Source organism: Triturus cristatus, chromosome 12 (assembly GCF_964204655.1).
Source record: "Triturus cristatus chromosome 12, aTriCri1.1, whole genome shotgun sequence".
Classification (NCBI taxonomy): Eukaryota; Metazoa; Chordata; class Amphibia; order Caudata; family Salamandridae; genus Triturus; species Triturus cristatus.
The window spans coordinates 485,295,623-485,367,711 of NC_140595.1; positions in this window are offsets into that span (position 1 = coordinate 485,295,623).

A 72,089-nucleotide genomic window follows, 5' to 3' on the forward strand; every position below is an offset into this window, starting at 1 on the left:
GTAGAAAATCCAGTAAATCATCCCAAGCGTACTCAGCACAGCTTAGGGTAACGAACCATGTTGGTGTTCCTAAATTCCGTAACATGCATTTTAATTCACCATGGCGTCGGTACCAATATTCATTTGTCCCACGCTGACAAGCCATCAGATTGATTAGTTGTGTTTCCAAATGATCATCTCGGTGCTGTACTTTCTCCATAAAATCCTTAGCAGACACATTTTGTAAATGTACTCCACTTTTTAAAATGTGATTTACTGCATAAGACAGTGCAGACAAGTCGCTTTCAAATAAAAGATGGAACAAATAAGGAATACTTTGTCGAAATCTGGGATCTTCAGCATATAGTCTTGTAGTCCGATACTCAGAAGCTGGAATCTGTTCTGGACGTTCATCGTATCGTCCTCCTTTTCCTTTAGGAAACAGCTGGGGAAAACATCGAGCTTCCAAGCTCTCCTCCCATACACTCACGGGAGTTCCTTTTGCTTTCTTCATCTGAAACAGATCAATATTGTCTCCCATAACTTCTTTTGAATGAAGAGGATGTATGCTAAAATGTTCATAAATTTCTTCTTCCTTTGACTTGTCCACTTTTTCAATTTGTCCAGTTGGTGTTTCTGTGTCTTCTTGTAAATCTTCTTCTTCTTCTATATAAATTGATTCATACCATTTGTTATTCATTTTCAAATACAAATTTGCTCTTTGTACTTTCCGTACATCTACCATCTCCTGCCAAATCTTCTTATTCTTTGTAGGTACACCATTAACCAGAATAATTAATGGTTCAGTTTCCAAAGTATCCGCATCAATTGTTTCCATATTTTTTTTCAAATCCAAGGGCAAATACACCACTCTACCTTTTAAACCTCTCAGTAAATCTGAAGGAGGTAATTTACCAGTTTTGGGCTCCATACGTACTATGGTCTGGAACGGATGAACACATTGAATGAGTATAGACTCATATGTATTTAATTCAGAAAGTTCAGCAGGAATAGCATCCAATTCTAAATTATTATGTACAGCTCTGGTCGGCATTCTATTTTCCTCTAACTTGTTGTAACAGTATTTACAAATACGCTGATCTTCACCCAATTCAAAACAATTTTCAAGAAATATATATGTGGCAAAATCCTTCCACTTATAATTATATTCATTTTCACTCTTTCTGTAGAGATCAACATTCCTAGTTTGTTTTCTATAATGAGTTCTGCGGCAACAAATACAAGTAATATTTGGTCTTTCATTAGAGATTATTGCAAATTTTGTTATGTGATCATTAAATGTCTTACTTACAGAGGGTTCTACATTCTCTTCCACTTCTTCCTCATTTACTGTGTCCTTTTCTGCACTGTTTTGTTCAGGACCAAAGTAACAAAACTGAATTTCATCAACAACCTTCTCTACATCTGATACCAATCCACGGAACAGAGCCCTATTCAATTCATCTAACTTTATTGCTGGACTTTTAGCAAAATACAACCGTCTCACAAACTTTCTCATTTCAGTATGATGAACAGCCAGCATCCTAAAATGATGGAAAACACTATTACACACTTTTCTAGATAGACAAGCCAGAGAATGACCCTGCAAACCAGTATTCTCTCTCACTCTGCATGGATCTAGACTTTGAAGCACCTTAATCTTTTGTTTTACACTTTTTTTACTATATTCTCTTAGAAACTCACGAAATTTATCAATAGATTCCTGACGCACAGTGCAAATACTACTACAATTCCAAGTGTACACTGGGGCTTTAGGACGTCTCCCCATAGCCGCATCCGCCATCACTTGTACCTCATCTCTTGGAACCATTATCTCCTTCTCCATTATGCAACCATTTTTCACTTCGTAAGCACGACCTCTGGTGTCAACTGCATGCAGCAAACTATTACTTTGAAAATAGCTCTCTTCATTAAAAAAAGGTTCACTACTTGAACTATGCATCCATTTTCCTAAAACCACTTTACAAAAGTTTGTTCTGTTCACTACTCTTTTCCTTTTGCTTTGTGATTTCAGTACATTAACCATTTTATCTAATGTACGCATCCTATTCAAAATTAAAATGAATAGTTTCCTTTTTAATTCTAATGCCTTTGCTGCAATGGCTTCAATTTCTTTTTTTCTCTTGTAAAATTTAGCCATTTGCTTATATTTCTTCACATCCTTTATCAAATTGGACATAACTCTTCTCTGAAACATTTTTCTACGTATCTCTTTAAACGCTGTTTTTCTGTTTAAGTTAATCTTTATAGTTGCAGAAGGTATATTTGCATTAACTAATTCTCAATTTTTTCCTGTCCTTTTCTATTGAAAACATTCTTTCCAGTACAGACATTTTGTACATGTTTCCTTTTTTTGAATATGTTCTTTAAAAAATCTTTTGTCTGCTTACCAGAAGATTTTTTCTTTTTCCCAACATGAGCATCTCCAACTAACTTAGGTCCTCCAGTTGTCTTCAAATATAGGTTTTTTTTGTGGTCTTTCTTTACTCTGGATTTTGTAGGCATCTTAAATTTTGTTCACTGCTCTTCAGCAATACCTGAAAAAAACTAAAAAAAAATTCCTTTATTTTATTTAAATATATTACTACATTTTTTATGTTCTTTAGAAATCTTAAAATACTATAAACCCCTTTCCTATAAATGAAAATCACAATAACACCTTCACAAATTAAATTTCTAAAAATAACTCCTGTGTGCACACAAAGTCATGCTTTGAAATTAGACAGAAAACGAAATTTCTTTGCCAATTGCAAAGCATACTTTCTACTACTTTTTAGGCAAGTGAAAAGTACTTTTACAGACTGACACATTATGAATCCACTTTTCAGATTCTGATAAAAGCACATGTCCAAACAGCTTTTTCAGACCAGCACCATGTGTAACCTGGGTGACTGACTACACTCCAGCAAGGGCAACCAGCCTTAGTGATGCTGAATGTATTTGCATTACTGACTGAAACCTCAAACCCCACTCGCTTGTGAATACTGTGCATGATTCCACAGGGTAAGCAGCTGGGTGTGTGCTAAGAGTGTGCTTCTGCACAAAAAAATGGCTCCCCCTTTCCATCTAATGCAACTGTGAAATCACCAGAGCAATACGCAATAAATCTCTGCCTGTAATTCCTCTTTGCACACAGAGTCATGTTTTCATATTAGTCACAAAACGAAATTTCTTTGCCAATTTGAAAGCACACTTACTACTCTTTTTTTTGGCAAGTGATAAACACTTTTACAGACTGACACATTTTAAACCAACTTTTCAGATTCTTAAAAAAGCACATGTCCAAACTGCTTTTTCAGACCAGCACCATGTGTAACCTGGGTGACTGACTACACTCCAGCAAGGGCAACCAGCCTTAGTGATGCTGAATGTCTTTGCATTACTGACTGAAACCTCAAACCCCACTCGCTTGTGAATACTGTGCATGATTCCACAGGGTAAGCAGCTGGGTGTGTGCTAAGAGTGTGCTTCTGCACAAAAAAATGGCTCCCCCTTTCCATCTAATGCAACTGTGAAATCACCAGAGCAATACGCAATAAATCTCTGCCTGTAATTCCTCTTTGCACACAGAGTCATGTTTTCATATTAGTCACAAAACGAAATTTCTTTGCCAATTTGAAAGCACACTTACTACTCTTTTTTTTGGCAAGTGATAAACACTTTTACAGACTGACACATTTTAAACCAACTTTTCAGATTCTTAAAAAAGCACATGTCCAAACTGCTTTTTCAGACCAGCACCATGTGTAACCTGGGTGACTGACTACACTCCAGCAAGGGCAACCAGCCTTAGTGATGCTGAATGTCTTTGCATTACTGACTGAAACCTCAAACCCCACTCGCTTGTGAATACTGTGCATGATTCCACAGGGTAAGCAGCTGGGTGTGTGCTAAGAGTGTGCTTCTGCACAAAAAAATGGCTCCCCCTTTCCATCTAATGCAACTGTGAAATCACCAGAGCAATACGCAATAAATCTCTGCCTGTAATTCCTCTTTGCACACAGAGTCATGTTTTCATATTAGTCACAAAACGAAATTTCTTTGCCAATTTGAAAGCACACTTACTACTCTTTTTTTTGGCAAGTGATAAACACTTTTACAGACTGACACATTTTAAACCAACTTTTCAGATTCTTAAAAAAGCACATGTCCAAACTGCTTTTTCAGACCAGCACCATGTGTAACCTGGGTGACTGACTACACTCCAGCAAGGGCAACCAGCCTTAGTGATGCTGAATGTATTTGCATTACTGACTGAAACCTCAAACCCCACTCGCTTGTGAATACTGTGCATGATTCCACAGGGTAAGCAGCTGAGTGTGTGCTAAGAGTCTGCTTCTGCACCAAAAAATGGCTCCCCCTTTCCATCTAATGCAACTGTGAAATCACCAGAGCAATACGCAATAAATCTCTGCCTGTAATTCCTCTTTGCACACAGAGTCATGTTTTCATATTAGTCACAAAACGAAATTTCTTTGCCAATTTGAAAGCACACTTACTACTCTTTTTTTTGGCAAGTGATAAACACTTTTACAGACTGACACATTATGAATCCACTTTTCAGATTCTTAAAAAAGCACATGTCCAAACTGCTTTTTCAGACCAGCACCATGTGTAACCTGGGTGACTGACTACACTCCAGCAAGGGCAACCAGCCTTACTGATGCTGTATGTATTTGCATTACTGAGTCCAACCTCAAACCCTTAAAGTATTCCTTATTTTTACCAGTACACCTTAATTTATCGTGAAAACATAGTCCATATTATTTTACATGTTCCTCACATTTAAATTTCTCCCAAAACAGAAAATAATAAACACAACTTCAACAAAAGGAATTCCATTTCTATTATTCATTTCTTAATTTACCATATACATCCCCTCTCAAACTCTAAACTCACCTTTAAAATTAGTTAGCTGTGAAATAAATGTGGCACTCAAACAGCAGATTATCAGAGCCAGGATCTCTGTTCTTTACACCTCTCTCCTCTCAGCAGAACCAGATAATGGCAAACTTTCCCTCTCTTTTTCCACACATATACATGTTAATTTCAAATCTCAGTGCTTCCCCCTTTTTTTCAAATGTAATCACACATTTCTATTGGTTGAAAACCAACCCTTTTCCAAAAGTACCCTTCCCCCAACTTGACTTCTGCCTAGTACCCTTCCCCCATCTTGACTTCTGCCTGCTACCATAGCAACAGCTCATGGAACACTGCTGTGTGGAGTTAGGTCAGAAGTTCACCAAACAATGTTTCCATTCCACAGAGCAAGAGTGCTTGACTTTTCAAACCTAACAGCAAATCCATAGTACTGTTCTTTGGTAACACATTTTTCTGTACCAATACAAAACATGCTTCTATTAATTTACACATACAGCCTAGTTTTTATTCTAGAATGGTATGAAACAGCCAATCAGTTCTTTTTTTTATAAAAAAAATATGTATGCCTCCATTTCCAAACTGTCTTTCATTTCTTTTTACCATTCTACTGAATTACACCTCCTGAGTGCATCCAGTTCTCCTTTGAAGATGTTCACAGTGTGGATTGTAGGGCACAGCTATGTCTTCTGGAGTGAAAAGTATGCAGAGAAAACAGATATGGTGAGAGACCTTGCTTTGCCAAATGTAGACATTAAATGGATTGGTCAGAGAGGGTTAAAGTGGCACCAATTGATGCCATTGGTGAAATCCTTCATGCAAATCCAACACCCTGACCTCATAATAGTGCACTGTGGTGGCAATGACCTAGGCACTTTGACTGGGGTAGGTCTGGAAATGCTTATGAAGGACACCTTTGCACAACTGTTTTCACTTTTCCCTAAAACTGCCTTTGTGTTTTCTAACATATGCCAAAGGCAAAAATGGAACTGGTCCAATCATTTCTGTCCGCAGATTGACAAAGCAAGAAAGCACGTCAACAAATCTGTTTCTGCTTTCCTCCGTGACTATGGTATGGGTTCCATTTACCACAACAACTTGCGTTACGACATGCAAGACATTTATAGAGGAGATGGTGTGCACTTCAATGATGAAGGGAACAGAGTCTTCCTCTTGAACCTTAGACTCTGCATCGGTACTTACTTGTAGGTACCACTAAAAAATCAAATCATAAACACAACGGCTCTTTTTAGAGCCCCCTAATATCTAAACTCTTAAATCTGCATTTCATTTCTTTTTTTTTCTTTTTTTTCTACCGTACACGTACGTTGAGCTTACCGTACGCGTACCCCGCGATTTTTTTTAAAATCAATAAATATTTTCTTTGTACTTTTCTGTCCTTCTTTGACCCCCTTACAAATGTTAGGGGGTCTGTAACTCTCTCCCTTGCCCCCTTTTCAAGATATCACTCTTTTTTTTCTGAGTGAAACACACGAAATGGCGGCCGCCGCTTCCTGGTTTCGACCGATTCGAATGTTTACTAAGATCTAACAGCCAATCAGAATCGCGCTCGCGCACGCCACCGTATGCGTACGGTAAGCGCACCGTAAGCGCACCGTAAGCTGGCTCAGATATATATATTGATTTAAAGGCTATTTTCTCAGAATCTACTGAACAGATTTACACCAAACCTACAAAAGGCACTTCCTTGACCTGAGGACTACCTCTCTGCCAAATTTCAAGTAATTCTGTTCAGCGGTTCGGGCTGTAGCTGTGTCTAAAGGTCCTATGGAAAAATGCATGGGAAAAACGCGTTTTGGGACCCCCCTTTTATCTCAGCCCCCGCTTGACGAATCCCCCCGAGACTTTCAGAGTAGGAGCGGAGCGTAGCGCCCCACCTATTTTGAAAAATTCACGAGGATTCGTCAACCGGCGCCAAAGTTATTCAAAATAGAATGTTGCGGATTTCCTATGGAAACGTGGTCCTAACTATAACTACCTACTGGCGACCGCCAGTAGGTAATATATATATATATATATATATATGTACACCCTGACAATATACGATATTGCAGAAACACAATGTGTTAGGAAATGATCTGCAATAATAGTGAGGCTGCATGCTTCTAGGGTGCTATAAATCTATCACTTGTACAATACAATATTATAAAACATATTTTCAGTGTTATCATTGTGTCCAAGAACAAAACTTGAAATTCATGTTCAAAAAATGTGTTGCCTGTGTGTAATCATGATATGAAGTACAGCAGACATACAATGTTCATTGTACTTTTTCACTACTGATTCAAAACAGGATAGCGATGGACAGGAATAGTGGAAGTACTTCAAGTTTCTTTCCAATGTATTATTTATCATGTACAATACAATATTATAAAACATATTTTCAGTGTTATCGTTGTGTCCAAGAACAAAACTTGAAATTCATGTTAAAAAAATGTGTTGCCTGTGTGTAATCATGATATGAAGTACAGCAGACATACAATGTTCATTGTACTATTTCACTACTGATTCAAAACAGGATAGCGATGGACAGGAATAGTGGAAGTACTTCAAGTTTCTTTCCAATGTATTATTTATCATGTATATGTGTAAAAGTCTACCTGACACATTGTTACATGCAGCTGAAAGGTACACATTGGAGAGCAAAGAGGGTTCAAAAAAGGTCTAGTTTGGGTTTAAAAATATCTTTGTGTTATTAAAGTTTATTGGTAAAAACTCCTGCACATACTAGAAGCAGCGTTCTAAAATCCTGTATTCAAGAAAGCCAGTATATTTTAATAGAATGAGCCTTCTCAGATGATCAAAGCCTGATTTGATAGCAGAGGACAGTTGATTTGATACACCGAGGCAGGAGCACGCAGAGCTTCAAGTACCACGGTGATCATTTTAAATTAGGCGAGTATTCAGAGAAGCGGGTCTTACTGTGCGGACTCTGGTTTTCAGTTTTTAGAAAATGTTCAAAGCAAAAGAATCACTCTGTCTATAAGCGACGATACCTAACTCAAAATAGGCATGCAAGAGCAAAGTCATTGATCTATGTGATAAAATTAGTGGGATGAATCAGCAGGTTTGTAGATTTGTCAGTGAGATTTGGGGGATGTGAATCTCAAATTTTCCAACTAAAAAACACAGAGATACAGTGCGAACAGGTGAAATGACCAAGGTTCAGGAAGGACTTTTCGCATGAGGAGCAGGTTCAATACTGATTTGCATTAGATGGGCCTTTTGGGCAGATATAGAGTTTGGGGGACAGGGCACTCTGTTGCAAAGGCTACAGAGTACACTGCTTACCAAACTCAATGCCTGCTCATCTAATTTTGAGTCATCATAAAACTTCCTCTGATGGCCTGACAGAGTAGGGCCCATCGGAAGTAAGCCATCCGACCATTCAACCTATCTAGAAGGGACTGTCAGATGGCTTTCTACTGTCTGCCACCACCAGGTAAACCCTGGCAGATAGGGACAGTTAGAAAGAATAATTACCCCCACACCTTGGGAGAACACTCCCATGGAGTATGGGTCATTAGTTTTTTTCTTTTTCAAAAAACAAACTCCCACTCCCACTTTGGGAGCTTGTTTCTGAAAAACTTTGGAAACAGTTGAGGGACTGCCTTTATGTTTGACAGTGCCATCCATTAAACATTTTCTACATTGACATTAACCGCCATGATAGCACTTCCTGACAATTTATAGAAATGTCTTCGGGGCCAGCAGACTTCTCTAAATTGAGAGGAGAATTAAAGGCAGGGTACCAGACATATAGTCCTCCCCTACACTGTCTGCTTTTACTCCATCTGCCAAATCCTAAATCGGGTCCTCTGTCTTGTGTGGCACATTTAGCAAAAAACAATGGTTTGGAATGCTACTCCGAGTGATTGTCAGTGGTTAGACTATTTGTAAGCATTTTTCCCATCACCTTGGTGTTTAATTGTCAGTAGTATGCCTGGATATCTGAGACTGATACAGATTCCCAAAACTACTACTCCCAATGTTTGAGAATTCTAAAAAGTAGTAAAGCATAGATTTACAAAAGGATTTGCGTCAAGCTTGCAAAACGTTTTTTAACATAGACCCGACCCTTTGGCATTTACAAAGCAACGCAAATGTTTCCGTGCATTCACTCATTGAATTTGATACAAACCCATATCTACAAAGAATTGTTGACATGGATGTGCACCAAGATACTGTGTCTGCCTGAGGCTGGCATAACGAGGAGAAGTATCTATATTTCTCCTCGTTATTTCTGCTTTGCATGTGTGCCGCATTCTCTAACACACATGCAAAGAGGAGATATGCTCATAGGATAGTTTTTTGTGAAGGAAGGTAACCCTTCATACACAGACACTATCCTGACCACAATGCAGAAAACATTTGAATATGGTGCACAGGGCCTGCGTTGGGGCTAGCCAGCACAAAGTGCACCACCGCATAGAGAGAGCAGAACTGCACTATTTCCAGGATAGGTGGAAAGGCACTCTCCTCTACAGGTTCTTTATTCAATTAGCCCTCAGTGGGCCTCAAAGGTGAGTTCAACTTAGTGTTGCATGCTGGGATCAGTAGTGCACTTTCATAAATTCCTTTCCCTCTAGTAGGTTTCTGCACTGTAGCATAATGTTAATTTAATTTCAAAGCCCTCCAGTGGGCCTCCAAAAGGAAAATGTTCAGTTTAGTTTCCTTTTCTGCTGTTCCACTAAAGAAGACTCAGAGCAGCTCCATATCCTCGTGGCCCCCTGACCTAGAGGTGTGGTGCAGTATTCACAGCTAGACTGCCATCATAAATCAAACACCAAAATATCCCCAGTTGAAGACGCACTCGAAAAGCAGATGAATTCCATTGATTCTTTAATTAAAAGAAACCGGCATTTTCATTCAGATGCATTTCATCGGCATACGCCTTTCAGAGAAGCAGGTCCTTAGTGACAGGGTTCATGATACTGTGCAGGATAGGTGGAAAGGCACTCTCCTCTACATGTCCTTTATTTAATTAGCCCTCAGTGGGCCTCACAGGTGAGTTCAACTTAGTGTTGCATGCTGGGATCAGTAGTGCACTTTCATGAACGCCTTTCTCTCTTGTAGTTTATATGTATGTGTATATATATGTGTATATCGTTAGAACCTAGTTTCCATGATTTACTAATAACTTTGACGTCGTTTGACGAATCTTCGCGAAATTCTCCCCCCAAAAAGTCTATCCAGGTCAGCTCCTATCCTGAAAGTCTGGGGGTGATTCGTCAAGGGGGGTCCCAAAATGCGTTTTCTCCATGTTCATTTCTATAGGAAATTTTGAGATGGGCTACAGCCGAAACTGCTGGACGTAATTACTCCAAAGTTGGCAAAAAGGTAGTGCTTTTTTTTTAAATGGTGTAAATCCGTTCAGTAGTTGCTGAGAAATTAAAAATTAAAAGTTTCCATATCTAGGGCAGCAGTGGAGTCGCGAACCCTCCCGACCACAAGCTTAATTCTAATTGGCTGCCACGACCATGAACTTAATTCTAATTGGCGATCAACACTCCAAACCAGGAAGTGTTGGCAGCCATTTTGTGACTCAGTAGAAGCAAGTCACCAGAAAGCAGAGAAACAAAGATATAAAACAAGAGAAGGGGCAGGGTAGAAACACCTTGACCCCCTAGGCCTGCTCAGGGAGTCCCAGAAGGACCCCCACGGCCAAAAAGAGCATTAAAAAAAAAAATATTCGGCGCAATACGCGCTGGGGTCGCGAATTCTGCTGAAATTGTTTAAAAAACAATGAAGCGCAGGTTCCCGCGTTTTATTTAATGAGGCCCCCGGGTGGGCTAGGTCCCGGGGGTATTTCTTAAAAAATAATAGCGGGGTCCGCTGGGGCCCCCGCAGCCCCGGGGACCACCACTTCCCCGGGGCTTCGCTCATGTTGGGAGGGGGGGCGCGCGGACCTCCTCCTGGAGCCCGTAATGGCCCTGGGGATCGCCACCCCCCATGGCTGGCTCCTGCAGTGTCCCGGGGTGCCCACCCCGGGACACTGCTGTTTGCTATGACAGGGCAGGAGCCGTGCAGCTCCCGCCCTGTCGTAGCAAACTTGCTTTGGATTTTGGAAGCGAGAGCATGGAAACCTGCTCTCACTTCCAAAATCCAAAGCTGATTGCTTTTCCACACGTGGAGCTGCATGTCAGCAGCTCCCCGTGTGGAAAAGCAATGCCGGCTCCCGCTGGACGTGGGGTGGCGGCAGGACTGTGGGGGCATTGGGGCTCCCCCCCACGGTCCCCAACAGTGAGGCCAGGCCCCGGGCGATGGGGTCCTCGGGGCCGGAATTGGCGGCTCTCAGCGCGGCACTTGAGTACTTCTTAAATCTTTCCAACACTGAGGGGTATATTCTGAAGGACACATCGCCGAGTTAACTGCACTTTATCACAACCAAAATGGAGATAAATGTAATTCACCATTCACAAGCTGGAGCAAACAGCCAATATCACCAGTTTACCAGCAATAGCAGCCTCTAAAAGCATCGTCACGGATGACCCCGGCAAATATTGCGGATGAGATGTAGAGTAGCCGTTCCAGTGCAACAAGCAGCGAACACATCACTTCACAAGTTTCTCAACCACCAGCAAGATCGCCGAAGAGAGTACAAAACAGGCGATAAGGTGTGTTAGTAGTATGAAGTTTACACCTGCTCTGAGCTGGTGTAAAGTCGGACTACAACCTGCAACATGAAAGGGAGCCCAGCCCAGAGCCACACTTGAATGACAACAGATGCAATGGAGCCAACGATCATGCAGCTCGGACACCCATCACTGCTCTGACACCCCCCGCCACCAGCCCCTTGTCCACCACAAACAAATGTGAGAGCAACCTTAAGATATCTGGAACGTAACAAAGTGGCTGATGTTGCACAATTAGAATTAAGAACATGCATGTGAGGTTGGACAAATAAGAATCTCAGTCATCTATGGATTTACATATAAAACATTTTATTGAAACAGAACAACAAAATAAAAGTAGGTAGAGGCATGGCATGTCATCCCTCGACAATTTGTGAATCACAGCCTGCAAGACAAAAATAAAGATAAGATTGTGCATCATGCGTCCATCAAAGGAGAGAGAGAGAGAGAAAGAGAAAAAGAGTGAGAGAGAGAAAGAAAGAAAGAGTGAGAGAGAGAGGAAGACAGAGAAAGAGAGAAAGAGTGAGAGAAAGAGGAATTGAGAGAAAGAGAGAAAGAGTGAGATATAAGGAAGAGAGGGAGAAAGAGAGAAACAGTGTGAGAGAGGAAGAGAGAGAGAAAGAGGGAGCCAGAGAGGAAGAGAGAGAGAAAGAAAGAATGAGAGAGAGAGGAAGAGACAGAGAAAGAGAGAAAGAGTGTGAGAGAGAGAAAGGAAGGAAGAGATAGAGAGTGAGAGAGAGAATGAGTGTGAGTGACAGAAAGGAAGAGATGGAGAGGGAGAGTGAGTGTTGACACTCTGGAGAAAATCCTCACAGCTCACCTTTCTGCCACCAGTGTGTCTCCAACCACGTGCCGGGACATAGTGCAGCCCTCAAGTTTAGTCATCTGAAACATAGTATAGAATCAGTAATGGCAGATTACATACAACAGCACACGCGTAATTCTTTGTTTCGCCCCTGTGCACCCAGGCTGCTGCACCCCATCGACTCCCACCGCCCAGAGGTGTCTGTCCGCCTTGTACACTCAGGCTGCTGCACCCCATCGACTCCTGCCGCACTCAGGCTGCTGCACCCCATCGACTCCTGCCGCCCAGACGTGTCTGTCCGCCTCTGCACACCCAGGCTGATGTACCCCATTCACTCCCACTGTCCAGAGGTGTGTGCCCGCTGCTGTGCACCCAGGCTGCTGCACCCCATCCACTCCCAGTGCCCGGAGGTGACTGCCCATTCCTGCGCACCCAGGCTGCTGCATACTATCCACTCCCACCACCCAGAGGTGACTGCCCACTGCTGCGGAAAAGCTTCTCTGTTCACATTCCGCCACTGGCTTTTATGTAAGAGAGTCCACCATGTGCTGAAGCAACCTCCTCAAACGTTGCGTACACGTGGTCAAGCTGAGCTCACAATTCAGAGTGGGTGTTAATTACAAGGATGGCCACGCATCATCGAAGGCCTGATAGACAAAAAGCAAGATAAGATTGTGCGTCATGCGTCCATCAAAGGAGAGAGAGAGAGAGCGAGAGAGAGTGAGAGTGAGGAAGAAAGAAAGAGTCAGAGGAAGACAGAGAGAAAGAGAGAAAGAGTGAGAGAGAGAGGAAGAGCGAGAGAAACTGTGAGAGAGAGGAAGAGAGAGAGAAAGAGAGAAACAGTGTGAGAAAGAGGAAGAGAGAAACAGAGGAAGAGTGAGAGAGAGAGAAAGAGAAGAGTGAGTGAGAGGAAGAGAGAGAGAAAGAGAGAAACAGTATGAGAGAGAGGAAGAGAGAGAGAAAGAGTGTGAGGGAGAGAAAGGAAGAGATGGAGAGGGACAGTGAGTGCCCACACAGTGGACAAACCCCTCACAGCTCAGCTTTCCACCACTGGTGTGTCTCCAACCATGTGCCAGGACATAGTGCAGCCCTCAAGCTCATTCATCTGAAACATAGTACAGAATCAGTAATGGCAGAGTACATACAACTGCGCACGTGTAAATCGCTGTCCCACCTTTGTGCATCCAGGCTGTTGCACCCCATCCACTTCCACCCACTTCCACTGCCCAGAGGTGTCTGCCTGCCGCTGCGCACCCAGACCTCACTGCTCACCTTTCCACAGACAGGGCACCCTCCACATCATGCAGCCCCGCTCCGCAGGCCACTAGGTCTCACATTTGGTGCTGCGTCTTGATATTACCATGGAAGAGGACATACCAGTGCACCTGCCATCATCGCAGGTTGCACACCCGCTCAGCCCTTGCGGTGCCACTAACTCTGTGACCAGTGAGGCCACGCCACGTGGCGGTAGGCCCCCGCTGGTCGATGGCTCAGGCCAACACTGTGGTCCAGCAGGGCACACAAATCCTGACCTGTCTGGACCACCGGGACGGGACATAATCGCAGGCTGCACACCCACTGGGCACTTACAGTGCCCCTACCTCAGTGCACCAAAAGTCACCGTCCCGTGGCGATGTGCCTGTGCCGGCCGCAGTGCATCCGGTGCACCAAGTCTGAAATGGAAATGGCGTGGAGCACGTGCACCCAGTCATTTTTATTGGCATGGTCACGTGTCCTTTGACGCCTGTGCTTGATGGGTGTGGTGTCGGTGTAAACCAGCCATCAGGGAGTGGCTGTGGCGTACTGACAACTAGACCTGAGAGCAGCAGATCACTACAATGAAAATCTGGGCCATGTAGCGTTGTTGTCCCTCCCTGTATGCGTAAGTGGATTGGGTTGGCTTGGCGTATGCCAGTCCTGCGTGAGGTTGTGAACAATGACTCCGGAGCTCTTGGCGTGGTTCCATCCTGGGCTGTATGAGGAATCAACTGATTTAGTGCTGTTGTAGTGCTGCCGCCACCCGGGCCGCAAGCGCCAATGTGTCACGCTGTGACCCAAGTCCTAAAACATGGCCAACATGCAAGGTAGGGGGAATCACTGACCCTACATTCATCCATATTTTCACACATGAAAGATCGTGCACATGACATATCTGTGTGGATATGAATGTTTATTGCACATTCAGTGGAGTGTTGCAGCTGTACAGGGCCATGCAAAGCCCAAATTTCTGTTTTTGGCACATGGAGGGCAGCCAATTAGAGCCAAGCTCGTGCTTGGGGGTTAGGCTCTGCCAACATATGTACTTATCCAATAACTCTGCCAATTCCAAAGCACTTATAAATTCACTATACACTCTCCTTGCAGTACTCTAATGATCCAGTCTCTATCTATGTACTTATACAATGACGGAGACAAAGTTACATTACCGAAGTTTCCTCCACTGCCAAAGGTAACATGGTTGCGAGCTCTGTCCACAGCAGAATGTAATGTGGTAGGGCCCAGGGGCAGCATCATGCATACATAATGAACACATGGACACAGTTAGATAGATAGTGGAACTGGGTACGGGCACGTGCGCTCGCCCCTTTTTATTACCAGGGTCACATGTCCAGTGACGTCTGTGCTGGATGCATGTGGGGTGAGTGTAAGCCAGACCTCAGGGAATGGTTGGTGCTGGCAACAAGTACAACAGTAATCATCGGATCACACAAAGAGATTCAATCATAAAGGGTCCATGACTTGTGCTGCACTAACTTAGGGGCACCAGATGTGAAATAATACACAAAAGATTCTATCGTAAAGGGTTCATGACTTGTGGTACACTGAGGTAGGGGCAGCAGATCTGAAATCATACACAAAAGATTCTATCATAAAGGGTCCATGAGTTGTGGTGCACTGAGGTAGGGGCATCAGAAGCATTCTACGTGTGCACAGCTAGCGATGATGCGTGGTCCGGCAGGGCCGCACTGGTAGTAATGTCTGTTGCCTACTGGACTGCGTCATCTGCAACCGCAACTCGATCTGAATTGTGAGCCCTGCAGTCCGCAATGAAGATGGAAGGCAGTAGTCAGCACAGACATCAAGGAATGCTTTTTGTCACTTCCTCTTGACAAAATCTGAGGACATAGAGTACAATTCTGTCTTCAATTAATAAATCGTGTCTCAATGTAAATTGTGAGCTCTGCTGACCGCAGTGTAGGTAACAAAAGATGAAATATGTATGGAATACATTGTCGAAATGTGTAGGTTTCAGGGACGTTATAGTTAGTTGCCTACTGGACTCTGAAATTAATTAATCAAGACTGAATTCGAACTGTGAGCTCTGCTGGCCGCAGTGTAGACTGCCAATCAGTGTTCCTTTGGACTTACAAGATGAATTTGGTCATTGTACTAAAGCTATAATTGATATCAAAAAAGTTCTTGAAGCAAAGATACTAAAAGGAAATTGTGTAGGTTTCAGGGACGTTGTAGTTAGTTGCCTACTGGACTCTGTAATTAATGAATCAAGACTCAGTTTTAATTGTGAGCGTGCTGACCGCAGTGTAGGCCAGAGGTAGCGGTCAGCAGGGGCACACAGCGACGTGGCGTTGAGTTGAGCTGCACAGTTAGTGGCATCAGAAGTATTCAGCATGTGCGGAGTTTGCGATGATGTGTGGTCCAGGCGGGCCGCACTGGTAGCAATGTCTTTTGTCCACTGAATTCTGCCTTAATAAGGCTACGTGGTGATGACTTGTGGTGCAGTGAGTTAGTGGCACCTGAAGCAACCAGCGTGTGCACACCCTGCGATGATGCGTGGACCGGGCGGGCAGCACTGGTAGCAATGTCTTTTGCCTAATGAATTCTGCCTCAGTAACGCCACGTGGTGGAGCCTTGTGGTGCACTAAGTTAGTGGCACCTGAAGCACTCAGCGTGTGCGCACCCTGCGATGATGTGTGGTCCGGGCGGGCCGCACTGGTAGCAATGTCTTTTGTCTAATGAATTCTGCCTTATGAGGCCACGTGGTGTTGACTTGTGGTGCACTGAGTTAGTGGTACCTCTGGCGCCCAGAGTGTACACAGCATACGATGATGCGTGGTCCGGGCGGGCCGCACTGGGAGCAATTTGTCTTGCCTACTGGACTGCGTCATCTGCAATTGTGACTCAATCTCAATTGAGAGCCCTGGTGTCTACAGTGTAGATCGAAGGCAGTGGTATACAGACATAGCTCTACGGTGCTATGCCGCTGTGTTCGCAGGGGGCCTGTGTCGAGGAGGCCCGTAGTCATGGCGGCAGCAAAGTGGCAGGGTAAGGGCCGCCGCTCTGGCAGATGCTTTGGCCTTCACACAAGTGAACCACGGCCAGAGCCCGGGCCTATTTATTCACACTTCTATGCTGGAGTGGCGTACGTTGGTCCAACCCACTGCGCTTCCGCTTACAGGGGACTACGACACAGGTACATGACCGAGATCTTCCCCACTGCCTAAGGTAACATGGTTGCATCCACTGGCCACAAGACTACAAGCACCAGCAGTATATGTACCCATGGAGAGGTTTGTGCTCTGCATAGTGAGGTCTGTCCAGCACATCACCGCTACACTGTGTATTGTGTGTATTTTTATTGGTGGGTGACTTGTGTCCTTCACACATGTTTGGTTACCACATCTCGCAACATTCAGCTATTGTGTGACTGAGGGGCCATGCCGTTTTTCGGAAGGTTCGCTGTCCTATTGTGTGCTGCCTCACTGGTAGTAGGGGGATGTGGTCCAGGGGGGAGGTCCTGAGGATGGTGGCAGTGGCTTTTGTGGCCTTCTTGGGTGTGGGAGGTGCATGATCAGTAGCTCTACGACATGTGTTGGTCTTCAGATGTGTTTCTGGGCAGGGCTCCCTTTCACACTGTAGGAAGTCGTCCTACTTTAAACCAGTAAAAGGCAGACGTTACATTCCTACTGTGAACGCAGCTTATCGCCTGTTTTTGGATCCCACCACAGATTTGGCTGCTCGTTGAAAATATCGGGAAGTGTTGTTTTCGTGTTATTTTTGCATAGGAACGCCTACTCTGCATATTATTAGCATTAGTTGTTGCTCTCATTTGTGGCGATTTATTTTTGCGGAAGCTATTGCTGGAAAACTGGCGATATTGGCTGTTTTCACCAGGTTGAGAATGGAATGATAATTTAAAATCACTGAAAAAACTATAGGTTTAATGAACATTATAATTAGAAATTAGCATTTAAAACACCTTTGAAATTCACTAAAAAAAACATAGGTTTCAGGGACGTTATAGTTATAAATTAGCATTTAAAAAACCTTAGAGATTCACTGAAAAAAACCAAAGGTTTCAGGGAAGTTATTGTTAGTTGGACATTTCCCTCATACAAAACCAGAGAAATTCAAACGTTATAGTTAGTAGAGCTAACTATAACTTGCGCCCCCGCAATGCACTGCTGATGATGTCACATATTACATCACTCATGACATGGTCAGTGACATCACTGATGACATCACTGATGACATCTCAAATGCCATCACTGAGGACGGACAATCTCAGCTAGGGGGCTCATGTATATGTTGAAGAGCGTAGGGCTCAAAGAAGAGCCCTGCGGCACTCCACAGCCGAGAGGCTTACTAGGGGAGATGATTTCACCCTCGAAGACCCTAAATGAGCGATCTGACAGCAAAGACTCGAGCCAGGCCAAAGCTTTCTCGGAGACTCCTAGGCTCGCAAGTCTTTGCAGTAAGATGTTATGGTTTACAGTGTCGAAGGCGGCACTTAGGTCAAGGAGGATGATGGCGGAAGATCCTCCTTTGAAGAAAAAACTCAGCCAGGTTATTACAGCGGGTTTGTGCATTGAGGGGGTTAAGGGATTTGTCTGGTAGCTTAAGGAGGGTTTTCACGATTTGATATATTTCCTTAGGCTTAGAGGCAGCTGTATTGATTTTATTTTCGAAAAAGGTTGCTTGCGCGATCTGAATTTCGTTTTTGTATGTTCTTATTGCGGCTCTGTAAGCTGTTTTCACGGAGGGAGAGTAATCCATTCGCCATTTCCTTTCGAGTTTTTTACAGAGGCGTTTCTTTTCCCGTAAGCCAGGGGAGTACCAGGGGGCGGTTCGAGTGCTATGCTTGGATTCAGTGCGTATTAAGGGAAGCACGGAGTCAAGTGAATTCGAGATCCATTTGTTATAGTTTTCATTAGCTAGAGTGGGATCGGAGGTGCTGGGTGGTATGGAGGTCTCGAGACTTGTTACCCAATCAGACTGGGAAAGTTTTGGCCAGTTGCGTTTCGTGTGGATAACTGTAGTGGGGAGAGGGTAAGAGAGTGGGTTTAGCCAGGAGAAGGGAATGAGGAAATGGTCTGTCCATGGCAGGGGGAGAGGGGTTCCTACTGAGAGCTCTGTGCAGTTGCTGAAGATAGGATCAAGGAGATGCCCTTTGGCATGGGTGGGTTTTTGCACTAGCTGTTTAAGCTGAAGTGCAGAGAGGCTGATAGACAGTTCTAGGGCGGTGTGGTCCGTGGTATCATCAAGATGGATGTTGAGATCTCCTAGGAGAGTAAAGTTAGATGTGTTACAGGCTAGATTGGCTAGAGTATAAGGCAGGGAGTGGAGGAATTGACCCAAGGTCCCAGGAGAGCGGTATATAAGTATCCCTAAGAACGTGCTTGTGGGCGAAAAGTCTATGGAAAAGGAGAGGCTTTCACAGTCAGGTATAGGGTTAGGAGAGCTGCGGCACCCAAAGGAGTCTTTACGGATGACTGCTAGGCCGCCACCTCTTCCCGTTCTGCGATCTTCACGTGAGATTTGATATCCTTGAGGTAGAGCCTGAATAAGGTCAGGTTCTGAATCAGAATGAAGCCAGGTCTCTGTTAAAAATAAGATATCTGGTTTAAGTTCTTCTAGGAGCATAGATATCTATGTAGTGTGCTTGGGGAGTGACCTGCAGTTCAGGAGGAACATGTTCCGCTGTGAGGTTTTGATTGGGGGGTCAGGAAGAGGCAGAAATCCACAGTGTGGGCAGACTGTGTATTCTGGGTTCCAGGTAGAGAGGCAAGGAGTAGCTGCCTTTCTTCTTAGTTTCAGTAAGGAGTTGGAGCTGTAGCTTCTAGTATGGGTAGATAACCGGGCAGGGTTCATTGCCCCAGGCCCCGGACGGCCGTGGATGGGCACAGACGGGCGTGCCTTTGGCGCGCCTTCGGCGTGCCACCGGCGCGCCCGCTGCACGTAGCGTATGGCATGAAGCTTTTATGCAGCTGACTATCAGAGTGCAGGATGACGTAGCGCCCTCCTCCCCTCTAGCCCGGAAGTTGTTGCTGTAACCGTGCCTCCCTCCACATCAATCGGGACGAATTCCTGTGGTGGACCGGGAGCTTTCAGCTCAGTGTGGGTGTCATAGTGCTTCTTACCGAAGGGGCAGACCTGGAGCTTGAAGAATATATATATGTATATGTATATATATATATTATCTACTGGCGGTCGCCAGTAGATAGTTATAGTTAGGACCGTGTTTCCATAGGAAATCTCAAAATTCTATTTTGAATAACTTTGGTGCCGGTTGAAGAATCCTCGCGAAATTTACAAAACTAATGGGGCGCTCCATTCAGCTCCTACCCTGAAAGTCTCGGGGTGATTCGTCAAGCGGGGGCCGAGAAAAAAGGGGGGTCCCAAAACGCGTTTTCCCCATGCATTTTTCCATAGGACCTTTAGACGCAGCTACAGCCCGAACGGCTGAACAGAATTACTTGAAATTTGGCAGAGAGGTAGCCATAAGGTCAAGGAAGTGCCTTTTGCAGGTCTGGTGTAAATCCGTTCCGTGTTTCCTGAGAAAATAGCATTTAAAAGCATATCAATATCTATACGCGCGCAGGGTGCGCGCACCGTGCGCGCACCGTGCGAGCACCCTAACGTGCGCGAGCGTAATTCTGATTGGTGGTTACATGTTAGTCAACGTTCGAATCGGTCGAAATCAGGAAGTGTCGGCCGCCATTTTGTTTGTTTTCAGTGCGAGAGTGAAAAAGGAAGGTGGCGAACGTGAAAAGGGGGCAGGGTACAGAGCTCCTGACCCCCTAGCCTTTGTCAGGGGGTCCCTGAAGGACCCCGAAGGCAGAAAAAAAAAATTTGGGGGGGGGGGAAAAATCGCGGGGGTGCGCGCACCGTGCCCGCACGGTGAAAAAGCATATTTATATTATATATTTTTTTTTAATTTTAATACGTAGTTTATTGTAAAATAAATATATAAAAAAAATAATACATAAATAAATTAGCATTTAAAAAACCGTACAAATTCACTGAAAAAACCATAGGTTTCACACACGTTATAGTTAGGAATTAGCATTTAAAAAACCTTGCAAATTCACTTAAAAAACCATAGGTTTCACACATGTTATAGTTAGGTGGATATTTCACTCGTAAAAAACCAATGAAATTCCCCCGTTATAGTTAGTTCAGATAACTATAACTCGCGTGACCGCCACTCTATCACAAGGATGATGTAATCAGTGATGTCATGAGTGATGCCACTGACCATGTCATGAGTGATGTAATATGTGACGTCATGAGCAGTGGATTGCGGGCACGCGAGTTATAGTTATCTGAACTAACTATAACGGGGGAATTTCATTGGTTTTTTACGAGTGAAATATCCACCTAACTATAACATGTGTGAAACCTATGGTTTTTTAAGTGAATTATATATATATATATATATATATATATATATATCTCCAACTCGTAACACCTCGTAGCTGCTTTGCGCATCAATGACGAGTGCAGACCTCCAATGGTGCCAATAGTTTTTTTCCTCTGCCATAACGAGTTTCGGCCGTTCAAGCGGCCTTGATCACATGACGACGCTCAGCATATTGTCCCGCTATTTAAAGTGCCAGTGCATATAATTCATGAACATAGTAGAAATACTGTAGTAATAATACTATACGTTTTTACAAACATATCCTCTTAGATGCTTGTACATGTTCTTAATAGACAGCTTTGCATTTCCTGCATTTTAGACATGAAGTATGTCCACATTTAATAATATAAATATAATTTTTTTAGAAATGCACAATCAATGCTGAAAAACATATCAAAATTGCGGCTTAAATGCCAGGCTGACCCTCTTTATACAGTTCATGAATGTAATATTAAGTGAATGAAAAATGTTAAACGTGCTCCATAACAGTGGAAATATTGACATATACTTCACAAAAACAAGTAATTAAAAAAGAAAGAATTTTTGATATATATATATATATATGTAACAAATAAAGAGAAGATTTGTATCAAAGTCATATTAAATCCATTATACCCAGTTCTATATGTCGTCTACTTTTCTTCATTAGATTTTACTGTATGGCCATATTCTGACCATATCAATTGGGGTTAATTCAATGCTTTGCATTTGTGCTTGTACCTGGCTAATGCCTATTAGGTGTCTCATTGAATTTGGTTACTATTCCTATTTTAGATCCACTCACAAAAAGATTAAAGTGACATCGTGCTACAGTACTTTGGATTAAAGTGACTAATGCCCTTAGAGTGCAAATGTACAAAAATATTTTTTGAAGTTCATATTTTCACAAATGTGCAAATGATCGCATATATATATATTCCACCAAATCCAACTTCAAGCATAACAAGAAGAGGGCACGCACACGTAGTGGATAAAGTCTGTAGCAAGTCTTTATTGTCAAGGGCCTCCAATGACTCTGCTCAGAAGAGAGACGCATTTCGGCAGGGAACCTGCCTTTGTCAATCTAGGTACACCATGTTTGAAATGCCTTTAAATATCACAAGGTGCTAAACAAAGACGAAATACTACATTACTAATGTAGTATTCCTACAATGAAGTGAATTAAAGTTCCTTTAACACTTCATATAATGCCTTCTGATGCTAAACATGCACATATATTAAATGCATAATTGTTTGTCACATATAATAGGCAACACTTGTAATTCACAGGCACGATGTTATGAATCCCGGTCACGTGACCACCACAAAATGTAGTTTAACATTGCAGACACTGTTACAACCAGAGCCCTCTGAATTTTTATGAAAAGTGTTGAACTAAGTTTTATAAAGCATTCGCGCATTATGCCGTCTGTTTTAAGAAACCACATAGCGCAAATCAACAGCTGATTCTGTGTCATCAATATTTAAAAATGGCATATGACCATGTCCCATATATTTTTAATGTACCAAAATGGTTTCTAAAACAGATAAATCTGCAGTTTGGGAGTCCTGGGCATCACACCCAATAGTTCTTGCAGGTCACAAACTCATTGTCCCAGCATGCATCTGTTTAATAAGTTTACAACCTGAATGCCACGATGACAAAGAAACTTATTGCTGTAATGCAAGAGTCTGAGGGAGCCCATCCAGGCCAAAAAAAATTGCAATGCTGTCCAACCACCTCACCGTTAGGAGCACTTACTCCTACAGTGCCCAGTCACCACATTGTTCCAAGACTTCTGAGTGGGGTCACCAATCCGTATTGACAGGACGAGTAACCCGCACTGAAAATCACTGGATTTCCTCGCGCCAGCACACCGTCCTCCTCCTCAAATGGTGCCGCCTATTACTCTTCCCTGGGTACATCATGAGGGCCACCAAAATGGCCTCCAGCCTCAACAACTCCAACTACGATGAAATTCGACACCATGTTTGAAATGACTTTAAATATCACAAGGTGCTAAACACAGACGTAGTATTTCGTCTGTGTTTAGCACCTTGTGATATTTAAAGACATTTCAAACATGGTGTACCTTTAGATTGACAAAGGCAGGTTCCCTGCCGAAACGCGTCTCTCTTCTGAGCAGAGTCATTGGAGGCCCATGACAATAAAGACTTGCTACAGATTTTATCCACTTTGTGTGCGTGCCCTCTTCTTGTTACGCTTGAAGTTGGATTTGGTAGAATATTGTTGCAGTGTTGCGGTGATGCTGCTTGCACGTAACACCAGTTGGTTTGGGTTGCCGAATTTCATCGTAGTTGGAGTTGTTGAGGCTGGAGGCCATTTCGGCGGCCCATGTTGTACCCAGGGAAGAGTAATAGGCGGCACCATTCGAGGAGGAGGACAGTGATGTCATTTGGGATGTCATCAGTGATGTCATCAGTGATGTCACTGACCAAGTCATGAGTGATGTAATATGTGACATCATCAGCAGTGCATTGCGGGGGCGCGAGTTATTGTTAGCTCAGCTAACTATAACAGGCAAATTTCTCTGGTTTTGTATGAGTCAAATATCCAACTAACTATAACGCCCCTGAAACCTATGTTTTTTTCAGTGAATTTCTAAGGCTTTTTTAAACGCTAATTTCTAACTATAACGTCCCTGAAACCTTTTGTTTTTTCAGTGAATTTCTAAGTTTTAAAAAAATGCTATTTCCTAACGATAACGTCCCTGAAACCTATGGTTTTTTCAGTGAATTTCTAAGGTTTTTTAAATGCTAATTTCTAACTATAACGTGCCTGAAACCTATGTTTTTTTCAGTGAATTTCAAAGGTTTTGTAAATGCTAATTTCTAACTATAACGTGCATGTTTCTGTAAAGTTTAAAAATGTTTTATATATATGGTCTGTCAGCCGTAAACAACTTTCTGAGATGCCGTCCAGTTAGGTACCTGGAGCATAGCGAAATATTATTAGAATTTATTCCATTTTGCCTTAACAACAACATTTTTATTTTTCAGGGATAAAGATACAGGCAGACACAAGGGCCGGCGATGGGCACGTGCTTCGTCCCCAGTTATGCAAACTCGTTGATAGGCTGGTGGGAGAAGCAGGAGGCCTGGGCCAATGACAAGGGAGAATGGGTGGAGAAAGTGATTTGTTGGCGGAGATATATCGATGATCTCTTCATCATTTGGAGAGGATCTAAAAAATCAGCTGAACGATATATCACCGTCCTCAATAAAAATGAATTAAACCTAAAATTCACTAGCGAAATGAGCACCATCGAGGTGAGTTTTTTAGATTTAAAGGTGTTTGTTAGTTCAAATGTCATCCAGACACCCTTATACAGAAAATCAACGGCAGGTAATTCGGTTCTTCATGGACGTAGCAGCCACCCAATGAACCTGTTAAAAAGTATCCACTACGGGGAGCTACTCCGGATAAAGAGGAACAGCTCACAGGATTCAGAATATGAGAAGGCAGCTAATGACAGTGTGAAACGCTTTAGATCCAGGGGATACTCTCAAAAGACTCTGCAAATGGTCCAAGAGAAAGTCAGGAGTAAAGAGAGGCATACACTGTTGCATGAAATACAAACACAAAGAACAGTGGAAGATGCAGGGAACCTGAGATTAATCACTAGTTATTCAACTGCTGCAGGGAAGATACAAGCCATTCTATGCAAACATTTGCAAACGTTGAAATCAGACAGTGTGGCCGGTAGAGAACTGTCATACTATCCTAGGATATCTTTTAGGAAGTCTCGATTAATAAGAGATCATCTAGTGGAAAGCCATCTCCCCCCACCAAAAACAGGTTCCAGCCTACAGAACCTTCATGGTTCGTTTCCATGCAGGAAATGCAAAGCTTGCATTACCTGTAGGAGAGTCACTACATATCAGGCTCCTGGGTGCCGGTTACAGAGAAAGATTACCATGTTTATGACCTGTACCACGACCCATGTGGTTTCCTGCTTGGAATGCTCATGTAGCTATCGCTACGTGGGCAGTACAATACACCCAGTCAAGATGCGAGTACTAGAACATCAACAAGCAATCACAATGCAAGTTACACTGTGGCACGTCTGGCAGTAACAGGGCGCTCCTACAGTTCTTCTGCTTAGACTGCATCCCTAATGAGATCAGGGGAGGAGATAGAGAGAAGAGGTTAGAACGTCTGGAGTCGAGATATATCATCAAACTCCAGACCAAGTTTCCCAGCGGGCTGAATGCAGGAGAGGAACTGGTAACACATCTATGATAATAACAATACACATAGCATAATTGGAGTTCTGGTGATCAAGGAGTAAACTTATGTTGCAAATAATAATATATAGCACATGTTGTAATGATAATTATGCACAGAATGATCCATTTGATTTACCCAAACCCATCCAGGGGTAGGGAATAATAATAGGATATAGGCGTATTAAATATAGAAACTGTGCATGCCCATTCAGGGCTAAACAACGACATGTGAGGTGCTGCTAAAACATACGATATATAATGTGCAAATAATGACATAAAATGTTTAAGCATTAGATATTATGGGAGTTGTAAAGAAGTTGAGAATCAACAACTGTCCACTTCAAAAATTGCGCAATAATTTGATTGATTAACGTTTGTATACCATAATGAATGTAATGGATATTACAACATGATAAGAACATTTTTTTTTATTGCAATGATTTATAATTGTTATTTGACATGAAATGGTAAAATCTATGTTTTGCTTCAAATCAATTGATTTCATGCCACTTTGCAAACTCCAACATGGCGCTGACCATATGTTAATGTATAGTCCTTCATCAGTTTTGTTAATTTTAATCTTTATCTACTTCCGTTTTCATGGTGCTCGTCGACACAGACGAAAGCTGGGGCTGAAACGCGTCATTTCTTGTGCACGAATAAATCCGAACTGGGTTTAAAATCAACACGAGTGCTGGTCCTTGCTGCTTTCACAGGCAGCGGAGCAATATATATATATATATATATATATATACATATATATATATATATATATATATATATATATATATATATATATATATATATACACACACACACACACACACAACCCAGAGGTTACAGGGACATTATAGTCAGCAAGTCAAATTTAAGAAAACCTAAGAAAGTCACTAAGAAACCAAAGGTTACTGGGACATTATAGTTAGGTTAAATTGTACATGCACAAACCCATTGAAATTCAGTTATAGTTATATTTATCTCCAAAAACTATAACTCGTGCCCTAAGGTAACTCGAGTGCGCGCCCCTGCCATGTGCCATTTCCTCATCAATAATTTTACTGCAAAAGTTGCAGTGATATTATTCATTATTTGACAGGAGAGATCATTAGTGATGTTATATGTGGGTTAATTAGCAGTGCATGGAAAGTGCTCATGTTATTGTTACCTGAGGGCACGAGTTATAGTTTTTTAAGATGACTATAACTTTAACTGCTGAATTTATATGGTTTTGTGCATGTACAATCTGAACCTAACTATAATGTCCCTGTAATCTTTTGGTTTTTCAGTGAATTCTTAGGTTTTTTTTTAACATTAAGTAATATTTTATTATACGCAGCCCCCCTCCCTGTACCAATTATGGCCTGGGCATCCCATCCCCCTGGGCTCACCCATATAGTAAATGGTCGATTTTGACACTGGGGACCCCATCTCCCGTGTGAGGGAAACATTTGTCCCCCTCCCCAGGTCAATTTGGCCATCCCCTGGTGCCTAGACAATTATTAATAGGGGAAGGGGCACACATCCTCCCTCCCTGAGCTGATATAGCCCAGGGGACCCCATCCCCTGGGCCCCTACCAGTAAATGGTGTGTACCCTGGAGCCCACCATGGGCAGCCACTGTGTTGGGGGCGGCGGGGGAGCCCCAATGCACAGCCCCTGCCAGATCCCCACCTCCAGCAGGAACCCGGGATTTTTCCCACATGCAGGGAGCAGCAAACAATGCGGTTGCCTGCATGCAGGTGCAATTTTTTCATTTGTTTCTCTGCCCACTGTGAAGCATTGTTCCTCCTCCCAACCATTGGGAACGGACTTACTGTTTGTACCTCACTTGGCAGGAACTTCAAATTGCTTTTGCCATGTGAGAGCAAACAAAGATTGCCCTGCCCACATTGCAGGCAAACCTTAGGGTGAGGACCCCGGGACATATCTGGAGCCCGACCCTGGGGGATGGGGTCCCCAGGATCATACACAGGCAGACCTCAGGGGATGGGGTCCCTGGGCCAGGGGAGGGGTATGCATGACCCCATTACCCTATATTTTTAGTGGCTGGGCAAAGGTAGTGGCTATCCCCAGAGCCGAAACCAGCTGAGGAGTGGGACCATGGCCTCCAATTCTTCATTTTGGACGGTTGGGCTCTAGGGGGTGGTGGTCCCCTGGGCTAAATTTGTCTGGGATGGGGTCACATGCCCCCCCCATTTTCCATTAAGGCCAGGCCCCAGGGGATGGGGTCCCCGGGGCTGAAATCCTCCTCCTTAACATAAAAGGTATTTCCCCCAAGACCTGGCCCACCCGGGGGATGCTAGAAATGACAAGCATGTTTTTGTTTTTCAATTTTGATGTGGATTCGCAGATCCTCTGCAATTTTGCTGCAAATTCCAAAAATAAAAAAAGGTTTTTGGCCCCCCCACGGGGTGTGCGTGGGACTCCACCAGGTCTAGTCGGTCAGGGTATTCCTACCCTGTCCCCTTATTGTTTTTTATCCTTTTTTCTTTGGACTCAGACAAGTCCGAGCCCCAAGATGGCTTCCAACACTTCCTGGTTGAAGTGTTGGCAGCCAAACAGATTTCACCATGAGATCTGATAAATCCGTGGAGGATTTGCATCCTATCTACATTTCTTTTTCCTTTAATAACTTCAAAACTGCTCAACGGAGTTACACCAAATTACAAAAAGCACTCTGGACCAAGATCTAGCTTTCTGCCAAATTTGGTGTCATTCTGTTCAGTGGTTCAGGCTGTAGTCATGTTCAAAATCCCTTTGGAAATTGCATGAGAAAAGTGCATTTTGGGAACCCCCCCTTTTTTTAAGCCCCCATTTGATGAATCCCCCTGTAATTTTCCAGACAGCAGCAGAAGTGAGTTGTCAACTAGTTTGAAAATTTTGTGAAGATTAGTCAAACCTCGCCAAATTTATTAACAAAACGAAAAATGCTTTATCTATGGAAACTAGGTCGCAACTATAACTACCTACTGGCGACCACCAATAAGTAATATACTAAAATTACTGATCCTAAAAAAAAATATGTTAAAACCTCTTTATGAAATCAGAAGGATGAAAAAAAATCCAACACAACATAGCTGTCCTGACTCAGAGCCCACAGACCCAAGGATGCTTTCCTTTGAAGGGGTGTCACACCCTAAAATCCCCCATGATGCTATGCTCCAGCGAAGTAGGAGTGACCAACATCACAGATCATTTGGAATATAAATGAAATGGGTAACAATACACATCTGAAATCTGTCGATAGGGCCTATAGACTTTCTTGGGGGTTTAACATGCACTCTATAATATATATCTTTTATGTAATATCTAGCTGTCACCCTTGACCCACACCTTAGCCAATTACAAGAGAAGAAAGACAGGCAAACAGCTAAACCTCAAATTACATGACTGTCCAGCTGGCCATTAAAAGTTCATGAAATACCAGTGCCATACCTAGAACAGGATGAATGCTTACTAATTGTCTCAACAAATCAAAATCAGCTTCACCAAAACCCCTCTCCCAATTCTTTAGGAACAGATCAACAGCTTGGAACTTGCTTTTGACACTTACTTGGAGGATGCTCAGCAAGTTAATTGCTTGCTGCTGCCAGTTAAGTGTTATCTTCTTTTCACAAGTTTAATTTCCATCAAGGTCAATTTTGTCTTTTTCTTTACCCCTTTCAAAGTAGTTACATTAAGCAACCTTAAACTGGTAAAAGGAACGCCACTACCCTATCAAGGAAAGTGCACAGGCGCAAATGCTTTTACACAACAGCTTAATGCAAATGTGCAAAATCTATTGCACCCAAAACCCTGGATTAGTTATGTATCTGACTGCCTACTAAAAACCCAACCAGTCTTCAGAAGGCATAATACAAGACAGCTCGACAAATGTATGGCCTCGAATGCTCTGATGGAAATGTCCTAGCTGGATCATTAGATCCTTCATTCCCTCTTGACCTAGTCATTACTTATAGAGGAGAATCCCACCTCCTGACAGGAACAGCAGAAAAAAGGCTGAAAATAAAAAATCCAGCTAAGTGCCATGCAGGACTGGCATTCCCACCATTCCTCCAGTGCTTTTTCAGCATTTGCTGGTACACGGACTCAGGAAGTATGCTAAAGGGGACCCAGCTGTGAATGGCCCTCCATCTTTGCAGTGCTGGCAGGGCCCCTGCTGGGTTTGCGCCTCCATATGTGCAGGCCATTGCCAGACTATGTGGGAATTGGCTTGAGAGTGTATGACATAATCCCTGCTGCCAGGAGCACTGGGGGACATATGTGGGTCTTTTTGCTAGGAAGTGCCTGTCCTTGTCCTGGACTGTCTTAAAAATAAGATCTAGGTCTGGACGCTGTTATGGCAGGGATGGTACTGGTGCCACACCTGACGACACTCCAGTAAGTGCAGGAGTGCTGCGGACGAGTAAGAAGTCAGACCACACATGTAGATAGATTCTGTGCAGCTGCGCAGGGTCTCTACTCTGAGAGCCCGCCCCACAGCTGTGCACCTTTATTTTTCAAAACCAACATCAACTACGCCATGGGGTAAGCCCAAGCAGACCACCCCGGCTCCATACAACATATTTCGGTCGTCCGGATACTATAGTATCCCGATGAGTGAAACTACAGATGCTACGGTGCTGGTTTTGGGAGCTACCTGTCATTGGGGGTGGCTCCCATTAGTTTTATAGGATTTCCATTATGGCTAATTCATGAGGTGAGTGAATAGAAAACTGGGCACACACTGGCCTCTTTTAGATTTGGCTGACACGCATGTGCATAATTTTGTTTCAATACAACAACAATATTGCAGTGGAGAACTGTAACGAGCCACAGCTGTCAAGGTACTTATCAGCATTTCTTCTACCTGCTGTGTTCTTTACATGGGATGGTTAAACACAGAAAAACGTTGTTAACTTTGTTAGTCTGAAAATCCCCTAGCTGTGTTATTCTTGCACTGTGCTATATTAGTTTAGCATTATAAAGCTAAGTTAGTAGCAGCTGCCACATTTGTAGATAATGCACTGAGCTGTCCTAATGGAATGCAGGCTTAAGTTAGCGCCTGTGGCTCCATTTTGTATTTTGCAATCCATATTAGACTGTGACTGAACTAAGCTTCATTATATGTACTGTTTACTTCAGCAGAAAGCTGATGGGGTGCATTTTCTCCTAAGGTTGGGCCTCACTGTACTAATGAATATATTGTTTGTACTTCTGCATACCTTTCCCATGAGATGAAGCCTGCTCTCACTGGCTCAGCTACAGGCACAGATACAATGACCTTGCCAGAGAGAGATAGTGTGTGCCCGGTCTCAGACTCTTAGCTCATCCCTCTGTGCCCTCGTTGTTCATGTACAGCCTAGGCCGGTAGTTTTCCATGGTGGGCGTGGTTAGAGGCTTCTCAGGAGGAATAATTACTCACTGTAGACTGTTGGGGGGCCAGTCCCTCAGCAGATATCATAGGGTGCAGGTCATGATGGACTCCTCTGCAGAGTATTGCTAATAAACTGTTTGTATTCTCTACTGTCTGACCGACTCTTCATTCTTGGGAAGGCATAGCAGGTGGTTGTAAGTAACCCGGGTGGCCCCTAAGGGCCACTTCCTTCAGTTGGCCCTCGAACAGGGACCCCGCAAGATGATTTGCAGGGTCAGGGGGTGCGTCTGGTCAGTCGGGCAGATCGGGGTACCCCACATGATCGAGCTTGGTTCTCACAGCTGCCCCGCCTATCTGATTGGGCGTCTCCTCATCTAGTGGTCACCGGCTGGGTTCTTGAGAAGGCGAAACCTTGGAGTTGACTGTTTGGTCCAAAGAGTCGGCAGTGGAGAATAATTTGACTCTACCTGAGTGCACTAGGTGAGTGATTTTATTCGTGGAAAAATGGCATCATTCTTGAATGGCACGAGCCTGCGGGCTGTGTCTTGGTACTGTCTTTTGACTGTCTTGGAGCAGTTTTCAGACTACCTTGCTTGAATGGCACGAGCCGACGGGCTGCGTCTTGGTACGGTCTTCTTGGACTGTCTTGGTTTGAACTTGGTGGGTTTGCGAACTTTTTTTTTAAAGGCACAGAGTGTTGGCAAACAATCTGCCAGGCCAACTGGTAATTTGGTCTACTCTTGAAAAGGTCTGGGGCTAGAGCCTGTCTTCTTGAACTTGGTACAGTCTCTGGACTGTCTTCTTGTCTTGGTGCAGTCTTTGGACTGTTTTGTTCTGAGGCAGTCTCCGGAATGACTTGTGGTCTGATTGTTGTGTTTGGGTGCTATGAGGTTAATGGGCCGACGTCGGTGGTGGTGCTTGCAAAATGCTTGTTTGAGTGAGTAGCGACTGTGCTCTTCGTGTGGAGGTAAGGATGCCTTGCCTCTGCAAGCTGTGTTGTGTGGGGTTTTTGTTTGACACGGTCTGAGGACCATCTTTGGGAAAAGTACTTGCAATTCCTTTGCCAGGCAAAATGATGAGTGTGGCGCCTTCTTGAAAAATGTCTGGAATTAGCTTAATTTGGTCTCTTGTTGTTGTGCTCTGCAGATGCTCATTGGAAGGAGGTCAGCTAGCGCCTCCTGACGACACTTTAAATTTTGAAGAATAAAAAAATAATAAATAAACAGAAATATGGTTTAATCAGAAATACTAGCAAGAATGTATATTTGTTTTGACATAGGAAAAGTACACCATGAGAAAAATGTAAGTAAGGGATGCACATTTAATTTGAAAACAGTGTTGTGATGATTCAAGGTAATGTATCTTTGTGCTGAACAGACACGCATTCCAAAGGTGCAGTACGGAGAGGTGAAGTACACACTCGTAATTCAGTAGCGCTGAATGTGTTCGGTCTCTCCATGAAAAAGGGGGGCAGGAGTTCTAGAAAGGGAAAAAAGAGAGCAGTGTGTTGGTACTTAGAGCTTTCCAGCTTCAGTAACAAACTCCATTCTGAAAATTGGCACGTAGAAATCCGGTGCAATGCTCAGAAGTTAACATATGATGGATTTGAGTGGGTGTGTTTCATTTAGATTTGCCCACAATAGAACATGTATTTAATTTGGAAAAGTGTTTCAAGCACTCCAGACAGAGCTTGTGGATTCACCTTCTGTGAGATAAGGAAAGAATTCCTAAGGAGGGGGCTCATCCAGCAGGGAGACTCAGAGCAGAAAAGCTGACAAGAGAAGGTGGGGGCCTTGCCCAGCTCCTGACACAGACAGGCAGAGATGCACAGCGCGGAGCCAGACTCTCCTGAAGGGCAGAGTGCCAGCAAAAGATGTTAGTTGGGTACAGTTTGAAAGAACAATGCAGGAGCTAAAAGATTTGGTACATGAGTTGTGTGAAAGTGTGTATTTAGAGTTTTCACAACACTGTGGGATAGAATGTCCTGGAACCAGTGGCATGAGATTCTTAGTGACTCAGTTGGTTATTGGATTAATGTTTTCTGATCATATTAGTGTGCACGTACAGTAAATGTTGGTTTGTTTTCAAATAAAGTTGATCGATGGTATTCTGAAGGATGAAGGGTACTATAGTGCTGGACAATGAATGAAGTAGAAAGAGTTAAAAAAAAATATATATATGATGGTACAGAGAGGATTTGCTCAGACAAAATGTTAGCAGGGGATGAAAAGTGAGTTAAAATGTGTATGTACAGTTTAGAGAGGCCCAGCAGGAGACAGCTGTAGCATTGTTTTCAGAAAAGTCAATTTGCAAATGCTGTCCTTTTCTTTCTGCGGTTTCTATTCCTGCTATGATGTTCAGGCTGTTCTGGTTGTTGCTGTCAAAGGAAAGATGAGGGAGTGAAGGTGTTATTTAGCTTTTAGTGGACAGGATTTGTGTCTTAGAAGAGGAATTTGATTGTTCATTTGCAGATTTGTTTTATTGTGCTTTTTGCAATATGGACTTGGTTGTAGATATTGGGAAGTGATTAGTCTGTATTGTTTCCTTTTGTTATGTATTTAGCATTGTACAGTGCTATGCGTGTATTGGTGGGTGTTTCAGACGCATTATTTATTACATGTTTTGTGCTCTCCTGCTCTCTTGCTCCGATCATTGGTCCTTTTGATTGTGAATTTTTCATTTCAGTTGATGTCTAGTTGTGGTGAGCATGTGATGGGTTTGGCATTCTATTATTACTGCTCTCAAGTAGGTGAATGTCTGATGATGGGCGTTAATGTAAGTAGAGAGTAGTGTTTGTTTTCCTTCGAGTTTTGCAGATGTGCCACCCATTTTGTGGGCAACAGGTGATGTAGAGCTGGGATTACAACATATTTCACGAGCCTTGTTGTGTATGATTCCGAAGAAAAGTGTTGGTGAGGAGAAGGTTGGTACATTGAAATAGTCCTACTATTTTGTTTGTGTTTCAAATTTGTGACTCACCTGTGTGCAGTTCAAAGGATAAATACAAATGTGGCCCTCCAGTTGTCTGCTGCTCTGGCTATTATTATGCTTTTTCTGCTGCTCAATATTTTTATGTCTCTGATCTCAAGCACATTCTTTGGCAGTATTGCTTATAGAATATATATGATAGGTCTTTGTTTGGAATACCATTGGCTAGTAAGAGGTATAGGCTCTTCTGCGCCTTTAAGGACCATGCAGAAAGACAGGGCATCTATACAAAGTTTAAAAATACAGGTTATAAACACAGCAAAGTTGCAGGGCAGAACAGTTGCATGGTGTTAGACATGGCATCCTTGGCATGGTTTCCCCTGACCTTTTTGCCTCTACCCCCTATGTTTTGATGCTGTGCTGGTTTTCGTTTTTGCTAGCTTGGATGCTTTGGGTATTTTGCCACTGCAGATCAGTGTCACAATGCGAGTGCTTTCTGTGTAAATTGATATTGTGCTTGGTTCTCCCTGATTGGCATACTGGGTTTACCAGTAGATCCCTAGTGCAGTGCACTGATTGTGCCAGGGCTGGTAGACAAATAGCTACTAGCATGCTTGCAGCACTGATTGTGCTATACACCAACATACACCAACATGAGTGGCCCGGAAAAGACGTCTCTGGCCTGCCACCACATCCCCAGGGCATCCCTATGGTGGGCCCACGCCCCCCTGGGTGGGGCGCGGTTTATGTGAGGAGAGGGATATGTGCTAATGTGTGCTGGTGTGTGTGGCGTGTTCTGGTGGTGAAAATATACTATTTTCCTTTTTCACTATTGAAGGGCTGTCCTGCTGATAGGCTGGAATGGGACATTTTTGTAACATTTAACAAGTATATCCTTCATAGATAAGATAGAGAATAGGAATGAGCTCATAATTTGATAATACATCTTTCAGTAAGTATGGTTTTTAAAGTCTGTGTTTGAACACAGCACTTTCAGGAAGCAGATATGTTCCTGTCCAAATTTTTCTGTGCGTTTCTGTCTTTTGTGTATTGATTGTCTTGTTTCAGTGTGACAGAGGAAGAGGATGGGCATTTTGTGTGGTGTCCTTTTATGGTGTCTTCACTGTGGTATTGTGAGTATTGGTACACATATTTTATACATTGTCCTTGGGATAAGTCTGTCTGCTCGTGCCAAGCTACAAAAGGGGTACATTTGTTGACAGGAGGTCACCTGCTTAGGTCACCTACTGTCGAAAGGAGGGTAGGAGATTAGCTCCTTGGCGACCAGGGGACTAACACATTAAATGGGGTGCATGGGGTGCAAGAGCCTTAACTCTGAATGCATAAACACTTGAAACTGCTTTTTTTTCTTCTTTGGCTTCTGTGCTTGGTACATATATTGTTGTATGCTGTTTTGTGTTGAAAGTACACAAGACGGCTTGTTGTGCGCTTTCTGTCTTTTGCACCCACCCAAGCTGTCTAGGAACGGTCATGACGGTGGTCATTTCCATAAGACAATCAGTTGGGTTCGCTTTAGCCACTCATTTCACAGGATGCTGCGAACATGCTTTTGAATAAACAGAGACACCGCACCTCACCAGTGCACGTCTAATTGGCTATAAAACATCACTGTTTGCAAAAATTGTCATGATTAGAAAAATGTGTCACCTTGAAGTCAGCCATGTTACTGCCCCTCCCTTCTGTGAATTGAAGGAATATGAATTGAAGTGGAGATGAAAGGATGGGTGGACTAGACTGATGTTCCCTTATCTGACCCTTAAAGGTAACTATATGTCGGTGGCTTTCGTTTGAATTCCCAGGTGGCACCACCATTATTGTTCATATAACCGCAACACTACGTACAGTTGTAGAGACATCACAAGTCCTTTATTAGTTAGTCTGAGTAACTGGGTTGTAACAGATGATGTGGGAAGGAACAATGCGTTTGCAGACAATGATTAAAGTGAAATGAAAGAATGTTTGTAGCAGACCCTGCTGGGTGGGTACTGGAAGTCATGATGTCTAAATTGAAAGTAAGGCACATTGTCAGGATGAGACCTTGCTCAGCCCGTGTACTGTATGGTACATATGATTGATGCACAATACTAGGAAGGGTGCCTGTATGCCCCCGGTATTTGGGCACCACACATTTTAGTGGTTAATAGTTTGAAGAGCACGTAGCCCTACAGGAGCTTGTTTGGAGCAGCAAGTTTTGCTGGAGAATTCATGTACCTGCTACATTATGCTTAATTTGTCAGTTATATATAATGAGCAATTGTAAGTTTTCCTGACACAAATATAACATGAGGGCATGGTCACAAATGCAATACTTATGTTGGCTCCCATGGACAAATAATTCTAGAGGTGTCTGCAAACCTGCACAGCAGCGAAGATTCACAAAGTAGAAGCTGTGTCGTGATCTCTAAGACTTATTGAACACAAGCTTGCTAAGATAAGAAATACAAACAAGCCATTGCTTTGAAATTTCCCTTTCTGAGGTTCTTCAGATGAATAATATAGGAATGTACAGATGCAATGATTCAGAGTATGTCTATATTGTTTTTTCTGTTCTTTCAGAGCTTAGTAAATGAATTAAGGCTTACCTGGCTACTTGGTGTTGGGAGAGACAACAATCAATTGTATGATGTTTTATCCTTGGGGAGAGGAGGTGGCCTAATGTCTAGGGCGGTCGACCTCTAATCTGGGGAACTGGGTTCGAGTCCCAGCAAAGGCGCTGAACATGCTGTGATTCTGGGCAAATCACCTAATCTCCCCATGCCTGACAAAAATGAATGTGTCCTCATGTAACGCAACTGGTACTATGTAAAGCGTTCTGATACCCGATACATTTGGGTCAAGTGTGCGCTATATAAAACTCCATAAAATAAATTTAAAAAAATCCATGCCAGTTAATTAAAACTCTGCATTCTACCCACTAATAGGTCCAGGACACCCTGCAGTCATAGAGAGAGGGGCCCCGGAAGTGCCTGGCTGCTTGGTATGGAACATTTATGAATATGATTTGGGCGGAGCTGCAGAGCAACGAAGTGCTGGACGAGACAGTACCACTGAAAAAGAACACAGAGAGAGGGGCGATCCAGGAGCCCCAGCCTGTTGGCCCACCTGTGCTTGAGTCCTAGCCCATTGAGCCCAGCCTGTGGGCTTGCCTGTGTTTGAATCTCTGCCCTCTGGTACTCTTGAGTCTGACCCCATTTCTTCTTGACCCCCCTTGTGCCCGGAGTATTGAAGCACCATTTGTGCAGGTACTCTGTCTAAGGTACCAGTGATAGGGTAGGGGAAAGAGATTGGTACACTGGCCTAGACACTGGACAGGATTAGTTGAGGGTGTCCTCCAAGGAGGGAGGATGCCCTATCCTGAGTGAAGAGGATTTTTCCAGAAAGAGCTAGACGAGTAGATCCACGCTGGTGCTCAACAGCGCCTACACCAGATGAACAATAGGAGCCTACCAGTGATGGCTCTCTGAAAGACACTGGAAAGAAGAGTTTTGCCCATCCTGTTCCCTGGTCACCACAGTGGGGTCGGTACATAGAAAGTGCAAGTTGCATCCCTGATTGTTCTTGTGATAATAATAGTGTTAGAAAGATCCTACTCCCTGAATGTGAAGTATCCTGTGCATTGTCAAGTTCATGCAGCACCTGCTTCTCTTGTGAACATGTTTGTTACTTTGGCTTCTTGCACAGGGGAGCACAGGAGGATATAAAATGATGATACAAGTGTCTAGATTGGTGTACCTTTGATTCTGTTCTCCAGTCCCAGACATGACATTTATTGATTTTTCACACAACAAATAAATGTGTACATGATGCACCTGTTATGATAGTTAAAGGGGACGCCTTACCTGTGGTCAGAACTTTGGTCAGTCGCGAGGGGAACGGCGCAGCGGCAGTCTGAGCAGTGGACTTTGTGTTCTCGGCGCCATCCAGGTTGAACGCCGCCGTGAGGGGAACGGCCTACAACTCCCAGCACTCTTGGTGGCCGCGCACGCCAGTGACGCTACGCGGTAGCGCCGGGCCAGGATAAAGCCCGCTAGGTGCCCCCGCAGCAAAGCCCGGGCCAAGGGCGGGCCCGTCCTTGCCCGTCCCTGACTGTTCCTGACTAGGCTGGGCCAACCCCCTAACACTGTCATATGTGTCCCAGCGTAGAAGGTAGAACTGTGCTCTCACGCTGTTTACGTCATATGGTAGCGTTTATTGTGTTTGTTATTGAGATCTGAGGGCTTTTTTAGTGATTTGAAAGGTTTATGGTGAATTCCTTTTTGCATGTTTGCTTTTCCGTACTGTTGATACTGTTTTGATACCACATTCCCACTGGTGCGCCCCAAGCACATGATGGCGGGCAAGGGGAAGCATACCGGAGGGGGTGGGTCTGTGTCTGGTACCCTTGATAATTTCATTACCAGAGCAGTTTCAGTGCTAGAGCATGAATTGGCTATCACTGAGCGCCGTTTATCCTCAGAGCTAATTCAAGCTAAATGCTCGTCTTTGGGAGCACTTGCTCTAGCAAAATCCCCTAAGAATTTAGGTATGCAGGCTCTAGGTGAACAAGCGCAGCGGGATAATACCGGGGATAGCAATGTTATATCATCTGCTCTAAATGACTTGATTGATGCTCCGGGAGAAGTTGCCACTATAATAGGTAGCGCTCCTAATTTTCTTAAACCTGTCTCTACCTACCCCCAGACAAGAGCCAGTAGAAAAGTAGCTAAGCCTGCTATCCTTAAAAGGAAAAGAGATGGTCTGACTCAGGGAGGGAGACAGGCAAAGCACCCTAATATTACTACAAATTTGTCATTGGTAACAGGTGAGGCTCAAGCTGTTGATAACTCACTTCTGGGTGAGACTAACAATAGACCTTCGGACCTGCCTCAACATAGCGATCTGATTTTTCAGATCGAGCAAATGGTCCGTTCTCTATTATTGCCACTCTTGGAAAGGGTAAAAGTGGTTAATGAAAAGGTCGAACGACTTGAGCAAACCATTTTAGATAATTTCTGTTCATTGAAAAATGTTATCAAATTAGTCAATAAGGAAAGTGATAATCTCATTAGGGTTAATCCTACTGTTTCTGTCCTGCCATCTTCTCCCTCTGCCCCTGTTGCGTCATCTAAAACTAATTCCAGGGCTGCTCCCCCTAGTACTCTGCCCAAAGATACCGCCACTATTCAAGGTGGCACTCAGGATAGGGTTCGCATAAGGGGTCTATCAGGCATTAACACCGTAACCAAGGATGTGCATAAAGGTGTAAATATGGACTCTGGGGATAGAACTAATAAACCCTCCAATATTCACATTCATCTCCCTCCAGACTCTACACCTTATGTTATCGTTCTGACTGGTGTCCCTGAACTGAAAGATGGTATAGCGGAATCCTACCAACAACTCAAAAATAAAGTTATTTTCTGGCTAAGTAAGAATAGACCGATCCCGAACTTTATGGACGGGAAGATTCTCTTTGCCAGAAGAGTCAGTTGGGTGGGCCCTAGACCTAAAGATGTCCCAGGGGATTCCATCATTATTAACTTTGCGGATAGACGCGTGGTGCGTTTTATTTGTGATCACTCATTCATATGTGACCGGTCAGAAATAAGGGTACATGACTTGCGGTATTTTTATAATTTTAATTCTAATGTCTTTGCAAGATCTGGTCACGACCAGGCAAGATGGGGAATCAACCCAATGCCTGCTACATACTCCTCTGATCTTACCAACAACGTATGTTATCCGGTAGCCCTAGCTTGACCGGTATTAGAGGGGTTGCCCCCTATTACGTCCCCTATACTAAACACCCTTATAGGAGGGTTTAAGGGTAGAAGTGAGGTAAATATACTAGCAGAGGAGTTCTGTACTAAGACCACATGTAAGATCTTAAGTTGGAATATTGCGGGCATCAGATCTAAAACCCAAGACGAGATATGGGCTGGATATGTCAAATCACACGATATTATTGCACTACAAGAGACCTGGGATACATCGAACAGTCTCTTCTTGGATGGTTATGTCCATTTTTATATCCCAGCCACACCCAGCCTGGTGGGCAGGGCGAGGGGGGGCCTCGCACTCCTGGTCTCATTGAATTTAAAAGGTTCTGCTAAACAGTTAGAATCAGGTTCCCAACATTGCCTGGTCGTAGAACTAGTGGTTGTAAATTCCCCTACCCTGTTTCTTATTAATTTTTATAATTCTTTAAATAGTGTCAGTCTAAACCAGCATCTAGAATCTCTGTGGGAGGTTCTGGACAAATTCAAAGCGTCACATAATAGCTTTGAGGTCATCCTGATGGGTGATTTTAACATCCATCCCTGCAGTCTGGGTTGCATTGTGGATGATGATGAGGGATTTCCCTATTCATCACCTACACACTTTGAACATACTAAAAAAGGTGAGCTTTGGAGAGCCTTTTGGCTTCCTCAAACCTCTTTGAATCCAGTTGCTGCACGAAAGGGGAGAGGTCTTTTACATTTAAAGGTATAGATTCAGGATCAGTCATCGATTACATATTTGTTTCGACTTCGATTTTGTCTTTGGTTTTAAACTACAGGGTAGAAGACTCTGTATTTAGCGACCATAACCCTGTGATAATTGAGGCTCTTCCGGGAGGGTCACTGGTTTTTAAAGATATAAGAATTGCAAGGACAACAGATCTTGTCTTAAAAGACCAGGGTAGGAGGCTGAAATGGGCTAAAGAGACTCCGATCACTTTCCTACAAGAGGTTTTGTCCAAGGTTGAACTGGAGGTGGCCATATGTTTAGATCATGCAAATGCCAACTCAAGGATAGTTGAAGCCTTTAATTCTATTTGCCTACAAGTAGATAATGCCCTTTTGGTAAAAACTAAATCAGGGGGTCAAATAGGCAAAAAATGGTTTGACACCAATTGTACTAAGGCTCACTCTGCTCTTTTAAAGGCATTAAAGGAAAAACAGAGAAACAGACCATTGATTGTATCCTTGAGGAAACAATATAAACAGGCCATCACAGCCCGCAAAAATGAGATCAAGGAAGATGCTTGGAATAACTTACAGTCACAAGAAACCCTGCGGGATAGTTCAAAATTCTGGGGAGTGATTAATCATTCTTATTTCTCCGGTATTGAGAACTTGCCCATGGAATGTAGTATTCCTGACGAGCAGTGGTTAGCTCACTTCGAAAAGATTTATAGCTCACACTCACCGGGTCATCTAGAAGGGTCATTACCTTTTAAACAGGTTGGTCTAGTGTCGGTTTTTAGGGAGGAGGATGTGGAAAAAACCATTTATGAGACATCCAAAAATAAGGCTCCGGGACCAGATGGTGTCCCTGCAGACTTATACAAGTCTGCTCCTAAATTCTGGGCCAAAATATTAACAAATGTTTTCAATGCCGCTAGAGACAAGAATATCCCTGAGTCCTGGGCTAAGTCTATCATTATCCCAATTTTTAAAAAAGGTCAGAGGGGCGATCCGGCCTGTTATAGGCCCATTTCCTTAATTGACTCTGTTGTTAAAATCCTAGGCAGAGTCATCTTGGGCAGACTGACCACATGGCTTGAGGGCAGTAGTATACTATCAAATGCTCAATATGGTTTTAGGGCTAACAGGAGCACGTTGGATCAATGTTTAAACCTTCATTTACTTATTTGCAAATATACCATCGCAAAGGAGGGGTTCTTGTATATGGCCTTTATGGATCTCTCCTCAGCTTTTGACCTGGTTAACAGGTCAAAGCTGTGGAGAATCCTATTGGACATGGGGGTTGATCCCCCTCTGGTTGGTTTCTTGGCGGACCTTCATCGCGGTTTATTAGCCTCGGTGAGAGTTACTCAGGGAGGAAGGTGTACCAACTGTTTTAGGTTAGAGAGGGGTGTTAGGCAGGGGTGCATATTGGCACCCCTTCTTTTTACACTGTATATAAATGCCCTGGATCCTGCTTTGGCCAATTCAGCGGCGGACGTTACGCGCGTAGGAGATACTAAGATCCCAGTTCTCCTATACGCTGACGACGCCGTGCTCCTGGCACGTTCAGGTGTGGCCCTTGATAGACTACTGGCCTCTTTTGGTGATTTCATGACATCCTTAGATCTTAAAATTAACACCCAAAAGTCTCAGGTCATGATCACTGGTCAGGCCAGCAGGAAAAGGAAATCTAAATCTTTTTTTTGCCTAGGTCACGAAGTAAAAAGGGTCCCCATTTTTACTTATTTAGGGGTAATCTTTGACGAGAAAGGAACATGGGGCCTGCAACATAAACAAAAAGGCAATTCTGTGGCAAGATCGGCCGCAGCAATACTCGGATTTGCCAAACGGTTGGGAGCTCGCCCCATGGAGGCTATTTTGAAAGTCTATAAAGCCAAATCTTTGGCCATAGCCGCCTATGGTTCTGCCATTTGGGGCTACACCAATACCGATTCTATTCAGAGGGTGGAGAATATGTTTTTAAGATCTTTGCTGTCCGTCCCTCAGTCCACACCCACTTTCACAATACATTCAGAGTTGGGTGTGGGGTATGTTGCAGACCTAATTAAAGTGGCACCTGTCATTTGTTGGCTAAAAACCTGGCTTAACCAGGAAATTTCTTTAACCCACCTGATCCTTAAGGACTGTTTAGCCTTGGACAGAGCCCATAGAATCCCCTGGCTGGCTTATGTTATGCTGGGTAGACCAGAGCTATTTAATTCCCCTGAATGTATCAATAAGAAAGATGTTATAGGGATTAAGACTGCTCTGGTCACTCGACTTATGGCTGAGAGGGAGGACCTGAAACTAAAAAAGCCATTAGTTAGAAAGAACTATGTGCTCTTAACTGTTCCTGGTCTGGAACCCTATCTGGCCTTTGTAACCAGTCCATTTCACAGGTTTCTCCTAATCAAATTTTGCTTAAACTTGATACATCTTGTGCTTGGTTTGTATCCCACATGGGCTACCCCTGAAAATGCAACCCCATGTGATTGCGATAACTTTTCTACTCAAGATACACTACATCTCATTATGTTCTGCGAGCACTATGCACAGATTAGGAAAAAATACCTGTTACCTCTTCTTAAAGGGGCTGGTTTCTTACAAGTGCGTCCAGCGCTCTTGTTCCTGCAACTTTTACCTAGCATTACCATTGCTTTTTATGTAGCAAGTTTTCTAGTTGCGGCTGTCCGTATAAACAAGAAGCGTGTTAGCGCACGGTTAAGACATAACATGATTGCTTTGGTGTGAATGGGTTGGTGGTTTCTATCTATGGAGTCTCAATTCCTGTTAGACTTTTTATCGAATCTATATTACTGTACTTTATTTATTTTTTTAACTTTGAACTGGACCTATGAAATATGTTCACTTCAATCCTTATTAATCTTGACAATGTAATTATTTTTGTAACTGATGAACTTTTTGTCCTGTATCCTATGTGATTTTCTGTTTGTTATGTCTTTTTTTGATTTTTATTAATCGAATAAAAGTATTTGACTGACTGACTGACTGACTGATAGTTAATATGACAGTTCGTTTTTGTGTCCAGGAGCGGGGGAGATTAAGGTAGGTGAGAACATATGACTTCATTTACAGACCGAACATGACAATAGGCCAGTCTTAAATTCTGTATCATAATGTTCACTTCGCCTGTGGATCATAAGTTCATACATAGCATCCGAGGGGATAGTTTGCAAATGTTGCCTTTCGTTTCGGTTTTTCCCACTGTATTTTTTGCCCCATTTACATATTGCACATTCCATCAGCTACAATGTAAGAGTATGTTACATGGAAAACAGGCCCTTGTATGCACTGTCTCCCAGCCTGTTGTGTCTGCTGAGTAGGTACCTTGACTCCTCAGTAAAGGATATCCTTGCAATACAAATACTAAGACCATGCTTCAGAAAGTAAGACCTCGACCCTCAGTCTAGGTCCACTCTCTCCCCGCAGCTCTGCTGTGCCATCTCTTGCCTCCAAACCCCGACCTCCTCCTTGGAAGGTTCGAGGCTGCTGCCCGCTCCTGCGCCTGCTGCCCGTTCCAACTGGGACCAGACTGCCTGCAACCACCGTAACCTTTCTCAGCCGTTTTTTTCTTAATTTTTCCCTGTTGTGCCACTGTTACTGTGCCCATCTGTGTCTTGCACTAATTCCACCACTGTTTTCATTTTCTCGTGCCTGCCTGTTCCTTTCGCCTTTTGCCGCTGCTGCCCCTGTGCCCCCCCCCCCCGGAATTCTCCCACTCCAGCCTCCCAGCCTCTCCTCCATCCCACCTCCCCTACTTAATGGCAGCCACTGCGGAAGCGTGCTGCGGGCACGCCGCTGGCGTGCCAATGGCAAGCCCGTCTGCACCCATCTGCGACCCGACCGCCGCCAGCGCCAGGGACCTAGGACCTCCAACTACCCATCGCTACGACACCACCACCCTCCTCGCACTCAACCCTGGAAGACTTAGAGAATGGCAACAGGCCTCACCAAACACGACCAAAGGCCAGTTCTCCTGCCTCCACTGCCGCCAGACCCTCACCGCCACCCCGGCCTCCAACACCTCAGACGTCAGCACCGCCGGCACCCTAAAATGCATCCTCCTCAACGTACGCTCTGTACACAAACACGCCACGGAAATCTGTAGCCTACTCGACTCTCTCTTGCCCGACATCGCATTCTTCACAGAGACCTGGACCAATGCATCCTCCGCCCCCAACATCAGCACCGCCATCCCAGACGGATACAAGATCCAGAGGTAAGACCGCCCAATCACTCAGAAGGGGGCCTCCCCATTACCCACAAGAGCACCCTCTGCCTCACCACCTCCAGCGAAACCTTCCTCTCCGCCGAAACACCTGTACTTCCAGATCCAGACCACCTCCAAAGCCACACTCCGAGGAACCCTCGTCTACAGACCCCCCAGCCCCCAAACACCCATCGCCACCACCATCACCGACTTCATCTCACCCCACGCCATCGCCTCAACAAACTAAATAGTCATTGGAGACCTGAACTTCCACCTAGACAACCCTAGTGACCCCAACTTCACTATCCTTTGTGACAACCTCGCCACCATCGGACTTAAACAACTCGTCAACACACCGACCCACAGAGCAGGACAAACCCTCGACCCCATCTTGGCGGGAGGAAACAGCGTCCAATTCAGCCACACAATGCAGCCGCCATGGACCGACCACCACTGCATACACTTCGCCATCAACAAACCCAAGGCACCCAAACCAGCCCCACGCCCACCACAAAGGACCTGGAGCAAGGTTACCGACGGATAACTTAACACCAGCCTCACCCGAGACAACCACACCTGGGCACCTGACGCAAATGAAGCAGCCAGAGAACTCCACACCTGGATCTCCGACTGTGCAGATGAGCTCGCCCCACTACACAACCCCAACAGACAACACCCCAGGAAAGCCTCCTGGTTCACCACCGCTCTCCAAGAAGCCAGACGCACCTGCAGACGCCTGGAGAAGAACTAGAGAAACACCAATACAACCAAAAACCACACCACCTACAAGGACACCATGATGGACTACCACAACCAGATCAGAGCCACCAAGATGAACTTCATCCACAACAAAATCTTGACCAACTCCACCAACTCCAAGGAACTTTTCAGTGTCATTAAAGAATTTACCAACCCATGCAGTGAAGCTACAGACATCACCCCATCCCAAGACCTCTGCGACAAGCTTAGAACCTATTTCCACCTCAAGATCAAAATCCTCTATGACAACTTCATTGACCATTCACCAGGCACCACAGACCGCCCCTCGACCCCCAGAAACACCAGTCAGCCCACCATCTCCAACTGGACACCGATCACAGCCGAAGACCTCGCCTCGAACATGAAAAGCATCCACTCGGTGGCCCCCACTGACCTATGCCCCACTCACATCTACCACAGAGCAGCGGCCGCCATCGCACACGAACTTCAACGCACCATCAATACCACCTTCAAAACAGGTACCTTCCCAGATGACTGGAAGCGTGCAGAAGTCAGACCTCTGCTCAAGAAGCCCACAGCTGACCCCACCAACCTCAGGAACTATCGGCCCATCTCGCTGTTCCCCTTCGCAGCCAAAGTTGCAGAGAAAGCAGTCAACAGCAAACTGACACGATTCATTGAAGAGAACGCCGTCCTCGACCCGTCCCAATCTGGATTCTGAAGCAACAAGAGCACAGAGACCACCCTACTCACGCCACAGATGACATCCGCACCCTCCTGGACCAAGGCCACTCCGCAGCCCTCATCCTACTCGACCTATCAGCAGCCTTTGACACCATCTCACACCGCACACTAGTCGCCAGACTACACAACGCAGGCATACAAGGAACAGCCCTGGACTGGATCCGATCATTCCTCACCGGAAGAAGCCAAAGGATCAGACTCCCACCGCTCCTCTCCGACCTCATGAAAATCACCTGCGGAGTCCCACAGGGTTCATCCCTGAGCACCACCCTCTTCAACATCTACATGGCCCCCCTCGCTGCCATCGTCTGACAACACGGCCTCAACATCGTATCCTACACCGACGACACCCAGCTCATCCTCTCCCTCACCAAAGACCCCACCACTGCGAAACTCAACTTCCAGAAAGGAATGCAAGACGTCGCAGTCTGGATGACCAACAGCTGCCTGAAGCTCAACGCCGAGAAGACAGAAATCTTCGTCCTCGTTACCACCCCTTCTTCAAGGGACAGCGCCTGGTGGCCGATTGCCCTCGGAAGCCCACCTACCCCCTCAGACCACGCCAAGAACCTGTACTCAACTCATCACTCACCCTGAACCGACAGGTCAACGCGGTCATCTCCAGCTGCTTCAACACCCTCCGCATCCTCCGCAAGACCTTCAAGTGGCTCCCCTCCTGAGTCAAGGAAGACAGTCTCCCATGCACTCATCACCGCAGACTGGACTATGGCAATGCACTCTACGCCGGCATCAACAAGTCCCTACTCCGCAAACTCCAGACAATACAGACCACTGCCGCCAGACTAGTCCTCGCCATCCCCCGACACAAGCACATCACTCAACACCTACGAAGTCTCCACTGGCTCCCTGTGGAGAAAAGAGTCACTTTCAAAATCCTCACTCACGCCTACAAATGCCTACACAACAACGGACCCAAATACCTCAATGACAGAATCAACTTCCACTTACCCAAAAGAAGCCTCCGATCTTCCAACCTCGCACTGGCCGAAACCCTCCACATCCACAGAGCCAGAGCAGGCGGAAGATCATTATCTCATATTGCAGTCAAGACCTGGAACGAGCTACAGGCAGACATCAGACACGCCCCCTCCCTGAACACCTTCAGGAAGACCCTCAAGACCTGGCTCTTTGGCTAAACTGCTCTGCGGACCCCCCGTCCTCAGCGCCTTGAGACCCTCACGGGTGAGTAGCACGCTTACAATTCCCTGATTGATTGATTGATTGATTGATTGATTGATTGATTGATTGATTGAGAAAGAGATTGAAGGGTTGATGAGCATTGATGTAGATATTTTTTTTAGGCCAACATGTCTCTTATAGTTTTCCTGCTTAATAACGAGCATTTGAACATTTCGCATTTGAACATTTCTGAGTATGAATATTTTGATCTTGTGAATAGACATTTCTCATCTTGATTAGAATTATAAAGACCCTTACCTGATGGCAAATAAAGTTCCTTAGCATATATTGCTAAAAAGAGGGTCTGTTAGTCTGAAAATCCCCTAGCTGTGTTATTATTGCACTGTGCTATATTAGGTTAGCATTATAAGGCTAAGTTAGTAGCAGTTGCCACATTTGTAGGTAACCCACTGAGCTGTCCTAATAGAATGCAGGCTTAAGTTAGCGCCGGTGGCTCCATTTTGAATTTCGCAATCCATAGTAGACTGTGACTGAACTTAGCTTCATTATATGTACTGCTTGCTTCAGCAGAAAGCTGCTGGGTTGCATTTTGTCCTAAGATTGGGCCTCGCTGTACTAATGAATATATTGTTTGTACTTGTGCATACCTTTCCCATGAGATGAAGCCTGCTCCCACTGGCTCAGCTACAGGCACAGATTGAATTACCTTGGCAGAGTGTGATAGTGTGTGCCCAGTCTCAGACTCTTAGCTCATCCCTCTCTGCCTTATTTATTCATGTTCGGCCCAGGCCTGTAGTTTTCCATGGTGGGCGTGGTTGGAGGCTTCTCAGGAGGAATGATTAATTACTGTAGACTGCTGGGGGGGCCGGTCCCTCGGCAGACATCTTAGGGTGCAGGTCATGATGGACTCCTCTTCAGAGTATTTCTGATAAACTAACTGCTTGTATTCTCTACTGTCTGACTGACTCTTCATTCTTGGGAAGGCATAGCAGGTGGTTGTAAGTAACCCGGGTGGCCCCTATGGGCCACTTCCTTCAACTTATTCAGGCCAGAGATTTTAGTGACTGTAAGGGCTTTCTGTTTAATTTTGTGGTTTTGGATACGGTCACTGCTGTGTCATGACTGCTAGGGTTTATCGTCAGGCCTGTACTAAGACCTATTTAGGATGTCAAGGGTAGTTTGCGTTTAAACCTTCATAACACTTTTTTTGCATAAAAGGTATCCAAACGAAATTTGCATGAATTTTTTCACCAACATCCTGGGAATTTGTAAGGTACTGATGGGGCCGGATTCCGAATTCTAAATTTACTTAGGAAACCCTGGCCGATGGTCTTTATTGCCTGCTAAGAAGTGTATAGGGAAGAAAACGAATTACCAGTTAAACATTCCCCTCCCATCTGACTAAAGGACTACAGACTTTGAATTCATGTTTTGTTAATTTATTACAAAGCCAAAAACAACAGAATATAGACACACCTCAAAATCAAAGCGTAAAGATACATGAATACTAGTACAGCCTGTATTGCCTTGGGCCACTTAAAAGCTCTAAAGGAACCCATCAGTACAATGATACAGATCACGACTATTATGATAGGTTTTAGAATATGACCGATAATTCCTTGTCCTAAACTTCCAAACCAACTTCCAACCCTTACAAATCCATGGCCAATTTTATCCCAAATCCCCTAAATAGCCAAATCATGTATATCGTGGTGTATCTCAGTGATGTTACTTATATATTTTTTTAAATCCTTACTATTGTCAGGGATATAAGTGCAACACTGTTGGACCCTTAGCAATTTACAGACTCCGCCCTCTTTTGCCAATAATACATCTAATGCAAGACGGTTCTGAAGCGCCATAGCCCTTGTGGAGACCATCTCCCCATCAACAAGCAGTAAAGCTTGGGCCGTATTCACTGAAAGTTTGTCCACTAGTGTTGACAACCTTCTAGTCCTTACATCATTCAGAACCAAACCCAGGCTGGGTATCATTGGGCCAAATAAATCACCAACAATTTCTCCTGCACTTGTGCCACGTTTTTCTCTACGCAGTCATTTCCCTTCCAATGGCCACAAGTCTTCCACGTGGAATATTTTAGGAAATACCACAGCCAAATAACATGTCCCATACCAATTTGAAGGCAATCGAACATATGCGTTTCTACCACATACAAAATACACATTGGGCATTATGGTCAATTTATCCAATAGGGCCTTCTTTATTGATTCTTCAATCAAGAAAATATGCTCACATTCACTCTCTCCCACAAATACTTTGTCATAATATGTCTGTGGTTGTCTAAAGCAAAGTTTCCCTTTTGCTGCAAATCTAGAGCTATTGAACCAGAGCTTCCCTTTGCCTTATGATTAACCCTGGGCAGCCAACTACGCTACGCTCGCGTAGTTCGCATAGTTTGTGCTACTTCGCGCTACGTGAATTGCACGTAGCACAGTGCAAAAACGCGTAGCGTAGCGTAGTTGGCATTTTTTGCTCGCTCGCGGTACTCAACGTCAAGTTGGTGACCGCGAGCGAGCAAAATGACCTCCCGGCGAGACTTTTTCCTCGTTCGCGATCAGCAACATCAAGTTGGCGATCGCGAGCATGGAAAATAAATCTCCTGGCGAGAATCTCAACACGGGGAGGTCAGGTTTCTCATTGCGAGTGGTCGCGTATGCTCGCGACCGTTCGCGATGAGAAACTACCAGTCTGCGATGAGAAAAGTGCCGCTCGAGTAAAAATCTACTCGAGCAGCAGAAAACGACAGTCTCGCACTGTGCGAGATGCTGTTTTCAATGATTGCCCAGTGCGGACAAGCATCTGGCACTGTGCAATCATCCTAAACAGCTCACTACGCAGTTCGCGTAGCACTACGCGTTTTCTTTGTAGTGCGAAGTGCACTTCGCGTAGCTACGCGTAGCGCTACTACGCAAACTACGCCCAGGGTTACTTATGATCTAACTCTTCTTGGGTCCATGGAACCACCTCATGCTTTGGATCAGGCCTGAAAAAAGACTATCTATGCCTGTCCTCTCTGATCCACAAATTCATTTTCTATATCATACAACATACATGTCGAATTGTGTCGATGGGCATATGCTGTTTCTAACGTTACTATGGGCACAACATTTTTTTACATCCTCTCTTCCTGCTTATAATAATCGTATGTGTTCAGATATTTAAGTACGGGGACCTCAGGGAGCACTACATCATAATTAAAAAAATAATACTCAAAATGTGCTTTACCATAAAACATACTCAGCAACAAGCTACAAGTAATGTCATATGTCAGGGGTAGGAAATGTTATCTAATGCCTTCCTCTACCAATGCTGGTAACTGCATGCATACATAGCAATCCTTCACGTCCATGGTGTCCACATACTCATACAACAATCTTGCGTACGCATTTAACCTAAAGACACCCTTGGAGAGGTCTACATGTAATAAGCAACAAGTTACCTAATATCATGTCCCTTTCTGATTCTGATGCACCCTCTCTTATGTCTGATGTAGGAGGTGTAGGTGTCCCCCATTCCCCTTCTTACGCAACATATGACTCGACATATGACCACTACAGTGATGACTACAATTACACCCACTACGAGTGTACCTATCATGCATTTCTGCCTACGGTTCGACTTTTCAGACCCCATAATGACTCAATTCCCCAACAAGTTGCAGAAATGGAACAACAAAGTCTTTTCTCTTCCCTTTATGATTCTGCACACAAAGTCCTTACTGGATTATTTTGGGAATGTATTCTGTTCAACAATAATGATCTACAGTTCATCAACAGGCATACCTATCCTTCTTTCTTCTTCTACTGAAAAGTCCCTAAATGTATTCTTCTACCACTTGGGCCCATGTTATCTTCTTTAGAGAAATTATTATGTACTTTCTTTCTCTTTATACAGTTCAATTTTGATCATAGCTCAAATCCGTGCCAAGAGCATCAACAATGAGTTCCAAGATCTCCATACAAAATGCAGCCAATTCTTGAGCTGAAGGCTCGTAACAAAATGTTGAAAATGAGAGTTGATTTAGGATCAGAAGTCACAATCCCTTAAGCCTTGGAGGATCAGGTACTGTTAGAGTCAAGAGCCCGAGAGCCTTGACTCCTGATACTAACAGTTCAAGGTCAATGATCAGTGTGGTCTCTCCACGTCTCGATCTTCCAGACCTCAGCCTCCCGGACCTCCCCGGTCCCTGCATCTGTGACCAGGTATGTCCATTCGGGAGCAGCATTTTTTCAGCACGGCACTCGTTCTATCTCTGATCTCCTTAATCCTTCTTGACTTGGCTCTGTGTCACTTTGCTTAGATTCAGATGTTTCAGAGATGGGAGCAAGATCCGTTTCTGATGTAAGATTCAAATTCAGTCTTTCTTTTCTCACTGGCCACGTTTCACTTCCAGCCTCTGTTCTCCTCTCCACCCTGGCCTGCTCCACACCGGTCTGGTCAGCTGCATCCAACTCTACTTCAACTCCAACATTTCCGTCTCCTTCAGTGTCTGTACTGGGATCTTGAACAGCGTGATCCCCTTCAACTTGATCTAGTTTCAGCAGGAACCCTCTCAGCTTGACTTGTCTCCTCTTTCGACCTTGTGATCTCAGCTGGATTTTGTTGTGCAAGAGGAGCTGTTTCTTCGAAGGGTTCTGGAACCCTGCAGGTGTGGGAGGCGTGGATCCAGTTTCGTAGGCCTCCGCACTTCACGGCTGTGCTTGTAACCAGGATCCCTTGGTACGGACCTCCCCACCGTGCATCAAGGTAATTCTTCCTTACGTAGTTTCTGACCAAAACCTAGTCCCCCGGGGCTCAGGTCATTCAGGAGAACTTTCGAGGTGGGTGCAGTCACAGCTTCAACCTGGTGAGACACAGAATTAACCACGTCAGCCAGTCCTTTGCAATAATCAAGAACCATATCATCGGTGATGTTTATCAATGCTGTAGCTGGCACTGTAGGCAAACGCATTGCCCTCCTCATCAATATCTCCTGGGGGGAGCGTCCTGACCGCCTATCTGGAGTACTAGGCAAACTCATCAGCACCAAGGGCAGCGCATCTGGCCATTTCAAAGACGTCAACGAGCAAACCTTCGCCACTCTCATCTTGATGGCCCCATTTATCTGCTCCACGAGGCCAGACGCCTCCAGCCTGTAGCTACAATGCAGTCTTTGATCAACTTGTAAGCCGGCACACAACAGCTTCATGATCTCAGTATGAAAGTGAGTTCCTCTATCCGATTCCAACGAGGTCGGAAATCCAAACTGTGGGGATGAGCTCTCTAAGCATCAACTTTGCCACTGTGAGACTGTCACAACCCCTAGTTGGATATGCCTCAACCCAACGTGAATAGACACCACCACCACCAAAACATACCTCAACCCATTGCATCTGAGCATTTCAATGAAATCCAACTGTATCCTAATAAAATTACCTCCCGACCTCCCAATGTGACTCAGTGCAACTACAGTTTTCTTTCCCGCATTCATTTGCTGACATGTAACGCACCTGTGATACACTGCCTCAGCATACACTAGGAACCGTAGATTGAACCATGTCTGTCGAAACACCCTCACCATGGCATGTTTTCCAAGATGTACTGCTCCATGAATATGCCTTGCCAGAGGACTCAACAAACAGTTGGGTAACACTGCCCTTTCATCAGTTGACACCCAAATGCCAACTCCTCGTTTCTCACAGCCTGCTCTAATCCATGCTGCTTCTTCCACTTCGGGGACCTCCTTCTGAAGCCTTTTAACCTCATCCCAGGTATCAGCCACAGCTAACATCATGATGAGCTCGGTCTTTTCTGTGCTCTCTCCTACATATTCTCCATTAAAGATACAAGCATGTATGGCACAAAAGCGAGCTACTTCATTGGCGTAGCGGTTTCCCTTGGTGACACAGTCCTTCCCTTTTCCATGTGCAGCACACTTCATCACCACTATTTCCTTAGGTTTCTTCAACGCTTCTAACAGCTGCTGCTCATATTCCCCATTCCTGATAGGAAATCCTGATGATGACGTTAAGAACCCCCCTGTGACCATAATTGCCCAAAATCGTGAACAACTCCAAACCCATACTAGCTATCAGTGAAGATAATCACTCAGACTTCATCAGATATGAGACACGCGCATATTAGGGCAATGATTCCGGCCACTTGTGCAGCTAATACTCCTTGCAAACAAGTAGCTTCCACAACTCCAAAAATAGTACAAACAGCAAAAGCTGCTCTCAAACAATCTTCATTGGCTCTTAAACACGAACCATCAACAAAAAGGACCAGATCAGATTTGGGTAATGGTTCATCGACAATGTCAGGCCTGGGCTTGGTAGAAAGCTCAGTCACATCTAGGCAGTCATGCTCCTCACAATCTTCTCCTTCAACAGGTGGATATGGCATTAAGGCAGCAGGATTGAACATAGAACATCTTTTCAAAGAAACATTTTCGGATGCCAATATAACTTGCTCATACCTGGTGAGCCTATTATTTGTCAAATGCTGCGTTTTGGTTCTCGTCATCAGGAGTTCCACAGAATGTGGGACATAGAAAGTAAGTGGGTGACCTATCACAATGCTTTCACATCTTTCAATGCTGACACCTGTTGCAGAAATGGATCGGAGACATCCAGGCAACTCAGAAGCTTCCGGGTAACGGGTAGCTGAAAAATAAGCCACTGGTCTAAGGGCACCCCCATGTGAATGAGTTAGTACCACTGGTACGCACCCCTCTCTTTCATGGCAGAAAAGCGAAAATGCTTTATTATTGTTGAGCATTCCCAGGGCTGGAGCATGACATAGGCTCTCTCTCATCTCCCGGAAGGCCCCCAAACAGTCGTCATCCCATGGTACAGGATCACTTACATCCTTGCGTGTCAACTTCAACAAAGGTTTTGCCTTAAGGAAAAAGTTTGGGACCCACTGTCGACAGTAGCCAACAATTCCCAAAAACATTCGGACGTCCTTTTGCGTCTTAGGAGTACCCATTTGCAAGATCGCCTCTATGCATTCTGGTGACACCTTTCTCTTTCCCTTTTCAATTCGATGACCTAAATACTGAACCTCAGGCAAACAGTAATGAAGCTTGCCTGGGGACACCTTGTGTCCATTCTCTGCCAGGTGATTCAACAGAGCCACAGTATCTATCCTGCAAGCATCTTCCATCTCCGAAGCAACCAAAAGATCATCAATGTACTGTACGAGAACTGAATTCTGTGGCATTGTCAGACTCTCGAGATTCTTCTTCAAGATTTGATTGAAAATAGACTGGCTTTCTGTATACCCTTGTGGGATACAACATCATGTTAGCACACGGTTTTCCAGCTGGAAAGCAAATAAAAATTGTCTCTCCTCATGGAGGGGAATCAAGAAGAAAGCCTGGCACAGGTCAATGGCTGTAAACCATTCAGCTTCACAAGGTATTTGGAACAGAATTACTGCTGAATTTGGTACCATAGGACAACATGGAATTACAATCTCATTAACTCTTTTCAGGTCCTGCACTATTCTATACTTACCAATAGGTTTCTGCAACCCCATTATAGGTGAATTACAGGGAAATCCTCTTATCTTCTTTAAAATGCCTTGAACAATCGTAGATTCAATCACAGGTGTTATTCCCACCACTATCTCTGGGGTTAACTTATTCTGCGGCGTCCTTGGGAATTCGGCATTCGGCTTGACCTGTATCTTAACTGGTTCAACTCCTCGAATCAGACCTATCTCTTCGCCAGTAAAATCCCATACCACAGGAGAGACTGGGTCCCTCAAATCAAATGGTAACTCGTCCTTTGTCAAGATAATGAACATCTCCACACACAAATTCTGACTTGCCACCTTAAAGACAGCATCGTCGTCATCACAAGTCTGTAATTCCACCCCCTTTGGAGTACAATAGATGGTACAGTTTAGCTTGCACAAGGGGTCACGTCCTAGTAGGCAAAAGAACTCGAATCACACACCACAAATTGGTGTCCATCCTGAAAAGTCCCCATTCTCACAGGTAACTCATTTGTTAGTGGATTGGTCATTTTCTAATTGGTAACTCCTACCACTTGGATCGATTGTCCAGAAAGGGACAAGTTGGGAACCACTGCTGACCTTACAGTGGAACGGGCGGCACCACTGTCAATTCAAAAACGTAATGGGATGACCATTAACATCTGCCTCCACAAAAGTCCACTCTGGTCTACCTTTAAGGCTGCTCCAAGTGTACAGTCCTCCTCTCCCCTCTTACTTTGTCTTTGCAAGGGGTTCGGATCAGAACCCTCGGTCACAATTAGCTGAGGATATTCTCTGGGTTGAGGCACCTGTATCTGCTGTTCTGGACCTCCCCCATACACGGACCTAGGTCTAGGCACTGTGTTCAGACCATCAGGTACCTATACAGTTTCTTCATTTTACAGTTGATTAGCTGGATTTAGGCTTCCAATGCCTGATGTTGTGACAATAATGACAAGCAGTGCTCCTCCCTGGATTAACCCACTCAACTCCTGTTCCTGTGTCCATTCCTCTTCCCCTTCCCTGTCCTGGCTGAGCTGTCATATTTTGGCCTGCTCCTCAACCACTCCCTTGTCTTCGACCCAATGTACCTCCATTCCCCTGTATTAGATCTAGCCTTTCAGCGCCCCTTAACTGCACCATCATCAGCTTATCCTTCATTTTCCTATGTGCGGACTCAACTTGGTCGCTACAGTGCTTGGCATAATGCAGAATCTCGTTCACTGACTTGTTCTGCCAACATATCAAATGTTGCTGAATCATCAAACTAATCTCAGCCCTCAACCCAACACAAATTTCGAGACAAACTGTCCCATGTCTTTCTGTTCAAGGGCATCCAGCCCACTATGCTGTTTAAAGGCCAATAGAAGTCTCTCATAATAATCATGTACTGATTCCTTAGGTACTTGGGTGGTACGATCATTCTCGAGCCAATCAATAGTTTGAGGGGCAACCTTAGACTGGAGCCATGTAATCGCCTGCTCGTATTTTCTCATTACCTCCAATGTAGGGCCATGTTTTACAGGCTCACCCAATCGCAATTTTTCATGCTGTCCACAAGTCCCCTCGGACCACAATGTCAAATAAAGTATTTAAATCTATCCACAATACCTTTGAAATCTTCACAAACCGATCAATTTGTTTATACCATTCTGCAGGCTTTTCCCTCAGCCGAGGGAGATCATTGGTGGAGGATGCCAAATCACCCCTGCTCCAAGACCCATGTACATACCCTCCATTCTGCACCTCTGGGAGGTGGAGTGTCTCCTATACCTTTCTTGGCACCTTTCTTCTTGGACCACTTCTCTTCCCACCTACCCAACTCTTTCCATGTCCTCATTCCTATGACTAGTTGTCGAATATGGGCTTTCAACCCTACTATTTTCTTCTCTTCCAATTCCTGGTCAGTGTAATTTAACCTGAGATTTCCCTGCAACATTTTTATTTCCGTCACATCTACATCGTACTTCCGCGCCAACTGAACTAATGCCTCATGAACTAATTTCACTTTCCTAGTGACATCCTTGGCCACAAATAACAGCTCATCTTGAACATATAGATCCACTCTTTCCAACAGCAGGTTCCCATCGATCACCTCATTCACTTCTGCCTTCAACTTCAGTACATCTAACAATTTTGCCTTCACTGCAGCCTCAAGCCTTCCTCGATTTGTCATATTACATGGTCCCTCCCTGTCACAACATTGACTTCTCCAGCGATCCCCCGTCTCCTCAACTCGGACAGTGGGCTGGCCTTCCCTTTCACATCTCTGATTCTTCCATTGACTTTTCGACCTTACATTCAGGATCCCAAGTCGTGATCTAGACGCCTCTTGTCTCATTCCTATCTCGTCTGAGCTCCTCATAGTGTCCCTCACTGGTGGAACCCAGATTCTTATTTCTGACCTAGAATTTTCCAGTGTACCTTTTTGCCACGGTTCCGATCCTGTGCACACCCTTGAAGGGTCTGCCGTTGCTGGCAATGGTGTGCTCGCTTCCACATGCTCCAAAGGTACACCCATTTCTCCCATCGTAAGACTTCCTCCAGAAATAGTTTCTTTCCCCCATTCATGTCGACTGTTGACTCCCACTTTCTCCCATCCTCGGGTTGTATATCGAGACCACGGGTCCAATAGTAACTGGCACCGTGAGTGCTTCTGCTAGCCCTATGTCACGAATGGTTCCTTTCATCTCAGTATTCCCAACTTCTGACCTTCCTGCCCCTTCCGATCTGAACAAAATCTTTACCCACTCTTCACGGACCTGGGAGCAATACTGTTAGCAATCCCGGATGGTCTCCTGGTAGTGGGAGGAGACCTCAACTCAGTGTTTTCAGGCACACTAGACCGATACACGCCTCGTGAGCTTAACCCGCCGAACCACTGGCTGACAGACTTCATTGAATCCCTGGGCTTCACTGAAGCCTGGAGGGCTTATCACACAAACACCATTCAGCACACCTTCCACTCAAGGCCCATCATAGTCTCTCCCATATAGATTACCTACTAGTTCCCACACCTCACATCACACTTGTCCAGGAGATACGGCATTTGGCGCGAGGCATCTCTGATTACTCCCGATATGGGCCCACCTAGTTATGGGTCAGCACAATTTGGGTAGAAACACCAGATCAATCCTTGGCATCTCCGCAACCCAGAGGTCCAGAAGTCACTAATCACAGCAACAGAGCTCTACTTTCAGGAAAATTGGGTTCGGTACAGTCCCCTAGATAATATGGGAAGCATTCAAAACAGTAATAAGGGAACAGGCGCTCTCCCAGATAGCCAGGGTCCGGAAGGAGAAATTAAAGATGGTGGTCGAGGCAAAAAATGAAATCCTTAGACAAGAGGAGGAGATGGGGGAAATGGTAACTCAAGAAAAGCTCCATGTCCTCCAACTAAAGAGGGACGAATATAAGGCAATTATTACAGATATAGCCAGAGAGTTGGGGAGGGTGAACCAAGGCAGGATATATGACCTCGGGGATAAGGCGGGGAAATTGATCTCCTGGTTTGACAAGAAAGAGCTCGCAAGTAGACTAGTCCCAGAGCTCGTAGACAAGACAGGCCAATCAGTCACTGATCCCCAGAAGTTGCAAATGCATTCGCAACTAACTACGGTGAGACGTACAGCTCGACTACAACCTACACTGAAAGTGATTCTCTAACACTACTCAGGGACATAACACTTCTAACCCTCTCGACCGACGACCTAAAACTCCTTGAAGACGACCTTACCAATGACGAGATAGCCTTAGCAATCAGAAGTCTCCGTTCTGGAAAGGCCCTGGGCCCTAACGGCCTACAGATACAACTATACAAACTTAGACCAGAAAAACTAGCCCCGTACTTGCGTGCCATGTTCGAAGAGAGTAAGACACCGGGGGTGCTTCCACAAGACCAAAGAATTGAGACACTGGTTACGATTCATAAGGAAGGGTAGCCAAAAACGGAATTTGCCTCCTACAGGCCGATCTCCTTATTGAACGCAGAACCCAAGATACTGGCCAAGCTCCTAGTCAATCGACTTGTCAAAGTAATTAGTGGACTGGTGCACCCAGACCAGTCGGGCTTCATGTCCCAGCGTAACACTGCATTAAATCTGCACAGGGTGCATGGGGTGATGGGAAGGGTGGCAACGATTCAGGAAGTGGCGATAGTAGTGTCGCTAGATGCCACAATGGCATTTGACACTGTTGAATGGCCGTACCTGTTAGCAGTCCACGATAAAATGGGGTTTGGGCCCAAGTTCATCCAATGGGTCAGGCTCCTTTACTCTGAACCCCTGGTTCAAGTCAACAACAAAACGTCTGAAATATGTAACTTAAGACGGAGAACTCCCCAAGGCTGCCCTCTGTCCCCCCTCCTGTTTGCTCTGGTACGGGGACCATTGGCATCCTGGATTCGCAAGGATTTGGTGATACGAGGACTGCGCTGGTCAGAAACCTGGAAAGACCGCATCTCCATGTATGCAGACTATATCCTCATGTTCCTGGCCTCCCCGAAATCATCAATTGGTGCGGTGCTGGACATCTTTGCTATCTTTGGCCGGTACTCTGGCTACTCGATTAACTGGAGTAAGTCAATACTGTATGTCCTTAAGGGACTCCCACCTGCCTTGCCAAGGAACTGCCCCATGCAAACCACCAGGGTGGGCTTTAAATATCTTCTAATATTTGTTACCGCAGACCCTAAGCGCCGATACGTCCAGAACCTGCTTCCTCCCCTGCAAAGATTGAAGCAAGACGCAGCAAGCTGGATGACACTCCCGCTCTCGTTGTTAGGCAGGGCGGCTCTCTTTAAAATGATGTCCCTGCCCCGATTTTTGTATGCATTGCAAAATTCTCCCGACTTGGTCCCCGGAAGCTACTTTAGGGAGATCGAAAGTCTGCAGAGAGCCCTGTTATGGAACGAGAAACCCCGTATAGCACTAGCCAAACTCAATCTCAGCTGGTATGATGGAGGTATTGGCCTCCCAGACCTCAAAAAATATTATTGAGCAGCACACCATGCGGCCATAAACCATGGGACATATCGGCGCGCTGACGACCCGGGCTATGCCATAGACAGATGGCTGCTGCCGGGAGGCAATTACAACAGAGTACTATACTCTAAACCCAGGCAACTCTCCCTAGCAGGACCGACTAAACATGTGGTTCAAATATGGCACGCCGCGACCAGGAGATTGGGCTGGGAGCAAAAACTCACCCTGGCGACCCCCTTGTGGGACTCCGAAGCCCTGGGAAACTTGTGGAAGTCAAAGGGATTTGATAAATGGGACCTAATAAGCATCTCTAAAATAGGGAACCTCTGGGTGAAGGTGGATGTGAAAGCCTTCACTACTTTACAACAAGAAAACGACTTGGCGAACTCAGAGCATTTCCGATACGACAGGTGCACCATGCCCTGCAATCGAAACTGACAAATGGGTGTAGACCCTCTGGAGTCCTCGCCCCTCGAGGACCGTCTACTAGACGGCTGTCTGCCAACGAGAGCCACTTTGTTGACTTATAAAAAACTGATTAATAACTCTGTTGACCCTCTCCAGCGCACTAGAGAACATTGGGAAAGGGATGGAGTAGTGCTGGATGACGAGGACTGGCAGGAGGAGGTGGCCTCTCCCCGCAAAGTAGCCATCTCAGCCATATTGCGACTCGTTCAACTTAAAATTGTGCACAGAGTGTACATAACGGGGCTTTGTCTGGTGCATATGGGCATATGGGCAGGGTGTCATCTGTGTCACTGTCATCCTCTGTATTTCCTGTTCGTGCACCAGCTCCTTGTACCAACGATGGATACAATCTCTCTCCCTCTATGGTATCAACCCTCCATTTCTTCAACTGCGCATCCCACCTGGAATCCTGATACGACTTTATTGCTTTTCTCATCCTTCCCTGGGAGTTTTGTCTCCGTCTAGCTTGTGCTGCCCGCATCCATGCATTTAATGCCTCAAATTATGTGGGTCTAGGTGTAGGTTTTAATAAAGACATCACCCCCCTTATTTGATACATCATATCCAATCAAATGACCCATAATGTGGAAAAGCCAATTCTCCTTCATTTTCTGCAATCTTATGCCAATTTTGAAGCCACACTATTGTATGCAGTCCTACATTTGTTGCCATGTAATGTGCTGGGGTATCCTCCGGCGCGGCTTCTTCCCCCACTCGAGTCACCACACCTGAATCTCCTCTGCATAGATCTCATAATACCTTAAAACATCTCATTTTGAATTAAATTGTTACAAAACTAAATTTTCCTTTTTCCAATTTTTTGCCAAGAACCCTCCAATCCCAGCTCGGCGTTACACCGACCGGCCTATCCTAGCGTGGCGCACACTGACGTCACTGTTCCCTCTTTGCAGGGGTTCACCTTCCTTCACAATTTCACCGTATACATTCGCTCTCACATTGACACAACCAAGTAACGGTTTAATCCAAAAGCTACTAAACCAAGTAACTACCTATCAGGCATCCATAGTAACTTACAGTTACATAAACCCAAGTAATTGTCTTTCGTCTACAAGATCGATAGTACTTTCTCTCAAGAGCATTCACACTCAGTGACCCACGACCTGTGTTAGCCACTCGAATTGCTGCAGTCCACCCCTGGCCTGAGGTTTTCCACATGTGACTCTATTAGATTCACTCACACAAAGTTCCCTACCCCAAGTGAGCTGTCGATAGCACTCCGCAACACCAACATCAATGATCAGACAATTACAGTACAAAGCTATCTCGGGATCTTGGTCTTCTCTTGAGTCCGCTTTCCAAAACCTACTGACCCGCACGTGTTTGGACCAGTAAACCAATAAACTCACGTTCACTCAACTATCATTCCAACTCCACAAGACATCACACAATCAATTCACTGCAATCTAACACACACATCACTGTTCATACTCATGCTACCGCTGCCTCTGCCACACCAACAATTTCCGCCGACCTCTGTCAATGCCTGTCTTCCTTTGCTCTCAGGCATGGGACTCTCTTTTGGGCTCTATGGTTCTGATTCTGCTCTGAATTTCCCTGGGTTCTCCCCTCACCTCTAGAGGCAACCATCAATTTCTGCTACCAATTGATGGGGCCATATTCTGAATTCTAAATTTACTTAGGAAAACCTGGCCGATGGTCTTTATTGCCTGCTAAGAAGTGTAGAGGGAAGAAAACAAATTACCAGTTAAATGTCCCGTCTCGTCTGACTAAAGGACTAAAGTCTCTGAATTCAGGTTTTGTTGATTTATTACAAAGCCAAAAACAACAGAATATAGACACACCTCAAAATCAAAGAGTAAAGATTCATGAATACTAGTACAGAGCCCAATCTATGGATATAGTTCATTCGGCACAATAAGGCACAGAACGATGAATTCGAAAATCAGAACACAGCTGTGTATAGACACTGCGTCCAAATCCCTTTTCATTTGTATTTCCGAGATTAAAAAATATCTGTCCCTACTCTACTTCTAAATTGACATCCCTTTCTAATTTCCCAGAAAAATGTCCCCAAAGGTGTCAGCACATGCTGACTTGCTAAGAAGTGCACTCATGTTAAATGGGTCAGGTAGCATAAAGCTACAGAGCTCATTCTAAGATGCTCTCCTTCCTCAGTCAAAAGCAGAAGTCCTGTGAGTCTGTCCCTGTGCCTAATATAAAAAGACAGTGTTACACCCCTAACAAGTCACATGGTCAGTTATTCCGTGAACACCTTCTTTGAGTAACTTTCAACAGACTCCAATTAAGTCGAAGTCTTCTTCACTGACCTTGGTTCCCAGGTTTCACCAGACACAGAAGGTGTCCTCCCTTCTCTCTGTTCAAGTTCTTCAAAGACATTCCTCTCCTCCCATGTATCTTCTTAAATCTAAAATAACGAGGTTGAATTCCTTCACCTGCAGAAGTGGCGAAAAGAAAACTTTCTACACACATACATTTTAATTTACTCTCAACTCGAGAGCAAACGAGGAGACACGAAACTTAAGGAAACGAAAGTTAGGCCTACAATTGGTCAACCTAAAAACATCCTTTAACGTGCACCAGTTACACAAGCCTCTACATGAATCATTTACAACAGTGAATACATTTGTTTTACCTAATAATCATAATGTACGTATATGGTTAGATGATTTCTCTAAACACATGCAAAATGCTGATCAGTCCTGTAAATAGCATCACAATTTCATTACAATGATTTTAATATGGTGACATTAACTTCATTCTAATATGCATGAAGTTCAAGCAAACAATAAAATATATGCTAGTGCAGTTCGTACATGAATATAATGCACCCTTACAAATTTAAGAGCGTTGAGCGCTCTATCAGTACCTAGAGTTTGTAGATTCCTCATGAAAGTGAGAAAATCACCAATTTATAAATAACAAAATTCTTTTTTTGCAGTTTTATATAGCGTGAACTCACCCCAGAGCGCTTTAAATGAGGACCAGTTGCATTACCGATGGACAGATTCCTTTTTAGGCATGGGGAGATTAAAAGATTTGCAGAGAATCACAGGATGCTTGAGCTTCCCGCCAGGCTCAAACCTGGCTCCCCAGCTTCAAAGTGTGAAACTGGTAAATAATTGCTGTGTAAGGAAGCATGTTTTTTTTCCTAAAAAATACCATTAACTTAAAATTTGCTGTGCTAGCATCACAATGGTCTCAGTTCTCAGGAACTAGCAGATTTGTACCAAAAACAATTTTTTTTACCACAGCTTCCACGTTTTTGTATGAGGTATTCAATTTCTCTTAATGATTGCGCTTTCAGGCTACTTGCAGTTTGTGGAGGAAACATGTGAAACCCAATGGAGATTCTGGTAACCCAACAAGTTAATAATTTCTGAAAAGTAAACAACATTCTTAATTTAGTAGGGGGTCATTTGTTTAGACTTTTTAAGGTTTTCCCAAGAAGATTAACAGAATGAAACTGATGAGGAAAATATAGCCTTTGTGACAATGTTTTCCTCTGTAACTTCCTGTCATGATGGCCGATTTACAAAAGCAAAATACTTTTGGTCGCTGTAATATATAGGGTTTGTAGGTTCTGCAAAAACATGCTATATTCAAAGCAAACAACGGAGCTGAACCTTACAATGATTTTTCATCGTCTACTTACTAGGCACCAATTAATATGGTAAAATATAACGAATAAAAAATGGGTATGAAGGAAATCTATGCATTTCTGAAATGCAAGCAAGATTCTGTATTTTGGGTGGGGTGTGGCTAGCAGCCGATCAAGATGGCTGTGTCTTGAAGGGGCTCCGGCAGCTCGCCGAGTAATCACCCTAAAATTACGTACAATATTCCGACCCTTCATTGGCCACCAATAAGGCAGTTACAAGTGGTGTACCAGACGGCCCGGAGAGGATTTACGGGCCGATTTCAGGCCAAGAGAAGGGAAATAGAAGTTTACTCGCCTGAAAATTGCACCGACGCAGTAGTTAAGAGTGGCCGAGAAAGACGTCGACGAGCTGCAGCCGGCGCGCAAGAGCGGTGCCTGGCTTTGAGGGGGGGGACGAAGCAGCCATTTAGGCCCTTCCCCACTGGGCTTAGTGGAGATTGCATCAGGGGAAGGCAACCTGAAAGCCGGGGCGGCCACGGCAGTGGGCGGAGCCGTAACCCTCGGCCCAGAACAGGATTGACCCGCCCTGCATCAGGAGTGGTTGATAACGGTTAGATAGGGTGCTCCACATAGCCGCCATCTGAGAGGATGAGGCTCTGACAGACAACCAGGTGCTACAAAAGTGTGGAGGTATTTAGGGTGAGGGACTTCGGGCGCAGGGCAACTGTGCGTGGTCGGAGTGACAACGTGCCTGGAGAGAGTCGCAACCGGGAGATTGAGGAGCTCGCGACTCTATGCTTGGGCCTTGGCCTCCTCCTCTTTCTCCCTGATACCTACCTCATCGTGAGACCATAGTGGCCCTGTTATAAGGACATTTGCTATCCTTCGATGAGGTGACAGAGCCAGTGCACCTCAAGATTAACTGGAGGTGGAAGGCCTGACCAGGGTAAACACTGAACACCCCAAGATCTGACCTCGGAATACAGATCACAGACGGCAGCACCTACTCTGACGGTATCCAACTTTAAGCGAGGTTAGAAACCGAGGTGCAATCATTGACATAGGAAAGATGTCAGGGAGTAAGGGTACATATGCAACACACCAAACAAAATTAGACAAATTCACACATTCTAAACTAGACTCCCAGGGCACCTCAGCTGAGGAGCAACAACCACCCCAGTCCCAGAAGGCACCCCAATGCTGGAAGATATAATGATGGCAATCCAAGGGGTACGTACAGTGTTGGAAGGTAAGATAGATATGGTGATATCAGAAGTCATCCTAATGCATTGAGACCTCCGTAACCTCGGCTCACATGTCAAGACCGCAGAAGACTCTATAGTCACTCTTCAGACCTCCACTAAAACACTAAAAGAACAGGTTAGAACTCTGTTAACTACTACTGCTACGCTGGAGGCAAAGGTTGATGAGTTTGAGGGGAGATCTCGTAGAAATAATGTCAGAATCTTGGGGGTGCCAGAACGGGTGGAAGGTCCGGCAACAGGTCTTTTTTTTGAGGATCTCATTGTAAAACAGTCACAATCGCGAAACCTCTCTAACTTCTTTTTAGTGAAACGGGTCCACCGAGTCCCGGGGGGCCCGCCTAGACCTGGGTTCCCCCCAGTCCGATAGTGGCACGAATCTCCAACTATAGAGATAGAGACATTATATTGCAAACTGCTCGCTCTGGCCTGCCTCTCAAATTCGAAAATGTCTTGCTAAAATATTTTTCCGGACTTTACAATTAAAGTGCAGAAGCTACTGCGCTCCTTCATGGAGGGCAAGAATGCCTAAGAGAGAGAGAAATTAAATATGCAATGATATTTCCAGCAAAACTCTGAATTGTGGCAGAGGGCAAGACTTAGTTTTTTGAGACCCCTGACAAAAAATGGGCCTGGCAGGATGGCTGTCATAAAGTAGAAAATCAATGACCACAGACCAATCATCGGAGAGACGGCAAGTATCCCGGAAAGAGAGAGCTGCTCTGAAACCCCGAAGCCAGTACTGTTGAGAAAAACTTTCCCAAGACTGTAATTTCTTAGAATCCCCTGTCTTCATGCAGGCAAAATTAGAGACTCCACGGTCCCAATACATGAGCCCGAAGTTTAAGAGACTGAACAGGGTCCTATTGTTCTGGCCTAAATGCGGTAAAGATGATTCATAATTTGGGGGAGAGAGGGCGGCGGCCACCACAGGTTGGGTCACGTTCCCCAGCAATGGGTCATAGGGAATTGGATACACAGGCGCTCTGCAATGTTGGGGGGTGGGCAGTTTTAAGTCCACAGTGCAGGGAGGCAGGGAGGGAGCTTTGGGGGGGTTGACATTGCAAAGTTTTTGTGTTCTTTGAGTGATTTAATGGATGGATAGCAGAAATGGCAGAAGGCAGGGTATAGCACAGATATCCAGATACCATGTGTTAACACGTATTTCTATTGAACTTAATAATAGGCATAAATGCCTTCCCTGGTCCCCTGGTGGACTTGGAAACCCACCCTCTACAATATTTGTGATGCTCACATCCAACTACGATGCTTTGAAACCTGAAAAGAAACCCAATGACAACATATCAGAGAGCTCCTAGCTTCAAGCTCCTCTCCTGGAATGTGAATGGGATAGAAGATAGGATAAAGAGAAGGGTGGTACTACACTACTTGAAAGGACAATTTCCAGACATAATCCTCCTCCAAGAGAATCACCTACAGGGAACATCCTATGGTGCACTAAATAGATGGGGGTACAAAACAGGAGAAGTGGGTATCCTATTCCCTAATACCTTCCCCTTCACTATCCAACAAATTTTGCATGACCCATATGGGTGCTTCATGGTGCTCTCTGGGTACTGGGAAGGCCGACTATTTATTATTTCCGCTGTCTGCATCCCGCCGCAACAACACACAGCGACACTGGCAGACTTGGGCTAACTTGTTGTACAATTACCACAGGGGGAGTTACTCATAGGTGGCAACTGCAATGCAGCAATTTGTGGGGAGCGATATCAGTGCCCAGCGCGACAGAGAGACCCCTCATGCAAGCTACTTACAGACTTTTTATCGGCTCTGGGCCTGGTTACTGTATAGCGAGCTTGTAACCCGAACGCCAGTCATTATACCTTTCACTCAGGTGCACATGGTAGTCTATCACGTACAGATGATATATTTGGGCTGGCAAAACACCTTCCAACATTCATCAACATAGGTCTCCTCCCTAGGGGCATTTCGGACAACTCCCCTCTCTGGATAATCAATGGGGAAAAAACGAGCCCGGCTGGCCAGGTTGCACCACTTAATCCATGGTTCTTAATGGTACCTCAAATTCGATCCAATTTGCAAAAGGCCACGGACCAGTATTTTAAAGAAAATGAGAACACAGTGGAATCGAGCTGAATCCTCTGGGAGGCCTTTAAAATGGTAATAAGAGGTCAGGGAATTGCCTTAATAGCGGGCCACAAGAAAGAAAAAATAGCATGACTACAGTCTAATTTAATAGCCACAGATCTTCATACAGTTAGACACAAACTGAATATCAAGCGGAAAAAGTATAGAGATATGGTAGAAGATGCAACTATGCTCAGATACAGGGCAACTCTATATCGCTTATATGAAGTAGGAGACAAGGCAGGTAAATTACTATCTTGGCTAGATAAACGGTAAGTGGCATCAAGGTGGGTGTTTGAAATTGTCACAGAGGCATGCACACCCATACGAGACAGGCAAGGCATAGCAGATGCATTTTCATTGTATTACGAGGAGTTATACTCTCCATCAATGAGTGTTACTACAGATGCGGCTAGCGACTTACTAGCCACCCTTAACATGCCAACTTTGACGGCAGGAGATAGAGATTTAATAAAAGCAGATCTCATCGAAAATGAAGTGACTCAGGCAATTCGGTCCTTAAATTCAGGAAAATCAATGGGCCCCAATGGTTTCCCGATCAAATTATATAAGTTAACAGCGTCCAAGATTGCCCCCACTTAGTAAAGATGTTTAATGAAACCTAGAGGCAGGGATACTGCCAGCAGATCAAAGACTTGCTAACATTGTTGTGATTTACAAGGTGGGGAAACCACCAGATCATTGTTCGTCCTTTAGACTGATTTCCTTACTGAACGCCTAAGCCAAGATCTTAGCCAAACTATTGGCAATTAGATTAATCCCTGTGATAAGTTAATTAGTACATCCCGACCAATCAGGCTTCATGCCTGGTAGAAATGCCACATTAAATCTGAGACATTTACATGGTGTACAAGGAAGTGCACGCTCTATTCAAGAGGATGCTTTGATAGGATCGTTAGACGCTAAAATGGCTTTTGACATATTTTAGTGGCCCTTCCTCTTTGAGGTTTTGGAGTAACAGGATTTTGGCCCAACATTTTTGTCCTGGATTCGCCTCCTCTACATAAACCCTTTGGCGCAAGTAACAGTAAACAGAGGCAAATCAGCGGTATTTACCTTGCATAGAGGCATGAGACAGGGCTGCCCCCTCTCTCCATTGATATTTGCATTGGCTCTAGCATCCCTGGCAGTTTGGATCAGAGGAGAGCCCCTGATTGGGGGATTAAAATGGTTAGATGGTTGGAAGATCGGATTTGCTTACATGCCGATGACATCCTTCTCTACATGGTGAGTGCCTACTCCTCGCTACATAGGTCACTTCACATTTTGGCCCTGTATCAAAAATATTCGAGCTACACCATTAATTGGGATAAATCTGGGATGTATGTCCTGAGCGGTGACAATCCACACATCCCTCGGTCTTCTTGTGTAGCCAAGGTGGTGACAGAAGGGTTCCAATACCTGGGTCTCTATGTTTCCAGGGACCCCACTGTCTTTCATAACCTCAGCCTATACCCTCCCCTGCGACAGCTTCGAGATTTCATCCAACACTGGAGGACCCTACCCCTGACGTTGCTGGGAAACGCTTCTCTTTATAAGATGATGACTTTACCCGGATTTCTATATATACTTCACAACACACCATACCTGGTCCCACCAATGTACTTTCAAGCAGTAGAAACAGCAGTGAGAACACTCCTTTGGGATGGGAAAACCCAGAGAATAGCTTTGCAAATATTGACAAAGAGCTGGTACGGAGTTGTATTGCACTACAATATACAATACTACTATTGGGCAGCACAATTGACAGTAATTAATCATTGGGTCTATTGGCCACTTGACGATCCAGCCTATTGAAAGGACAGACATATTATGCCAACAGGAGGCTACTTCAGAGCGATATATGGGGGAAAACGTAACATACCACTAAACACCCCAACCTCCGTGACAGTTAAAATCTGGCAGATGACACTGGTGATGTTGGGGTGGCTCAATAAAATCACGCAAGCCACACCAATGTGGGACTCGATACAATTAGGCCTATTAGCGGAATACCGCAGCTTTGATAAATGGGACCTCATAGGTCTCTCCGGGTAGTTGACTTATGGTCCAATGGAGAGGTGAAACCCTTCATTGAATTACAGCAGGAATGCGAGTTGGCACACCCTGAAATATTTTGCTACCAACAGATAAGTCATGCACTGTGGCAGGCCATTCCACAGGGGGGGCGATTCCGGAATCATCCCATTGGAAGACAGACAGCTAGATGAATATATGCCAAAGAAAGCAGTATCTTTAACATACTGGAAAATACTGATTAACTCCCCAGATACCTTGGTGAAACTTAGAGAGAGATGGAGGGAATATCTGGGGCGTATGGATGATGAGGAGTGGTTGGAGGCGATCGCTTCTCCCAGAGAGGTTGCCATACACTCACATTTCCGATAGGTGCAACTGAAAACCCTACAAAGAACATATTTTGCTTGCACTGCACTGGTTAAAATGGGGAAAATTGCATTCTCGCAATGCACCAGAGGCTGTGGACGTGAAGGCACTTTTTTTCATATGTGGTGAGACTGTCCTGTGATCCAAGATTATTGGGGGGAAGTGATGTCATGCATAATGACACTATGTACAGAAAATATTGAAGCCACTCCCCAACTATGCCTGCTGAATATTTGAGAAGCAACAGATCTCACTTCTGGGGAAAGATTATGGGTTACACTAGGCCTCATGGTCGCAAAACATAATATAGCAAGAAAATGGAGAGCAGATTCTAGGCCGCCCATCAGATGATGGGAGGCAGATATGGATTGGAGCATGCAAGCGAAATGTATTGTCTATGAGAGTGGGGGATGCCCCCAGAAATGGTCTAAGATGTGGGAAAATTGAAACACAAGTAAGGGGATGTTTTGTCCACCCGTCCAGGGACCTTGCCAACTGGAAGAAGACTGACAGCCTTTTTTTTTTAAAGATTGTGTGGTTTGGAATTTGTGGATTATGGCTAGCCATACTATCATGTGGTTGCAAAATATCTTCTTTCTTCCACACTGGTTTACATTTGGAAGCCACAAATGCAGAGAATGCCAATTGGTAATGACAAAACTTCTACTATTCCATTTTCCCATACGTTGTCTTGAGAAAAATGGAACCTCACTTGTGTAGCTGGTCCTTGTGCCTGCAACACAAAACACCCCAGAACAAGACTTGGTGACATCAAATTTCACAGAGCAACATCGCCACTTTTTATTACAATATGGATAGCTGCATATTTTGGGTTGTAGCTCAGCCCCCACAGAGGGAAACCTACCATACCCAGACATTTCTGAAAATTAGACACCCGGAGTCCAGGATGGTGTGACTTGTGTGATTCTCATGAGGTTTTGGTCCCCAGATGTGGGCTTAGCACCTGCGAGAGAAAAGGGACCAAAGTATAACATAGACAGATAAACATTTTCCTCTCAAAGCCAACTTTGATTTGCAATTTGGGTAGCTGTGGATTTTGGGCCTGGGCTCCACTGCCACCCAGGTAAACCTACCAAACTCAGACATTTCTGAAAACTAGACACTCAGGGAAGACCAGCGTGGTGTGACTTGCATGGATATGGTGTTTGTTTTTTAACTTAGTTAATTTTTGGGGGGCAAATTATCCCTGGTGTATAGTGAGAATATGGCCTTGAGCACGGTGGACAGCCCTAACCTAGAAAGCCTCCTGCCTTCCCCCAAGGGGAAGACTGGGGCAAACACCCTAATCCACCACTAGCTCTTGCAGAAAGACTTTGTGGCTTTTCTGAGGTGGGACCGGTCCTGTGCATGATGTCCCCTCCACCCCTTTATTTTTTCACTTATCCTGGGGTCTAGAGGTGTTTCTGCCGCCCCATGGGTAAGGAAGGGTTATTCCCCCATCCCTCCATAGGGGCAGAAAGACTGATACTGTTAGGGATGGTGGGGGGAGAACAGGCCCTTGCCCAGGGGAAGAGTCAGGCAATTACATCCTACTGTGATCACTTGGCACTCTGAAGTAAAAAAGAGATATTGCTGGAAAAGTAATTTCCTCAGCTTTCCATGTATACCTCCCTTTTCAGACAATTCCCTATGAGCACAGAGATCAGGGCTGTTTTAAACTCTCTGAGAGTTCCCAGAAAAGTTGGGAAGTGGTTTCCTGAGTGTCTAACCTGCCAATGATGTGATCAGGAGAGTCACACCCTGTGGGTTGGAAAGGGAGAGTCTCCCACTGCAGTCCAGAGAGGCGTGACAAGGGGGAGCACTGGAGCAGCATACACAAGCTGCTGCTTTTGGTTTTGTGCCTGGTGCTTTGACATGTCCTCCACATCCATAGCCCCCAATTGGGAGTACTATGGATGAGGAGATCATGTCCATAGCATCCAGTGAGCTAACCACTTGACTGCTAGGGCTTTTCCCTGGCACAGAGTGATTTTGGATGTTTGGGCTTAAGCCTTTGTACATTTTTCTCCCCAAAAAGATATCTAGGCTAAATGTATGTTCTTTTTTCTCCACACTTCTTGGGGATTCTAAAGTTAGCTAGCATTTGTAGAGCTCCCTGAAGGAAACTGCAGAAATAGCAAAATGTGATTTCTTTTGGAAAAATGTTTCAAAAGTGCTGTGCAATAAAGTGGATGTTTTTCCCTGGAAATTGCATCAACAACATGATTGCTGTGCTAAGATCACCATCTTCCCAGCTTTCAGGAAGTGGCAGAGTAGTAAAAGAAAACCAGTTTCTTGCCATAGCTTTTGCATTTTTCGAACTGGTAGTCCATTTTTCCTATTTTTGCAGTTTCAACCTACATGCAGCTCGTGGTGGAAATAGATGTGAAACCATAAAGTTATACATTTCTGATAACTAGATAAAATTCTAAATTCAGCAAGGGGTCAATTGTGTAAATTGCTCATCATTTTTCAAAAGAAAATAATGATCATGTGCAGGAAAAATAGCAATCGGTGATGTTTTCATGTGTAATTCTCTGCCCAAATAGCTAACTTACAAAAGTAACATAGCACTATGTCCGTTGGACTCTTCTGGTAGCTGAGAAGTATAGTGTGTGTTGGTTGTCCTAAAACACACAATACCCAGAGCCAACAACTGAGCTGTGGCTTGTAATGTTTCATTGTGTATAAACAATGCAACAATTCTTATGGTAAAATCTAATGAATGAAAAACGGGTAAGAAGGAAACATGTATTTTTAAAAAGTGCATAAGATACTTAGTTTAAGAAAATGAGTTCATCTAAATTTGGGGTTACCCATGCTATGGTGATTCAGAGGGCAATTTTGGTCCCCACTTGTTTGGGTTGGCCTAGCACCCTCAAGAGGAAAGACTCCAAAAAGCAACATGGACACAGCAAATTTTTCCACTCAAA